Source organism: Cyclospora cayetanensis, unplaced genomic scaffold (genome assembly GCF_002999335.1).
Source record: "Cyclospora cayetanensis isolate NF1_C8 unplaced genomic scaffold, CcayRef3 CcayRef3_contig_91, whole genome shotgun sequence".
Taxonomy (NCBI): domain Eukaryota; phylum Apicomplexa; class Conoidasida; order Eucoccidiorida; family Eimeriidae; genus Cyclospora; species Cyclospora cayetanensis.
In genome coordinates this window covers 46,054-112,900 of record NW_020312765.1, presented here as the reverse complement: position 1 = coordinate 112,900, position 66,847 = coordinate 46,054, and the positions used below count along the sequence as shown (strand labels likewise).

General features: G+C 51.1%; 9 protein-coding genes and 2 non-coding genes across 11 annotated transcripts; 7 read left to right on the top strand and 4 right to left on the bottom strand.

The window, feature by feature from the left end:
- Positions 1-2,821: 2,821 nt before the first annotated feature.
- On the bottom strand, positions 2,822-3,719 carry LOC113147009 (putative protein TPRXL; the record flags this gene model as incomplete). Its single annotated transcript, XM_026336074.1, has 3 exons — positions 2,822-2,991; positions 3,121-3,331; positions 3,663-3,719. Coding segments are annotated over 3 exons (438 nt in total), but the record flags the coding sequence as incomplete, so codon positions are not given.
- A 6,865-nt stretch (positions 3,720-10,584) lies between these two features.
- On the top strand, positions 10,585-19,842 carry LOC34617710 (probable isoleucine--tRNA ligase, cytoplasmic). The gene is made up of 25 exons (XM_022731069.2): positions 10,585-10,882; positions 11,011-11,192; positions 11,648-11,796; positions 11,963-12,046; positions 12,367-12,439; positions 12,648-12,748; positions 12,874-13,014; positions 13,172-13,217; positions 13,389-13,452; positions 13,673-13,774; positions 14,054-14,120; positions 14,482-14,906; positions 15,267-15,394; positions 15,672-15,746; positions 15,897-16,026; positions 16,234-16,444; positions 16,898-17,033; positions 17,378-17,460; positions 17,656-17,764; positions 18,028-18,196; positions 18,557-18,687; positions 18,811-19,085; positions 19,302-19,368; positions 19,493-19,525; positions 19,621-19,842. Exons 1-25 carry the CDS (start codon positions 10,585-10,587, stop codon positions 19,840-19,842), a joined length of 3,501 nt encoding a protein of 1,166 aa, XP_022590904.2.
- Positions 19,843-22,841: 2,999 nt separating this feature from the next.
- Positions 22,842-22,914, bottom strand: Trnav-aac. The gene has a single exon. It is a non-coding gene; the product is annotated as a tRNA-Val (tRNA).
- Positions 22,915-23,947: 1,033 nt separating this feature from the next.
- Positions 23,948-26,792, top strand: LOC34617709 (DNA primase small subunit). The gene is made up of 7 exons (XM_026336078.1): positions 23,948-24,020; positions 24,261-24,427; positions 24,729-24,955; positions 25,477-25,585; positions 25,919-25,993; positions 26,158-26,219; positions 26,339-26,792. The coding sequence occupies exons 1-7, from the start codon at positions 23,948-23,950 to the stop codon at positions 26,790-26,792; spliced, it is 1,167 nt and encodes a 388-aa protein (XP_026191863.1).
- A 3,301-nt stretch (positions 26,793-30,093) lies between these two features.
- Trnav-aac lies at positions 30,094-30,166 on the top strand. Its single transcript has one exon. It is a non-coding gene; the product is annotated as a tRNA-Val (tRNA).
- A 1,043-nt stretch (positions 30,167-31,209) lies between these two features.
- On the top strand, positions 31,210-32,720 carry LOC113147008. The gene is made up of 3 exons (XM_026336073.1): positions 31,210-31,681; positions 32,263-32,366; positions 32,544-32,720. Exons 1-3 carry the CDS (start codon positions 31,210-31,212, stop codon positions 32,718-32,720), a joined length of 753 nt encoding a protein of 250 aa, XP_026191858.1.
- A 3,748-nt stretch (positions 32,721-36,468) lies between these two features.
- Positions 36,469-38,855, top strand: LOC34617707 (protein disulfide-isomerase). Its single transcript, XM_026336072.1, has 4 exons — positions 36,469-37,114; positions 37,523-37,697; positions 38,158-38,261; positions 38,503-38,855. The coding sequence occupies exons 1-4, from the start codon at positions 36,469-36,471 to the stop codon at positions 38,853-38,855; spliced, it is 1,278 nt and encodes a 425-aa protein (XP_026191857.1).
- Positions 38,856-40,401: 1,546 nt separating this feature from the next.
- On the bottom strand, positions 40,402-42,852 carry LOC113147007 (putative uncharacterized protein DDB_G0271606). The gene is made up of 6 exons (XM_026336071.1): positions 42,763-42,852; positions 42,549-42,614; positions 41,928-42,311; positions 41,652-41,762; positions 40,637-40,721; positions 40,402-40,523 (listed from the first exon to the last, which is right to left on the bottom strand). Exons 1-6 carry the CDS (start codon positions 42,850-42,852, stop codon positions 40,402-40,404), a joined length of 858 nt encoding a protein of 285 aa, XP_026191856.1.
- A 2,659-nt stretch (positions 42,853-45,511) lies between these two features.
- Positions 45,512-47,623, bottom strand: LOC34617705 (proteasome subunit alpha type-3). The gene is made up of 4 exons (XM_022731064.1): positions 47,555-47,623; positions 47,028-47,181; positions 46,110-46,346; positions 45,512-45,831 (listed from the first exon to the last, which is right to left on the bottom strand). Exons 1-4 carry the CDS (start codon positions 47,621-47,623, stop codon positions 45,512-45,514), a joined length of 780 nt encoding a protein of 259 aa, XP_022590899.1.
- Positions 47,624-52,487: 4,864 nt separating this feature from the next.
- Positions 52,488-56,690, top strand: LOC34617704 (the record flags this gene model as incomplete). Its single annotated transcript, XM_026336069.1, has 6 exons — positions 52,488-52,530; positions 54,744-54,860; positions 55,290-55,402; positions 55,596-56,090; positions 56,209-56,636; positions 56,672-56,690. Coding segments are annotated over 6 exons (1,215 nt in total), but the record flags the coding sequence as incomplete, so codon positions are not given.
- A 70-nt stretch (positions 56,691-56,760) lies between these two features.
- On the top strand, positions 56,761-59,733 carry LOC113147006 (ecdysone-induced protein 74EF-like). Its single transcript, XM_026336068.1, has 5 exons — positions 56,761-56,884; positions 57,255-57,842; positions 58,113-58,957; positions 59,138-59,375; positions 59,558-59,733. Exons 1-5 carry the CDS (start codon positions 56,761-56,763, stop codon positions 59,731-59,733), a joined length of 1,971 nt encoding a protein of 656 aa, XP_026191853.1.
- The last annotated feature ends 7,114 nt before the right edge of the window (positions 59,734-66,847 follow it).

Genomic DNA, 66,847 nt, shown 5'->3' with positions numbered 1-66,847 from the left:
AAGCGGAGGTGCCCCTAGTACGCACAGACAGACACAGACATACATGCAGAGTAAAAAGAGATACATACATAGAGATATACATACATACAGACAGACAGATACATGCATATGGGCATACATACATACATACATACAGACAGACACACAGACAGATACATGCATATAGGCATACATACATGCATACATACAGATACAGACACACAGCCATACATACAGACATACAGAGACAGACACAGACATACAGCCATGCATACAGCCATACATACAGACATACAGAGACAGACACAGACATACAGCCATGCATACAGCCATACAGACATACATACAGCCATACAGGCATACATACAGACATATAGCCATACAGACACAGACATACATACAGATACACATATATATACATACAGACACGGCAAAGGAATGGCCGCAGTATCCAGCATCAGAGCGCCGTCATATCCGCAAGAAGCTGGTAGGGTATAGCGCATCCAGCAAGTTGCCATCAAGGGCGAGGATTCAAAACACCAGCAGCACATGCAAGAACAGCAGCAGCAGCACATGCAAAAACAACACATAGACCCAGCAAAAGCACATGCAAAAAGAGCAGCAAGAATCAACAACAGCAGTGCCGCTAGAGGTTCCTGTCGTACTTGCTTAGAGCAGTGACTCTGGCCATAGCCTCCTGGGAGATCTCGGGAGGTTCCTGCAGCGTTGTTGCGTCATTGAAGGCTGCGAAGACCTCTTCTACAGCGTCTTCTGCCGCGTTCAAATCTAGCCAGCCTAAGGCTTTTAAAGGAGACGGGAAAGGCAGTCGATGCGCTTGCGGAGGAAGCGTGCCGTTTACGATTTGCCCCTCTGTGAGGACGGTTGCAGCCGACGCTACTTCTGCTGCTCCTGCTGCTTTTGCTGTTTCTGCTGCTCTTGCTGTTTCTGCTGCTTTTGCTACCACTGTCGAGTTTCCTGTCGGGGGGAGCTTATCGGAAGCCTCCGTAGCGTTGTGACTTCCTGCAGTCGGCAGCAGTTGCTGCTGCACGGGAGTCGCAGCAGCCGCGCCAGCAGGAGGGGAGATGCCTAAGGCTTCTTGCACGAGACGTTGGAGCTGTTCTTGCAAAGGCTCAGCGTATGGCTGCTGCATGCGGCGAGTTGACTGCATCGCTCCCCGTGCCTCAGCTTCTCCTACTGGTGCTGCCGAGTAGACCAAGTTTCTGTCTGCTGCTGCTGCAGCGGTTGCTTGCGGGGGAGTGAGTGAAGGCTGTTCGAGCCAGGCGATGACGAGAACCAACAAGCGAAATAGATTGAGACACCCCGCACGGAGCGTTGCCTCCTGCCGATGCCGCACTGCCGCAGTCTCCTCAGTCGACGCCGACCCCCCCGCCGAGTCGCTGTTTCTGGAGTCTGCTGGTCGCTTCCCCGGAGCAGCTGCGAGCTGCCGCTGGTGCTGGAGAGCCGCGACAAGCGGCAGCAAGAACTTTGAGGGATCCAGCAGCTTGAGGTGCTCATAGAGCGTCGCTGCGTTGCCTTCGGCTGTCGGGAGCGGCAGCAGCAGCAGCGTTTCTGCAGCAGCAGCAACTCGCAGCTGCTGCAGTTGCAGCACCAGAGAAGCGAACAAAAGCAAGAGAAGCCTCGCCACGCCGTCCTCGAGGTCTTGTTGCTGAGAGGTCCCTGCAGCGCCAGGCTGCCTTCGCTGCAGAAATGAATCCTCGGTTGCTCGCGCCGCGCTCGTTGCTGCCCCCGTGCACGTCTTCCTGCCAAGTGTGGCAGGCGAGCTCAAGCCAGTCTCCTGCGCTTCGCGCCTTCTCCGCAGCGCAGGCGACACGAAGCTCCTGACTGTCTCCGAGTGGCTGCAAATGCCGCCTGCGGGGGTGCTCGTTGTGCTGCTGCTGAAACCCCACTTCGCAGCAGAGAGAGGCTGCAGAAGGAGCACTTGCGAAGACGCCGTCGTTGCACGCGAAAGCGCTGTGAAAGCCTCTCCCGCCTGCCGCTTATCCGCCTCTTCCCCCCGTACCCCTCGATGCGAGAGGAAACTTGCGTTGGCAGTCGGGGTGGGGCCGCTGCTGGGAGCCTTCGCGCTGCTAAAACTGCTGCTAAAACTGCTGCTAAAGCTGCTGGCAGTGTCGATCCACACGCCTTGCGGGAAAGCGCCCAAAGCTTGCGCAAGCGCGTCCGAGAGGGCAGGCTGCGACTGCGCGACAGTCGCGAGCTGCTTCAGAGCAGCAGGAGAGAGTGGCAGCAGCTTCTGCGGCAGGTGTCGAGTCTCTCCCACGAGCTTTTTCACAGTTGCCTGGAGAGGCACTGCCGCTGTGGGAAGCCGACAGCAGCGGGGGGCAAGAGAGGCGTTCATGGGAAACAGCGAGATGTGTGGAAGCTGCAGCACTTCTGGCGGGTACGCCGTGGATGTGGCGAGAGAGGTTTTCTCGGAAGTACTGCTGCTGCCGCGCATCTCTGAGGCAGCTATCGGAGGCGCCGCGCATTCAACAAAGTTTAGATGCCCTCGGCAGCAGAGCAACAGCAGCACGGCGTGCAGCTGCCTGAGCTCTGCCGCAACGGAGATGGAAAACGAGCGATTGCTTGCCGCTGCATCTAAGATGCATTGCGCAAGCAACAAATCAAAGTGAGAACGCCGCAACAGCCACATGGGCAGCGCCTCTCTCAAAGACACCCGACGATGCATCCTAATGCGAACTTCTGGTGAAGAAGATGCTGCTGCTGCTGGTTGATCCCTCGTGGGAAAAAGCGGAGCTGAGGCTGGTAACGCTGCCGGTGCGGCTGTTGGCTCGCATCCTACGGCTGGAGTCTGTGGGGAGGCAGCATGAGTAGCAGCAGAAGAAGCAGAAGAAGCAGAAGAAGGAGCAGAAGAAGCAGAAGAAGAAGCAGAAGAAGCAGAAGAAGAAGCAGAAGAAGAAGCAGAAGAAGAAGCAGAAGAAGAAGAAGAAGAAGAAGAAGAAGAAGAAGAAGAAGAAGCAGAAGAAGAAGCAGAAGAAGAAGCAGAAGAAGAAGCTGAAGGGGGTGCCCCGAGACTGCAGTCGTGGGAGCTGATGGTGAAATCTGCAGAGGCACTGGTGCTGCTGTTGCTGTTGCTAGAATTACCAAAAGTGCTCGTCGTGTTGCTGAGGCTGCCGAGTATACGTCTGAGATCTTCAATGCAGCACCAAACGAAGTGAGCGCTGCTCGGCACTGCCTCTGAACAAAGCCAGGGAGGAGGGGGACCATACGTAATGATGGAGGAGAGAAGGGAAAGCGCTCTCTGCTTGTCTGCCCTTGCGAGCAATCGCAAGAAAGCGCGAGCCAAGGCAAGCTGGCCTAAGGAAAGGCAGTTGCACAGCACGCGTTGAGTTCTCTGAGGCAGGGGGGGAAAGCCGCTTTCGTGAATAGGAGAGAAGGAAGCAGCAGAGGCACCCCCCCGAGTGCCCCATACATTTCGCCGTCGCCTTCGCTTTGGTTTGCGCGTCTTGCCTCCTTCCATTTCAGATCGCAACTCGCTGTCAGAGCCGCTGCTGCTGCTGCTGCAGGATGTGCTGCTGCTGCTGTACGATGCGCTGCTGCTGCTGCTGCTGTCGTGGTGCGCGTTGCTGCTGCATTCTGCATGCATTGGCTGTTGCTGTGGGTTACAGCTACTGCCGCTGTAGGATGTGCTGCTACTGCTGCTACTGCTGTAAGATATACTGCTGCTGCTGCTGCTGCTGTCGTGGTGCGCGTTGCTGCTGCATTCTGCATGCATTAGCTGCTGCTGCACCTGTCCTTGGACCGCACTGTGCAGCATGCATGGGCTGCTGCTGGGGTTGTTGCCCTTGCTGATCGGCGCATGCATGGACAAGTGGCGCTTCGAATCAAAGAATGGGCTTGCAGAAGCAGAAGCAGCTGCAGCAGCTGCTTCTGCTTCAGCAAGCGGACTAGCGCCACCTTCTGCGCATGTGTCTTGAAGTAGAGGCTGCTGCTGTGTAGAGGGGTCGGCGTGCTGCTGCAGCTGCAGCTGCAGCGTGCATCGCGGAGGCTCGCCGCATGCATCTTCTTTCCAGAGTTGATAATGCGCGCGATCTGCAGCGGCTTCCTCCGAAGACTCCTGGGTGCCAGGCAGCTGCTGGGGTTCTTCCCCCAGCAGCTGCTTCTGGGCGTCGCTACGCATCCGGCGTGTGTGTTGTTACGAGGGCCCTCTCATGGCGGTGACTGAAGCAGCTGTCGCAGCAAGAAGCCTCGCAAAGGCTGCCAGAGGCGATGTCTTGTGCGTGGGAGGCATCCAGCTGGTCCTGCTGGTGTTGCGGCTGGCTGGGCGTACCTAGCCGTCGACAGAGCTGGTAAGGCACTCCGCTGTACGGGCAGTTGAAGAGGGGGAGAAGCAAGTCGAAAACTTCCCAAAGCTTCCGCTGAATTCGCTGGCTGCCGAGGCACGTGACCCTTGGACAGGCGGCGGACGATTCAGAGCGAGACGCGCTAGTGCTGGAATTTAGGGCTGCTGAGCCGAGAGAGCTCAATAAAGAAAGTTTCGCGTTCAATGGGGTTTCCCCCAAGGTTCTTTCGCCAGCCGGCAGTGCTGAAATTATGGTCAATCACCGCAGCCGAACTGCGCAAACCCTCAAGCTGAAACTTGCACCCCCCAGCCGTGACTCGAAGCCCGAGGCTCTGCTGCCTAGCTCACTACGAAGCATGAGGAGACACTAAAGGTAAATATTTCAAGGATTGTATTCCCCAGCGGAAGACTGGAAGAAAAAGACACACCGGCAGCTGTTGCTGGGGGGGCCCCCCCCCGATCCGTTGGGGGGGCCCCCCGGCGCTCTCTGCTGAAAGCCACCCTCTCCTCCCTCTTACTGCCCTGGCAAATAGGGAATCACAAAGGCTCACAAATAGGCGTATCTTTTGCTCTGCTAAGAGTGCCCCTTCGAGACGGAAACGGGAGATTCCGCCATTGCAGGTTGCTGCCTTTGATGGCGACGAGCAAAGGCAGGAAAATACGACAGGACACAGACGCGCGCGGCACGGCTGAGGCATCCAAGGGCAATGCATATGCGAATGTATTAAATGCCATGAAGGGACCAAAAGTGAGACTGGCTGTGCAAAGGCAGACTAGGAGCAGAGGGAAAGTGGCAGTGCCATAGGTGAAAGAGAGAGAGACTAAGCTCGTAAACACACGGTGCAAATGGCAATACTAATGCGATCGCGGTTTCTTCGATGGTTTCAGAGAACTAAAAGCCGTCTTCGTAGGCCCCCCAAAGCACCCCCTGTCGCTTGATTTGTAGACATGTACATATTTGCACGAATAGAAAAATGTGGCGTTGGGCCGGTGTATTCGGGACAGACGAATGAGCCCTGTGTGTATATGTCATGAACGTCTAGATACAGAGTCGCGTATTTCAGGCTGTATGCATTTACATTGTAGGGGTCTACACTCAAAAGCTTCTCGCCAATGTGTTACCTCGATAAAAGAAGACGTAGTGTTGGACGTTTATGCGTTACATGCTATGTGCAACTAGCTGGGCATGCACGAAGTGCTAAGCGGGTGCAGCAATGCACACCCTGGCTGTCCGGCATTCCCCTTGTCAAGGAACTCCAAAGGGCGCGGGCCAGGGAAGGCGCGAGTTCGTTTTAAGAAACACTTTGTAACCTGTTAAACTTGCTTTGAGTCTGCTGTCAAGAGTCTTCTTACGGACACCGTACATCAAGCGCTACAGCTGGTAACACCGCGTGGTTCGACCCCCTGGCTAGGAATGCAAGTTTGTTCCACCAATTGTGGGGTTTCAATCAAGTTATTTGGCAGCTCAAAGGGGTATTTTCTTTGGCGACAGTCTGTTTGGGTGGCAGACGCCGGCTTGCGCACTATTGTGAACGCAGGAGCTCCACAGCTGGTAGAACGACATGACTTGACAGCCCATAAAATGCTTATGGATGCATCGATGACCTTACGTCGACTGGCAAAGTATGATGGCTATCGGGAAGGGCAAGCACTCGACGACTTCATAAGCCAGATAAAGATGCCTCTCGCTTTGTAGCCCCAGATGTAGAGTAATCAGTGCTTCTTGTGGCACGTTTGTAGGCGGGAGAAGCACTACAATAGGGGCTCTTTTGATGTGATGAACGTCATTTGCCTGCAGGGATTCCTACACTTCAAGCCTATATAAAATCCCTGACTCACCTTCTAATGCCGAGATCAGCTCAAGAGTAGCCTGTCCAACAATTGAGAAAAGTGAAGCAAGAAAGCATCAACAGATCGGTGTACCGAAATGCGATACCTTGATTTGCAAAAGCCGTAAGGTAGACGAGTACTTGCATTATCTGAGACTTGTATCAGGGCTACTGGAAGTGTCATGTTGGGATTGCATGGTGGGCAGCCACTCAGCAATTAGACAGAAGACCGGTGGGATTTGTGCAAACGATGGACAAATGAGGGTTTCAGGTGCAAATAAAAGCACCGTCTGCTCTCGCAACTGAAAAAGGAAGAGCCCACTCCGGATTTAGGACCTCTGGAAATCAGGCCTTTATCACCTGGCCGCGGCCTAAGGCCAGGGTGAGCGGGAAGAGAAAATCAGAGTAAACCTGCACCCCAGCGCAGCCCAGACGCCCCCACCAACACCCACCTAATCTTACTACGGGGAACCAGGTCATCTTATGCGGAACTGCAAGCACGTGCTCAAGCAAATACCTTAAACAACGGGACTTGGCTAAAACGCACCATCCGCACTACTGTGTAGTGTTTATCATTCTATGCTCACGAAAATGCAACTGCTTGCCTGAAATTCTGGTTTTGAGCGAGTTCATAAAACAACAGCAAATAATTTGCCGACTGCTCCCTCGCATTCCTGGTATACAGCAAGAGGCAATCCAGGCCTGGAACTTTTTCGTCTGGAGTCAACAGCCACCCCAAGCCAAGAATGGCTTCATAGAAGAGCTAGATAGTACAGGCAAACAAACGCGCAAAGGTCAAAATAGACACAACCGAAGTCCTGATAAGTGGCGGTCGGTTGTTCTTTTCGAGGTTCAAGTCTTGCTCCAAGTCAATCAGCAGGCTGTACAACGTGCACCAGAAGGTAGCAAACGACATTCAGGTTGCTAGAAGCATGAGCAACTTTCTTGCTAATCAAACGTTCTTCCTTTTTCTAGATCCCCACAATACAGAGGTTTTACAGAAAATCCTAATTTGGCTTCCTACAATAGTCTCGAAACTTTCTAAACTTTTAGCCGACGCTGCTGCTAAAGTGATGACCGGCCTGAAGGCGGAGAATCCCCAGGGAGTCGTATAAGCGCTAGCTTTTACGGCAAGTGAGCCCTGATGGCATACTAGATTGGAGTAGATAGTGCAATGACGTTAGAGACGCCAACCTCATGGCTGACAGACAAGCACTTGTGGACTTCATCACCTTCGGAAGATTTTGTTTTCCTGTATGGCTGACGCTGCTAGTCGCCATAAACGGCGTTCATCGCTTGCCTTAGTCATTTTTCTTCCGCAGCGCACGCTCTTGCTGAAAGAGCTGTAACTGTCTATGGATATTGCTTGAACGATGCCGACTATTATTGCTAAAGTGGCCTATACACCCATACGGGCTTTGCAGAGGTACTTCCAGGTATGTATATATGCATCTGCTATGGTTGTGGAATAGCGTGCACTGCATGCGCCAACGGTATTTGCGTGTAGACACTGCTCTAGGGAGTGCTCAGGCACTGCTAAACTAGTTCCTGTTTTGGTTTTCATTACATATAACAGTTGTTTCATATTTCCTCGTGGAAGGAGGTTCACACAATCCGGCTATTCAACGACGGCGAGTCATTGCACCCCTATGGTAATGCTGGTTTGGTCCAGCGTTCGTTGTTGGCGGTTGTGTGCGTCTCTCTTGCCTTCCATATCACTTTAGCTGCTGCTGAACCCACTTGTGCCTCTTAGTTTCCGCAGTTTCGCTTTTCTATCCGCGCGCGAAGTGGCAAATGGGCGAGCTGTCTTCCGCTATTCCGTATTCCAATGGTCTTGCATAAGCGTGAAAAACAGGAGGCTGTGTTCGAACAAAGAGAGAGGGGGAAGATGTAGTGGGCTAAGCTACACGTTGATAAGCTCCACCACACCTGATATATCAAATAATTTATGAGACACTGGCTAACTGGAATTTGTGCTCGTAGATATCATGTATTGCAGCGTACTGCGAGAGTGACACGAGAAGACCCTATTTTATATGTTTGCACTCGATGTTATAGGCAACTGACAAGCGATTGGGGTTCTTTGCAGGTGCACCTACTCACACTCTAGCTGTACCTCTTCCCTTATGCCGGATATCCAAGGGACGCGGGGAGATGGAAGAGAGAAATCCTTTGGAAAACACTCTAGAATGTTCTATTGATTTTTGTTTTGAGAGCGGGAGTAAGTGTCACCCTGGGGAGACCCTAGATGCACTAGTACAGTGGTGTTTTAATGGAAATCAGATACAGGTTGCCAGGAGAACTACTCCCATCCCCCTGATCGCCTGTAGCTCCCCAAGAGTAAGGCTTAGATTCATTTCGCTACAGAAAGTCAATCCTACATTCATTCTTAGATGGATAATGGCACATGGTTCATCAATATACAATTGTGCGCAAATGCACGTACGGATATCATCGCGTATGAGCCCACTTATGCGTGAGGGAAAGCACATCTCTGTGCAAAAGCCCCAAAGGTGTTGTGCATGCACGCATGTGTGGCCCTCAAGAGTAGTCACGTAGGCGCTTATCTCATAGTTGTTTCATGCAGAGAAGGTCGCGGCAGCCTGCACGACAATTCGGCAAAGTTCTCTGTTGAGAAGCACTCTGCCCCGAACTTACTATGAAGCTCAATAAAATGCTGCTGAGGTTTTTCACGAAAACTTTCTCCTTCCTCTGCCCACGTCCTTTAGGGTTCCAGCGTCAGAGCGAAGGGACATCTAGGGTGCGCTAGCGGCCCCTTTTAAGCGCTTAAAGCATGTATAGCTAGCTGCATGTGTCCTCTAGTCCATAGTAACGTCTCTGGTTGCACATAGCTCCCCGTAATAAGCGGTGAGTGGGATATGCCAGCTTACAAAGCAATCGCTTATTTTGATACTGATTCATGTGCAATATAACCAGTATAGAGAGAATATGTGCCAAAGTTTACATCTTGCCTCCACTTGAACGCCCCACCAGTATTTGGCTCCCGTGGGACTCAAATTATATCTGTGAAGCCTGGCCTTAGCCTTTAGCTGGAGGGCCTTACCAAGATATCTAATGGATGACCATGAGGCTTAAGCTGAAAGTTTCCTGTTTCTGTTGAATTTGAGTAGTCTTGATCTGGCCGCGCTGCGTGGAGGCTGGCGCATTCAGTGATTCTGTGTGGATCCAAATCCCTTTCCTGCTAAGATCTCTGATGCGTGTCAAAGTGGTGGAGTGATATTTGCGTCTGCCTGGGTAGAATGCTCTTTGCAAACAACTAGCGACATTTGAACTGGCTACCCTGCTCCCGTGTGTCCGGGGTCTGCATAGTCTTCCCGTGCAGCGAGACAGCTCTTGCCGGGAGATGAAGCTGCAGGTGCACGCCTTGACACATTCTGCGGTCTGTATATTGCTAGTGACTCCAGGGGGAACGAGAAGGAAGCAGTGCCCTCAGGTAGAGCAGGCGCATGCAGACGTTTCTGAGGCTCTCCAGCGACGCTATGGAGCTGCAGAGAGAACGAAGGCGTCAAGAGAGAAGCGGACATCGAGAGGGTGTGAAAAGCAAGGGAGAAAGGAAGAAGTCGTCACACCAAGGGCATCAAGACACCCTCTGGCCTCGATATCATGAGCCGGGTGCCACACGGCAGCCCCACAGAGCTTGAGGGGCATCGCGGCTGTCTGGAAGTTTGTTTTCTCCATAGATTTGACATAATGCTATAACTGTACAGTCAATAACTTGGGATTTTGGCTCTACTGCACAGGTGTTTGGCTTAGAGGCTCGGGGTATACGCTCGTGCTCCCTGGGATAGGAGGCCTTCTCCTGGCTCTACGAAGCTGAAGGCCACTTGACCTCAGAACTGTACGTGTCCTTGACTTCAAGCCATAGTACAGTTTGGGGCTTTTTGCGTTGGACGCTGAAGGCGTGAGGATCTAAAAGCGGAATTTTTCAGTAGTTGACTCCGTAGTGCCCCCCTCCTTGAGAGACACCAGGTCTCCCTGACGCGTAGGGAGGCTTCTGTTATACCTTCGGACCGGCCCTTAGCTTTCTTTCAGCTCCCCTTGACAGAATCGGTGCTTCTCTGCGAACGACGTACACTTGACTATCGGGAGCAGGGGGAGAGGGGGGTAAGGGGTGTTCCGCAGTTCGAGCTGTGGGTAGCTTTCAGCCTTCTCCTTCACAGTTCTAGCTACCCTCTGCCAGCTGCCCCAGTTAGTTCAATATGTGTATCTGCACGCCTTCATCGGCGCTTTGCAGTGGGTGTCAAGCCTTCTGTTTGCAGGGGAACAGCCCAGCACATGCAGGTGCTGCACAGGGGCATCCAAAGATCGTTGAGGTCCTCTTTTTGTTTCCTCCCATTCTCCAGTCCGAGGAATCGCCCTCAGAGCCTACTCCCCTTCACCCTCAGCGCAGTGTGCCCCATTAGTTGCCAAGTAGTTCAGCAGCGGCAACGGCAGCCAGCAGCCAGTCCTGCGAAAATGACAACCCCTGGCGGTGAGGTGCTGCAACGAAAGGACAAGACAGCGCCTCTCACCTTTGAACCGCGTAAGCGCCAACACGGTTACACAAGATGCCCTTCTAGTGGTGCCTTTGCTTTTGTCGACCGCTTTCTTCTTCCCAATGTCGCCTCCAAGGACAGGGGTCCTTGCCTGATTCCGTGTATAAAGGGTTGCAAGGCGCAGAGGCACTTCGGTGGAATGCGCGACTCCCGACGCTGGCCACCTCCTGTCCACGTTTGTATATACTGCACAGAAGCACACCCTTCCGCATCCGAGAGCCCATCTAAAAACACATACATACACATGCACATAACCCCACATGTACGTCCCTATGGACCTACACGTAGGGTCGAGCGATACGGAAAGTGCCACGTCGTTTTCCCTATCTGTGCGCCTTTCGTCCAGTGCCTGAGAGGCCGAACTTTCCAGCGGAAGAGGAGAGAACGCTGTCGCGGTGGAGAGAGGAAGAAGCATTCAAAAAGTCTTTGGAGCTTTCGAAAGGGCGGAAGCCGTTCTCCTTTTACGATGGGCCTCCCTTTGCAACAGGCCTTCCACACTATGGGCATATCCTTGCAGGCACTATAAAGGTAATTAGTTTCGCTTTTTTGTGTGTTTTTACTGCGACTCCGTAAGCATTTTCTCCCGCCGATCTGCAGCATGCTGGGCTGGGGCCTTGTCTGGGAAGTTGAGTCGCACCTTCCAGTGCCTCCTTCTTGCTCTAGGAATCAATCGGCTTTCCCCGGCTGGCTCTCCCTTCCAAACCCTCTTGCAGCAACTGCTCCCGCCCACTTTGCTTGTCTGTTACAGTCATATGCCTCTGCAGTATGTCCTGGTGGCCGTGTGCCTTTTCAGCTCGCTACCTCTCTCTCAATATCTCTTTTTCTGGCAGCCTCTCTGCTCCTCTCTTTCCTGCTGCCTTCGAGATGCGTCCCCTTGCTCTTGGAGCTCGTCGCTGCTTCAGAGGGAAGTTCTGCCAAACGCTCGCTGGTCTTGCATGCACGTGCTGCCTTTCCCGGTGTGCATTGCATGTGCTCGACCTTAGGACGTTGTCTGCCGCTTTGCTCATCAAACGGGGCACTTCGTGGAGCGGCGCTTTGGCTGGGATTGCCACGGGCTTCCTATTGAGTTCGAGATCGACAAGCTGCTCAAAATAAACACACGGCAGCAGGTGCTTCAATTCGGCATCCCCCAGTACAACGAGCAATGCAGGTTGGTCCTTGAGTACCCCCAAATCCGTCAGCTTGCTTACAGACACCCGTAGCACCCCCTTTCCCCTCCCCCCCCCTGCCCCCAAATCAGGTGTGCTTAAGCACGAACCCAAGCATCCCCTGTTGCTGGTGCTTACGTCTGCCTGCAGGTCCATCGTGCTGCGCTACTCCTCTCAGTGGAAGGATATTGTTGGTGGGCGTTGTTGTACTGCTGCTGCCGCGTCCTCAGTTAGGTACCTGCCAGCTGAGTCTCTTCCTCCTTCTTGGAGTTTCTCCGGCATAGCCCCCTTGTCTCTTCCGTCTTCTGGCTCCTTAGCCCTTCCGTGCCAGCGCTGCGGTCTGTGCTCCTGGTAGCATATTTATGTGCCTCTGCGCTGCTGCTTTCGGCCTTTTCGAAACTCCTAATTACGCTTCTCCCTGTACGTGTTCGGATTTCGCTTTCGGTTCATCACGCCTGTCTACGAGACGGGCGGGGTGACCTCCTGCGTGCTTGCACTGCTGATCCCAGCGTCTGCGCCTTTACGTCTTTTGCATGCTTCCCCCGTTCGTGCAGAGCGCACCGGTCGGTGGATCGACTTCAACAATGGATACCGAACGATGGACCGAGACTTCATGGAGTCGGTCTGGTGGGTATTTAAGCAGCTCTTCGACAAGAAAATGGTCTACAGAGCTTTCAAGGTCGGACAGAGAGACACCCCCGCCGTAACGGCCCCCCTGTGGAACACTTTCTTCGCCTGCAGTGCCTTTAGCTGCGTAGCCTGTCTTGGATTTTTCCTCTGTGCGATTAGCGGCCTTCTGCCTCGCCTCTCTGTGCTCTCCTTTTGCCACCCTCAGGTTATGCCCTTCTCGACTGCTTGCGGAACTCCCCTTTCCAACTTTGAAGCAAACCAAAACTACAAGGACGTTAGCGACCCCTCGGTCGTTGTCGCCTTCAAGTACTTTCCCAATTTTCCCCAGCTTAAAGCGAAATCCACTGCGCTTGCCCCATGTGGTAGTGCGTGCCTCCTGGGCAATAAGCCTATGCTAGAAACACCGCGTTGGAATGCCGCTGCATGTTCAGGTGTGCAGACACTACAGCTTTCCCAGAGCGCTTCGAATTTGTCGCCTGGACGACCACCCCGTGGACCCTGCCAGCAAACTTGGCGCTCTGCGTTCACCCCACAATGACGTACCTCAGAATACACCTCAAATCCAACAAACGGTGAGGGTGTAGGCTTCTGCTTTCAGGGAGGGGATGCTGCGTTTATGATGATCCCTCGATGAAGAAGTGTAGAACAGATTTATCACGCGAAATCGCAAAGTAACGGCATCGCGATCAACAATCGTGCCTAGATGTGCCCCGCCTCCTTGTGCTGCAGCATTCTAGTCTTGGCGAAAGACCGCTTGGAGTGGGTTTGCAAACAGGTAAGTGGAGGGAGAGTTCAGCGCTGAGCCTTTGCTTCATCTCTTTTATGAGAGCTCAGGGCATTGTGCTCGGAGTCCTGTTCTTTGCGCGATCTCCAAAGAGTGGGGTCTGCGTTTTTTTTGAAGACACTCGATTTGGCGTCTTGACCAAGGATTGGGGTGTATGTGCAGATGAAGCTCGACCCCGTCGCCGATATCGAGGTGCTGGCGGAATTCCCGGGGGAAACATTGCGCGGTGCGGCAGTTTTGGCTACCGCTGAATTGCCCAGCCTAGTGGATTTTCGCCCTTTGTCTCTTCCCCACTTACTTGCTCTCTTTTACTGTTGCGTGCTCGTTTCTCCCCTTCAAGTGACCCTTCTCCAGTTTCATTGTCTTCCCCTCCTTTTTCTAGCTCTTGCAGGCGAATGTGAGCTCTTTTGAGATCCGCGGCTGTGGTTGGTGCATGGCTTCCGCAGGTTTGCGATATGTCCCTCTCTTTGACTGCTACGCCTCGACTTCTCCCTTCGCCTTGTCGGCCTTCAGAGTTTGCGTAGATAACTTCGTCACTGCGGACTCCGGTGAGCATATGGCAAATCAGGTGTCGCGCAGCAAAATAAGCGGCTGTCTTAGCGACTGAAAAGCTATCAAGCCCGTGAGAGGCTAAAGGCACTGCCCACAGTGCGGCGCTATCGGTCTGGGGCCCATTGGGAATTTGAATGGGAACTCGGCGCCGTAGCTTTCGTTTTAAAAGTGTCCTAGGGGTTCATGTTTATACTGCCTCGCTGAGGGTGTGTATGTTGCTTCTTCTGCCCTGATGGGAGATATGTGTCAGTGAAATCGCTTTGGTTTGATAACAGGTACCGGAATTGTTCACTGCGCCCCCGCTTTCGGCGAAGATGACTACAGAGTCTGCATCCAGCAAGGGTAAATCCTTACCTTCTTTCCTCCAAGCCAGCGAGAGGCTGCATAAGGCGGCCTCTTCAACGCGATTTGCACTCTCCGTTCTCTCCCTTAACAGGCAGGGTACATGGTTTTGCTCTTTAGGAGCCTTCTTTTCAAAAGTTGGCTCACTAGATGCCGTTCGTGCACCTCCGGGATCATCCCTGTCGCTGAGCGGTGCAGGCTGCCTTCACGATATAGCGTTTCTGAACTTAGCTGTTGTTCGACATGTTTTGTGGTGCCGAAAGGGGCCTCCAGACATTAGTGTACGACGTATTTTGTGGGGATATCGCCGTGCGGTGGGTGATATAGATATGCCTCCCTCTGCGATCTGCGGTTCTTCCAGCGTAATCCAAGTGGGTGGCCCGCTGGCTTGTCCGATAGATGACAATGGGATTGTAACTTCGGATGTGCCTTTTGCTGCTGGATTGAACTTTAAGGCAGCGGACAAGGAGATCAAGGCGGTCTTGAAACAGAACGGTTCTCTTCTAGCGGCCTCAGATCTGATTCACTCGTATCCCTTTTGCTGGCGCTCTGACACCCCCCTGATATACAAAGCCGTGCCATCCTGGTTCATTCGCGTTGAGGACATGAGGGAAAAATTGCAAAAAAACAACATGCTCTCCCGATGGGTGCCAGCAGCGCTGCAAGAAAAGCGATTTCACAATTGGCTGGGAGAGGCGAAGGACTGGTGCGTGTCGAGAAACAGATTTTGGGGAACACCTCTGCCTCTGTGGGCGAGTGAAGACTTCTCTCAACTCGTGTGCATTGGTAAGGCCGATTGGAAACAGCGTAGTGAGGAGACTAATGATCGTCATAATGAACCGGCGAGATTGCGTGCTTCGGACTCAAGCATTGATGTTTTGGGTATTGCTGCTGTTGCTATGCCTGCTTGGCTCTTGCTCAACGCTACGTTTTGAGCTCGCTTCACTACACCCAGCCCTTTCTTCCTCTATCCTACGAATAAGCTTTGTTCTGCGTATTTCCTCATCTCTCCTACGCCTTTCGCTTCGTGATTGTGTCTGTTTAAAAAATGCTAGCGTTCTTATGCTGCTGCCTATTCCCGCATGGCCGTGACTGCTGCGTTCAAGGTATGCTCCCATGTCTTCCTCCTTGTGATTTGTTCCATAGAGAGCGTTGCTCAGCTAGAGGCCATCTCTGGACGCACCTTGCCAGATATTCACAGAGACTCCATCGACGATATAACAATACCAGATCCCAGGGGTCCTGAATTTCCTCCTCTCAGACGAGTTGAGGAGGTGAGATGCCACAGCTGCTGGTGTCAGCACTGGAAACTCGGGTTGTTGCGTCGCTTTTATTGGTGTTGCTGATTCTCTTCGTGCTGTTGCTCCTCTCCTTTTCTCTATTTACCGATCAGTAGGCTCCCGCAGCTTCTGTAGCTGCTGGCGCAGTTCTGAACAATTGTTGTTTCCTGCACTCTGTCTAGACACAGTGTCGCCTGTGTCGCCTGTTGCTGCTGGGCTGCCGCGCTAATACGTAGCTTGTTCGTACTCATGTGTTGAGGGTGCTTCTTAGGTCTTTGATTGCTGGTTTGAAAGCGGCTCAATGCCGTACGCTCAACAGCACTACCCATTCGAGAACAAAGAGCGAGTGGGACTGCTGCTGTGTTGTCAGCGGTGCTGCTGCTGCTCTCCGGTGTACTTTACGTAGCGGCTACTGGTGGTGAGAGCAGATTGGCACATACACCAGCCTCATCAGGTATCACTGCGATTCTATGGGCTCGTGCTACTGCTGCTGCAGTTCGATAAAACATTCCCAGCAAACTTCGTGGGCGAGGGTTTGGACCAGACTCGTGGCTGGTTTTATACGTTGCTGGTCTTGTCTACTGCTCTTTTCGATAAGCCGCCTTTTCAGAATCTGATTGCAAACGGTAAAAGCAACACCAAATCCTTTGCGCATGGGGTTTGCATGCCAGCAATGCCGTCGGGAAGCCAGGAGCCGCTTGCGCAGTGCAGAGACTGTACCAGCGTGATTTTCAGTCTTGGCAACAGACTGAGAAAGCGATCTCGAGGGCTATTTGTCTTCCGCTCTATTACTTACTCTGCTCCCACCTGTCGCCGGTGCCACTTCATTTCAGGTCTTGTGCTGGCAGCAGATGGCCGCAAGATGAGCAAGCGTCTACAAAACTACCCGCCGATATCTGAAGTCTTGGATTCGCTGGGAGCGGATGCGTTGCGAATGTATCTCCTCAATTCACCTGTTGTTAAGGGGGAGACCCTCAACTTCAAGCAGGAAGGAGTCAAGGACGTTGTTAGGGAAGTTCTTCTACCGTGGTATCATTCCACTCGGTGAGTACGCGGCGCTTCAGGCTTTGAGTGGGCTTCCCTGTGTCTTTTCTCGTCCTCTTCGACTCTCTGCCCGCCTCTTTGCCTGTAACTGTGTCGGTCGAGGTCTTCGTATTTGTTCACGCCGTGCAGTGCTAGATTCTCGCCCCTGGCAAGGTTTCCCTTCGAGTCACTCCAGCTTTTTTATCAGCATTACTGGTTATCCCTCCTTGTCTCTCTTACCCCGTGAATCTTGGCCCCTCCTCTGTAGCTCATGCCCCCCTGTCGTTGATCCTCATCCTGCCGCCTCCATGCGCTGAAGCGTTTTCCCTCGGTCCCTGTTTGCTGCAGTCTGCCTACATCCTCCCTGTATTTTTTGCAGCCCTTTCTGTGTATCTCCACTCCATGGCTGATCACTGCGGTTCCCCCTTTTCCCCCCTTTATTCCGCTCGTGCGTCCCGGTGTCTTTTTGTGCAGCTTCTTGATTCAAGAAGTCATTCGTTACGAACTTAGTGGCGCAGGGCAGTTTGTTACTGCGACCTCCGAAGAAGAACAGTGCAGAAAAAATTCAATGGATAAATGGATCCTCTCAGAGACACAACGAGTGATGCAGGTCTGTCCTCGCGTCCTCTAGATTCCGTGAATGTATTCTTGCTCCTCGCTTGTGGGCTCTCTCCTCCGACTCCTTTCAGGTTTCTTCCGTCTTGTCGTGTCACGATTTCACTTAAACATTTACTCAGTCTGCTCGTTACTTCCCTCTTCCTGAACAGAAGTGTTCGTTCTTCTGAGTATGTTCGTTACCTGCCTCTTCGTGAATAAAGGTGTTTCCTCCTGATGGCCGCTCTCCAGTTGCCTTTGAGTTATTACAGTGGGGTTTCTATGAAGCGATGGGTTCGTCTGGCAGGCCCCGTCTATCCTATGTGCTTATCTTCTCTCTTGGTGCTGTTGCGGCTGCAGTTTGTTAGAGAAGAAATCGAAGCTTACCGTCTGTACACTGTAGTGCCCCAGCTTGTCTCCTTCCTCGAGCTCCTTACCAACTGGTGAGTTGAGAGCAGTAGTCCTCAAAACTTTCAGACGCTTTAAAGTATACACCCCGACCTCCTTCCCAATCCATGTTTCTGAGACCCTAAGATGCGAGGTTACGGATCAAATATTCGATTGTACTTCTTTTAAATGAATTCACGAGCTAACCACTTGGCCGCTTCATGCCATGGATTTTTGTCTGTCCTCTCTAGGTACCTGAGGCTCAACAGAGATAGAATGCGTGGTGCTTCGGGGCCTGCCGTGGCTCTGGAAGCACTGCAAACCCTACATTCCGTTTTACTAACGACTGTTGTCTACATGGTGAGATGGGGTTTTCTGTAAGCCTAAAAATGTAAAGCTGTAGCCCTATTTTCGTGCCAAATGTAATACAAAGCGTTTTCTTCCGGCATATATATTGTCCATAATATATGCTCAACACTACCCGCAGCCCGTAAACCTAAGCATCTCCTGTAAACTACTTTCACTTGTCCGAGGTACATGAGCTGGGGTGTATAGCTCTCCGAGCTCCGCTTTAGTCTTATGCCAAATGCGACGGCTCGTGTGTACCTACATATTTGGTTCAGGCCCCCATGACTCCTTTTCTGAGTGAATATCTATACCAGGCCCTAAGAAAGGCCCTGCCATCTGGGCATCCCCTGTTAGCAGACAGCGTACACTTCCTACTTTTGCCACTGCCTAACGATAAGCTCAGAGATACCAAAGTGGAGCAACGCATGACACGCATGCAAAGCGGTCAGTTTAGGGCTTGCAGCACAGCCTTTATTCGACCATAAACTTTTTGAATGTTCAGCAATTATGGGACATACGCAGGCATACTTCCAAGTATATACAAATATGAAGACAGGCTACACTTCGCATATGCGTTATGACTTGCGTGCAAACACGTGTAATTTCTATGATGTAAAAGAGCCCGCAGGCAACTGCGTGTACGCACACAGGTTTTGTGTTCAACCAACTGCATTTGTACGTATTTGGAGCCATAGTACGTATTTTCGCGTGTCAAGTGCATATGAAAACCACAAACGACTATGCCCTTTGACTCGACAGTCACTAGTACCACAATTATGGCATTTGGCGAATGTTGCTTTGCAGTAATTGTGATGGGAAGAACCTTGAGAGAGAGAAAGAGGCTGAGTCTCAAAACCCCTGTATTATCAGTCCGCTGTCTCGTGGGATGCGAAGAACACCGACAAGACCTCCTCGAGACCGAGGCTTACATCAAGGTAGCAGCATGTTTCACTGGATCGGGGCTTGACGCGTAGACTTGAGGGAAGCACGGCTTAAATTTTCACCATCGTGCACGCCAGTGTCATTTATGACCCATATTTGTGCGCTTTGTCGCGTAGGAGGAGCTGAACACGTGCGCGTTTGAGGTCGTCGTGGACAACTCCGAGGTGCCTTTGTCCCTTAGTCTGAATTTCAAGCTTCTTGGCCCTCGCGTAGGTCGGGGCATGCAGAAGCTGCAGGAAGCGGCAAAGCAGCTGAGTCAAGCTGAGCTGAGACAGTTTGAGAGGGATGGACAGATTGAGGTGGCTGGCGTAACACTTTCGTCAGAAGAGGCCTCACTACAGAGGCAGCTACCGGGAGCTGCCAATCCAAATCTTGCAGTGCACTGTGATAAGTAAGTGGCATATAGATCGAGCTGCATACCCGCACTCGATCTGCAGTGTCCAGGCAGCTAGAATCGCTGCATATCTATAAGCAGCTGGAGGAAACAGTGAACTATTTCAAAAGCTGAGAATCACTCGAAGGCCCATGCTTTTGGTATCCGCTCAATATTCTTTCACAAAGGCGGTACCATAGGCCACTGATAATCTGTATTGTTGCCGTTCTTCAGGTCCGTTGTTGTCATCATGGACTTTACCTCAGACCCCTCGTTGCAGCGGAAGGCAATTGCAAGAGAAGTGGGTTTTAGCATATGCTGTAGCTGCTCCTTATGCCGCAAGCGCCCCGGGTGTAGGTGCTACCTTTGCGTGTAACGTCACCCTCGCCGCGAGTGTTGCATCTGCCATTTTGGGTTGTTTGCAGGTGGCAAATCGTGTGCAGAAGCTGAGAAAGGAGGTTCGTCATCAAACTCTCTCCTTTACGCATTTGCGTTTTGTGTGTCGCAAGGGCCAAGCCTTATTCCTAGTGTATGATATGTGTCCTATTTGCAGTTACAACTGCAGCAGCATGACGCGGTGCTGATGTTTGCTTCCACGGAAGACCCAGCGCTTTCTGCAGTGTTGAAAGAGGAGGCAGAATACATCGAGAGCTGTTTGCGGCGGCCTCTACGACACATGGTAGAGAACAAGCGACCAGAGACCGGCGCTGTAATGCACGAGGAGACGGTTTCAGTGGGTTCTTCTCCACTAATTCTGACCTTCGTTAGGGAGTAGGATGGCGGGATTGGTTTTGTTGGGTGTGCCTGTAGAGAGGGACAATCATTTCTGTAGAAAGGCCCCTAGTGCAGACATGCGTGTGAAATTTGATGCGCGCCTGCATGCAAAGCAATCTACAGGCAATCATAATAATGCAGAAAAGATTTATAGATGCGTATTCTTATGTAGCAGCGTAGAGTCACATCTTGATGGGAATTACACCTCGCTCTCTGTCTACGCATGCAGCATCCTAACAGATGTGTATTCCTGTCGACATATATAAATATATATATCACCAGGAACGCACTGCCTGCAAAGGCATGCCCACACATCAGCGGGGCGTCTTGTCTTTGGTCTTCGGTTTTTACTGTACGCCTTTCAAGCCTTCGTCTCTTTTGTGTGCTTCTCCTGCCCTGGACACCTGTCCAAAGACCGCAAGGGGGAGGGACGAAGTTTCAAAGCTCTTGCCTGCACCTTCAGTGTTAGCAGGAAAGAGTGATGGTTCCGCCAATTGAATAGAGAATGCGCCTGCCCTCCCCAGCAATACGAGTAGGCAGTGACAAGTACCACATCGGAAGTAGCAGGGGGAATAAGTCCAGAGGCAGCAAGAGCTCCGGTAGTTCGGCTCTGAGGGAACCTCACTAGTTTTTAGGAGACCTGAATGAGAATAAAGAAAAGCTTTTTTTTGCTTGATAAAACCAAGTTCAGCTCTTCTGTGGCCTCTAGTGTATTCCCGACTTTCTATTGGGCTGCCCATCAAAGACAGTGTACCGTGCTCCGAGCAAATGTGGTGCGAAAGGACTACCGAGAGTCTTGCTCGGGGGTATCGGTGTGGATCTGTAAAGTATTGTACATGTAGAAATATATTGAGTAGCGAATGCATCTATTCAAAGCATTTTGGTTATGAGAACCCAGGCTTTAAAATTGAAAGTTAGGAAACGGGATTCGTAGGTAAACGGACATCAGGTAGTGAACGCAACCTGATTTGTGCTGTATGGCTGTCATCATACCCCTTTTATTGTACTCTGTAGCAGCGTTTGCTTCATATGCATAAGTGAATGGGTTGAGGACGTCGACGGCTTGCCCCCGCTCTGCTCTTCAAGTAGCTGTCTAATATGTCAGGGTTGATCCACGGATTTGTACTGTCGGCTGGACTTTCCTTCGGCCTAGTGGATCTATCTCTGCATCACTTCCCCTAGACCATCTGCTGAGACCACGTGACCCTTCGGTTCCTTTGCATGCAAAACAACTAAGAAAGAGCAGCTCTAGCTTTTCCTGACTTTTGAGGCTCTCCGGTATTGAAGGTGATGTAAGCTTAGTTCAAAACCAGGTCTGTTAAGAGGGGAATTCTCTTGAGAAACTGGCTGCACTTCCGCGACGGTTTGTGGTCTTCCACATTCCCATCCTTTTTCTCAATGTTATATCAGCTGCGCATTCGCAATTAATCATTTTATAAAGCTTAGAGTAATCTACACTTCTTTCCGACAACTTCGGGGTGGGCTGACATGTGCTATTATGTACACAAAAAGACACTCGCGTTTCCGATGCAGCAGCCACAGGCCAGAAGTGCAAAATACCCGCTGCAGCTGTTTCTTAAACAGCGTATCTCTGCGCTAGAAGTTTTTGTATTTCATGCTAACGCTAGAATATCTTTATCCGCCAAGATAGCGCGGGCCATGGGACGTAGGCCATTGTTTGGTGGGCAAGTATTCCAATGGCATTGTATTACGGCATCTTTACTCTTGCCCTCAGGTGTCTGTTATTGCTAGACAAGGCTCTGCATTCTGCATATCCTGGAGAGCCGCTGGGATACCCAGAGAGTGCTATATATTTACTTTACACCAGCATGAAAGAATTAGCTGACGCTCGCGGATATGCAAGCTCCGTCCACTACTGCCTCCATTCAAAGCCTTTGAAGGTGTTACGAAGTGAATCTTGCAATATGGCAAATTCCGGACACTCAAACAAGCCGGGCTAGCCACTAGATCTGCATTTGCAATGAAGGCATTCCCTGATCTTAGGCTTCAAAGGATCCGCAGGCTGTCTAGGTCTTATGCTGAGTTCCTCGAGGCCCGGCTAACCAGAATATCTGTGCGAAATCCACGTGCTTGCGCCTCTCTGCGGAGGAGGCCTCTCAAACTACTGACGCACAAGATGCTCTATATAGGTTTCAAAACCATACAAACACTGTACAGATATCCGTGCGTCAGAGTGAAGTCACACGTGGATCCTTCAGTAAAAATTCACAGGTACAGATGGGCATTGACGCAAGGCGCAGACGGCAGAGTCCACATAAGAAAAACAAAAAAGAGACATCAGGCCGAATACATGGGACCTCGTCAATAGATCTGTAGAAAGACTTCGCCCCAGCTCCTTTTTTCTCACTCATGTGGAGCACCTCCGACCTGTTGCCAAAACACTCATGGGTAAACCGACGCATCTGTCACATTGTTGACCGTGACGGCACCAAAAAGGCACTGCAAATCCATAACCGCTATAAATGTGACTCCAGCTTCTCAATTCGCAGTTGCAGGTGAGTACTAGGGACTGAGCTAAAGAACTATGGACCGTCAACACCCATAGCTAATAAGGACCCCCAGTCCTTGAAGGTTAGTGGAGATGCATAACAAGGTGTCGCCCCTCAATAGCCCGGAGTAGATATGCACTGCAGCCCAGTGGAGCTCCAGCCCTGCATTCCAAGGTAAACGAGAAAAGAACGCACGCCGGAGGGAACCCCTGTTCCTATTTGATGCAGCTTAAGACAGCCCCCCACAACGCGTCTGCCTCTATTGTGGAGATTAATCCTACAATCCGGAACGCAAAGGTGTTCTGCATCCTCTTAGATGAGCGGATATATTTCTGAATGGGTTGGTCAGAAAAATTCATAGCCCCGTAAGAAGAGAATAACTTTAGGGAGGCAGGCATAGCATCTTCTAAATAACGGATATTTTGCACTGACAACCCCGCCATCCTTAATTTGCAGTAAACTGTATAGCAGAGAACCCGAGGTAGAAAAGTACGGGCACCGGGGATCGAACCCGGGATCTTCTGCGTGTTAGGCAGACGTCATAGCCACTAGACCATGCCCGCGCACCCCGGCCACCGAAGCTTATCAATACGCATTAGATCCAAATGCTATTTCGATAAACCTGCCACTGCCACCTTGAAAGGATACGCATGGCCGCGAAACATCAGAGGAGAGAGACGCTGTTCGTTGCAAGGTTCTGTCCATGGAGCAAAGTAACAGAAGGTGCGATGGGATGCTCCCACTGCACTCGATTGGTCCAGCCCGAGGAAGGCCTGAAAAACAAAGTCAAATCTACAGGCGAATAGTGTAGCTACAGCTAGCTAGAGAACGTTGAACCACCAAGAACCCGGGTAAGGAAATGCTTGGGACCGACAACCAGCGGAAGAAGACACTGCCGATCTGTATCCCGCCTCGGAAGAGAGCCTCAAAGCATTCCTGAGAGCCTAAAAGGTTGAAATATTACACCCAGCACGCCTAAAATAGCTTTTAGGGTGTTCTTCTGTTGAAATAACTAATTAGGAAACCACCAACCAAGAACAACACCCCTGTCCCCCACACGAGCCTCCTCCAGTTTCCAGTCTTGTTTTTGGCCAAAAAGGACTTATCGTTATTGAAAACTGCATCTCACTGTGGAGGCTAGCATCTTCGTGCTTGCCTCGCTGCTGAATTCATGCGAAGGGCCCGATACTCTCTTCGGGCTCTCTACCTTCTGTTGCTCTGTCGACTGTAGCCGCACAGCCCGCCATTACGTGCGCTTCAGCACCAGAATGTGTTCTTCAGTGACCAAATAGGCGCACTCCAGAGCATATTTACAGCACAGGGATCCTCTCCGTGTGCGAATTGCACAGGGGCCCCCTCAGGAAAGAGGGCTCTGGCCCCAGTGTATTGACAAGCAACAGGGCAATCCTTTCTACTCCTGCAACGGCAAAGAGGAACGAGAGGAGTGTCTCGCTCGAAGATATACCCTTGAGGGTCTCCCCACATGAACCCCGCATGCGGGCAGTCTCCCCCGCTCCTCTCCCACGCATCCACAAACGCTGCAGAAGCCACCCGTGATCCGTCGCCTTCTCCGGTGTTCGCTGTGAGGCCTTAAAAATGAGCCTTTTGCTGCCAGACAAAGTGCTGGACGACAGCGAAGTTACAGCGGCTGGTCTCCGGTTCTACTATGGTGAGGTATAAATAGAGGCCGTGAACTTTGGTGCTTCAGAAAGCCGCCTGTTTTCGCACTGCACGTGTGGAGAAAATCTTACCCGTTGCGCCTTCTTGTACAGGGTGTTTGACTCTCAAAGTGTGCATCCGTATGGCTATTTCTCCACCTCTGCGCCGTGGCTTTCCCCCCTCACCAGCTGTCACAAGGGTTTGACGCTTCCCGCGAATCTTGAATGTTTTGCGTTGCTGGTGCCTGCAGAGAACTTGTATCCGTTTGAGGAGCTTCAGCGTTGGCTGAGCTACCGCAACTCCCCCTCGGGTGCATCTACAACGCTGAATGATCCCCAGTTTTTAGCGAAGCGAGAATTCTGTTTGACATGCAAAAGAAATGACGCGAAGGATGAAGAGTTCTTCATGCGATGGCAGGTCCGTAAAGGCAAGAGGTTTGTGAGATAGCTCTCCCATCGTCTCTACTGCATGCATCCAATATTCAGCTCGTTGCTGGACCGCTATTTTTGCTTCTCTTTGAGACTTGCTGTCTCCCTCTTTCCGCCATTTTTCCATCACCCTCGTTGTGTGCTTCCTTCAGAGCCACTCCTTCCCCTTGCTGCACACAGCCCTTCTCTGGGCATAGCGCCCCTCTGTCCATCCCTCCCTTTACGCAGCATCGAGGCCTCCCCATTCTGCCTTGGCGCTTGCATGTGAACAATATGATGTCGTCGCGCAGTCTTTCTCCTCCCTCTGCGCGCTCAAGGACCGGTTGCTCTCGATGAATGAACTGTCTTGCCACAAGTTTGATATTGGCGCAGTATATACACTGCCCATTTCCCAAAAGGACACGCATGGCCCTCTCTTCAAGGCGCAGCAAAAAGAACTCGTCTTTGATATTGATATGAACGACTATGACGATGTCAGGACCTGTTGTCGTGATAAACGAGTGTGCAGCAAATGCTGGTAGGCGGTCACTTGCAAAGTACATAGGATCCCTCATCCTCTCTCTGTGTCTGTATATATGTGTATCATCTGGGCGTGTCTATGCACATATATACATATGTATATATATGTGTCTATTCTGCTTTCCCTCTCGCTTCTGCTCCTGGTGACTGCGTATATACCTGCCTCTCTCTGTCCTTCTGCCACACGCTCATTTTGATTTCCTTTTGCGTTCAACTCCTTCAGGCGCTCCCGCCATCCCTCTAGCGCCCACACTTTGTGCATTAATGTTTGGAGGCATGCTATGTACCGTGCACTGTATATATGTGTGTGTATGGGTATACGTCTCTAACACATGGGTTGTCTTCGTATGCGCGAGTCTTGATTTTTATGCCTTCGACGGCATTTTTTCTCAATAGCTTACCTAGCTTGTCGTCTCTGGTTGTTTGCGCCTCCCCGTCTTTCTGCGCTCTCTTCCCCTGAGTCTTTCTATCCTTCTTGCTCCTTTGCATCCTCTCTTGGGGATGTCGTGCTGCCTTCAGGCGGTTCATTGCAGTTGCCGTCCGTTTGCTCGACGCGGCCTTGCGCGAGGATTTCGGATTCAAACACATTCTTTGGGTCTTTTCTGGACGAAGAGGAATTCATGCTTGGGTAAACTTTTGTCGCGTGTTTGACGCCGTTGCAGTCTCTGCCGCCTGTGCTGCAACTGTCAGTGTGTCACAGTCTCGCTTGCAGAAGCTCTTGTTCTCCCTCCGATCGCCACTCTTTCTTCGAGTTCTTACCATCGCCGCTTCTTTTTTATCGTGCATAACATTGCCGCTTTTCCCGTGGCAGATCGCTTGAAATAAACTCCCGCTGCCGTATGCTGTCTGCTGACTAAGGCACCCCGAGAAGCCTCCTTTTTTTGCTCGGGATGCTCTGGTTTGCATCTGGTGTAGATGGGGTGTCTTGACCTCGATTGCTGCTGCGGCTGCTACGCCTTAGATATGCGACACGGATGCCCGTTTGATGCCAAACGAGAATCGCGGTCAGCTCGCCGAGTATCTCAATCTCTTGACTGTAAATCTTAGCCCGAAAGCCTCTTAGACCGGCCCTGTATCCAGAGCGCAAAGGTTCCCCATCGTACATAGAAAGCTATTGCCAGTTTCTACCACACACAACCCGTCCAGCAGCCTTGGTATTCGCGTACGGCAAAGGACGCAAACTTGGCTTTCTGTGCTCAGGGTTCAGATCAGCAGGCTAAGAAGATTAGCCTTTGGGGGAAAACACAGCACCCATCCGTCGAGTGCGTCTGCTCGTCTTGCTGTTGCCGCTGCGGCTTCTTGAGACGGCGTTGCTGGAGGGGCTGATGTGTCTGTTGTGTTACGGTGCTTGTCTCGCCTGGTTGTTTCCCCGCTGCTGCAGGCGCGCGTTTAGGATTGCATATGCAGAGTTTCAGCGATTGCTGCTCGAGCAGGACTTCTTTTTCTCTGGAGGCAACACCGCGCAGGCAGAGAAACTGCTCGATTACCTCCCTGACGATACTAGCAGCAGTGCCAGTGGTCTTTCCACCCGCGGATTCAACGCTCAAGCTAGGGCCCGAGGGGAAGCAGCAGCTTCTGACTTGAAGCAGCGAATTACTGCCTTGATCCAGGAAATCAAAGCCGAAGGAGGAGCACCAAATGGGAAAGCCAGCAAGAGCAGCAAACTTTTCGAACGGATCTGCAAATTGGCAAACTGCCAAACGCCTTCTGCTTATGCTGCTGCGACTGCCGAAAATGCAGCAGCAGCCTTAAAAGAGATGGAAGGGATTCCCAATTTCATCAAGGAAATCGTGCTGGCCTTTTCTTACCCCAGGCTTGACATTAACGTCAGGTAAATCAATATCCATCCAGAGGAAGCTTAGCAAGCCGCCGTCGCTAGAGCGTGCTGAGAAGGCTAACAAAAAGCCACGGCGTTGCCATCCCTATGCCCCGATTCAGATGCGTGCCTTCCTAGTCTTAGAACTAAGAGCACCCTATTTAGCCGTCGCAAAAGCTCTTGCGCGATGCATTTTCATGAGGCTTTGGGCTTCGCTGATGTGGCCTGCAGTTTAGGATTTGCTGGTGCAATTGCTGCAGCAAGGATATTGGCCATCTTCTGAAAGCGCCTTTCTGCATACACCAAGGCACGGGTAAGCTCCAAATGAGTCTAGAATTTGTTCTTGAAGCTTACAGTGTAAGGATGGGGGGCGCGCGATAGCGCTCGCTCCTGCGGATGCCAACCTGCTGCTGCAGCTGCGCGCGCATAGCAATCCTGCGAGTGCTACTCTTCGCAGGTCGTGTATGCGTTCCGATCGATGTGTCTGATCCGGAAGATTTCGACCCTCAGCGGGTTCCAACACTCAGTAAATCGTCCCAGATGCAAATATACACCCGCCTGCGTAGCCCTTCTAATCACGAGACTGTAGTGATTCTTCTTCCGCAGCGCCACGTGACCTTCCCTAATTGAGCAGCCACACGACACGCACAGCCTTCACCAAAGCCCTAGCCGCCACTACACCTCGTCGGAGCCTTCACAAACAAACAATGCAAAGCAGCCCGTGTACTCGGCAATTTTTGCCTCTCTCTTCTTGTGCTGCTCGCAGGTTATTTGCGTCGTCAGTTTGATGACGCTTCCCTCAACGCCCGTCCTCCCAAAGAGAGAACATCCCTTTTCCCCTTTGTCAATTTTTTCAACAGGACATTTCTTGCTCCCTTGGAGCAAACCTGCGTACAGGAGATTAAGTGTGAGTCAGGCTTACCACAGAGCCCTCCCTGTTCACAACGCACAAGCCTACACCAGCGGTTCCTTACCTCTCTTCCTCAGTCACAAAGCCTACGCTGCAAAGGACGATTCTTTGGCTGTGGTCTACAACACCGTAGCAAAAGCACTGAAAGCTAAGACCCTTGGGAAACCTTTCTCTTGCAACTGCGCAGCTTTAGGCGCAAGCCAGCATATTATATCCAGAACTCCAGGATCACATCAAATTGACGAGTGTTTGCTTGAATTTGGCTTGTTCAGTCCTCCGAGAAAGCCTCGAGGGATACATGACCTCGCTAAAGGTTGAAAGCGGATTCTAGTATTCCAGCAACTCACAGCGCTACACCAGAAACAGTGGGCGCGGCACAAGGGACATGGCAGTGCCAGCAGCACTGACATAAAGGCTTGAGACTCAATGCGCTACAGAATCGGTGCGCCAAGAGTTGCCACTCCAGCAGTGGCAATAACGCTGCTTGCGCCCGACCGAATTATCCCCTTTATTGGTTTTCTCTAGGCAAACTATGTTTCAGCATTGCATTGAAGCTTAGCCCTGATAGCCCTGTTCAGATCTTCTCAACAAATTTGCACACTGCATAACGATGGGCCTACAAGAGGTTTATGTTCTTGGGTTCCACATGGAAGTATACACCCAAAGGCTAGATGTTTTAGGTGCTTTATGGCGGCAAATGTTCCTCAACGACATTATTTTGTACCAGTTAAAGCAGTGAGGATAGGTAGTACATACATTTGGCTAGGGCTGTACTACGACGAGCTATAAGTGTTTACTGTACTTGCTGTAGTACTGCAGTATCCAGCATTTTGAGACAGGCTAGAAACTTCAAGGTCAGGCGCATTTAAGCTCGTCATAGGAGAATATTTCGGCAACGTGAAAAAGCATCAGAGTGCCTATGCGTTCACAGTAAGATGCGTCATGAGTGAAGGGGGGGACGGTTCGTGTGGAGCGCATCACAGTACCGTAGTTTCGGTAATAAAGCTTACTCGTCTTATCGAAATAACACTCGATAACTTTGTGTTAGGTACTGTATTTACTTTGATGTTAAGTATGCTTCTAAAAGAGCTCCACCATCCACTGCTCTCACCCCTCCCTGCTCCGGAATATGGGAAGAGGGAAAACTAGGACACGCGTAGCTGCACGCTCACATTCCCCTCACGTAGAGCTAGTTGCACATAGCTGCTAGCCTGCTTGCGCGAAACATTGATTCCTGTTATATTGACCTATATGCACTGAGCAATAAACAAGATGTGAGAAGAAACAAACCAGATAGTCAAATTTTGGGATTTTTGATGAAGCATGCCTAGAGTAATAGAACCACTTGGGAAATTCAAACCAAATGGCCAATTTCGTACTAATTTTTGAATGAGTCTAGCTAGCGTAGTAGAAGATGTCTGAGTGTAGCTTTGCCCGCTAGAGTGGTTGATACACGCCCTCCTGATCCTCGCAACCAGCGGCTAGGGAACTTACAGTTGTGTCCCAGGCTCACTGTCGAAGCGATTGAAGGATCTATGATTGTATGCGCTTCTTGATGCACATTCTAATATGTTGTTCTTGGATGTTAACGGCGTCTAAGCCCACGAGGCAACTTCTGTGTATGGCAGTTTCCCCAAGCATCTGCTAATGCATGGTAATGCCCGAAAAAAGGATCATTGACCTTGATTTCCCGCTTCCAAAAGATGATGTTTTGGGTTTACTCGGCTTTGGTCCACGGATAACGGTGAAAGCTCCTGCTCACTGCACTTGTTGGGCAGCAAAAACTGACCCATCGAACTACGACTCCATTATGCTCTGCCATGTACCGCAATTCTGTAAAAGCTACATGCACTAGTTTTCGATGAAAATACTTTTTGATTTCGTTTTCCCGCCATACACGTACATGTTGCCCGGTAATTTACTTGCAGTTCATGGGTCTTTGGGGCTGCAAGGGAGAATCCACGAGCACGAAGGTTATGCTTCCCACTAAATTTTTCAAGAGAATGAACTTTTTTTACTTTTGTCTATTTTGTTCCGTCGGTTTGCAAAGCTGATGTTGGCAGGCGCCAATAAGCGCGCCGCGTCTCTGGAACGAACACACAGGCAGCTTACGGGTACAAAGGATTCGATCCATTGATGAAACAAGCATGGATCAATATGATGCAAAAGGTATATCTCCTTTTCTCTTGTAAAACAACCAAAAGATGAGACGGGCGACGCATTGTTACATCCACGTCTTGTGGAAGATTTATGAGGGGTAGCGAGAGAAAACAGGGTAATAGGATGATATCGAAAGTGCAAAAAATGCAGGGCTGAAATGCACATAATTGTGCACACCTTATGCAGCCCGCGATGTTTGTCTTAGCAATTGATTTTGATCTCGTCCGATGAAGGTGAGACCGAGCAGTGAGCGGGCATGGTCTAGTGGCTATGACGTCTGCCTAACACGCAGAAGATCCCGGGTTCGATCCCCGGTGCCCGTACTCTCTTGTGAGGTGTTGTTTCGTGTTGCAAAAGGCCTTACATATGTGTGTGGTTTGTCAAACATTCTCATATACACACGGGTAAACAGTTGTCAGCAGCAGCGAAGCAACACTCGTTTCAGCGTACCAGCTCGTACAAACCCTTTTAATGCAGTATGGCGAAGCTCGCTCGCAACTAATATAGCGGCTACTGTGCAAAGTTCCTGAAGAGCTTTGGGTTGTTCGGTATGTGCGCAGCCAGCGGGGGAAATGTGGATGGAGGGCACCGTCGGGGTCTTCCAGGGCTCATTCGATCAGCAATGCTACTATCATTGTTCGCTGGTGTCTTCCTCTATGTGGTAGCTACACTAACAGGTGTGAATCATATCCGCAAAACCTTCGTTGTGCACGGTTGGCCAAACCTGTTACTGTATCTCAGCCAATAGTTTTTCCTTTAAGGGCGAACCACGACAGCCCTCACACCGCGTGCTGCTGCTTCTGCTAGTACAGTTACCTTCATTGTTCCCTCATGCGCTATTGCCGCAACGGCTGCTTGTTGTACTTTGCCTTCTGCTGCTGTGATGGGCTTCCTGTTCGTATTTTGCTTGGCTGGTGCTTGCTGGTAGGTTGCACTTGTAGTATTTGCTGTTGTTGCTGCAGCGTCCATCCTCCGCATCAAGAACACATCTTCAACTTCTGCGTTTTCAAACATCAGCAATTCAGCACTCGACTTAATTCCGGGTGTTTGCTGCACTATCTTTACCTACTTACGGTTGTCTCATGCTCTTTCCTAAAGGACTTGAAGCGCGGGCTGTAGTTGCAGTAATAACAGTAGCAGTCGATACACTACTTGCACTAATAGTAAAAAAGAGCTTGCGCTTGATTGCACTGCTGCTGTGGCCCCTTTAGCTGCGCCACTTGTCCCGGAGTTACAAGTCGATTCTGCAGGCTATGCAGGTTGTGTTGTTGTTCGGTCCACCGATAAACTTGTTGTTGTACTTGCTACTGACAGTGCAGCTGCTGTACCTGCCGCTCCTGCTGCAGGTATAGCCTTCCTGCATTCAATGCAAATATTTGAACAGCTGGGCGAAACAAAAAAGTGGAAGGTGTCCCTGTCTCCTCTTTCAATGGAATCAAGAGAGGGCGATGAAACAGCATATAGATTAGTTATTCATGATGACCTCTCTCCACTGCCTAGCAGAGAGAGCAGCAACAGTAGCGGGACCTGCAAACGAAAAACGGCGGAAAAGCCCACCAACAGATACGTACCTTCGAATGCACGAAATTCTACACTTGTTATGATTGGAAATATGTTTGAGCAGCAGATGCAGAGGCGTGTGTCTCGCCGCACGGCATCAGCAGCTGAGACACTTGCTGGAGGAGACGACGCGGCACTCCTGTCAGCACGGAATGCCCTCCCTACCCTGGAAGTTGACAGCTTTACCTTAGAGGCTTCCCAGAATCTTCCTATCCCCACGCAGTTCTCTTGGCTCTTCAAGTTCCGCGATGGAAACCACTGCCTTCTTTTAAATACACGTAAAATACTCGGCTGGCTCTGCACAAGCACATGCTTTTACTGCTGCTGCAGCTATTAGTTAGAGCTGTTGTCATACTTGTTCTTTTTGGTTTGTCTCTTTCTCGTTCATCTCTCGCTTCATTTCAAAGGCAGTGACTGCTTTGTTCGTTTGCCTCCCACCCCTATGTTTTTTCTTGTGGGCTATGTCTATCCTCGTTGTACCCCTACAGACTTCTTGTGGGACATCCATTTTCTGCTCATATTCGTGTTTTTCTCGCACATCGATATATGTTGTTACTGGTAACCAGCCGTTTGCTCCCTGTGATTGTGATTGTCTTTTTGCCTGCCACCACTTGGCGGTTTTTGTACCTGTGCATAATTAAGCTAGGCTCCATCCTCCATCTACTGCTTGCACATTTATTTCACTAAGCATGGCTTTTGCGTCTCTTTGCGGTTTTCTCTCCTCTCAAAAATCAAAGCGCACAGCTTTCTAAATCTGTTTTTCTGAAGTTAAGTTTGGTTGCGCCCTCTTGCCTACTATTTTCCCCTTTATTTGCACAGCCCATTACGACGTTTCTGAAGTTGTGTGCGGTTGTTCCAGTGTACAGCGCATTCAGCGACAAGGCAAACAATGCAACGCTCTTCCTCACTTCTTCTAAGGAGGATTTTCACCGCCTTGCTGCCATTCTTAATCAGGGAGGTTTCGTTGTAAACAAGTAGAGGAGCCTTTCACGGTCCTGATGACGACCCCATCAGGAGATTCAGGACCAAAACGACACCCTCTAGAACTTTCTGTAGTCTCTCGAGAGGGGAATTTAGCGCTTTTACTAAGAAACACTTTATGCCTTTAATAACAGACCAATGGCAGCCGTCACGCTTTAGTCCATAAGTTGCCCTGGATTAAAGAAGGGATTGCACCAGGAGTGGAATTCGATCCAACAGGCCTTGCTGAGAAAATGTGATGGAGAACAATCAGAATCATGCGAATTTGCTCTGCTACAATTGCATTTTAGAGAACTGGATATCGAGCTCCCTGAATCAGGCTACGGTCTTCACTGAAGTCTGTAGCAGACCGTGTGGTATTTGTAGAAGAAAAAGACATTATGTCCTTATTTTCATTGCCTGAGTCTCTGCCCCTTCGCTTTATTCCTTGCTTTTTTTGCCATTTTCTGTGATGCATCTATACCGTACCCTTGTGTTGAATAGTCGGTCTCTCGTTTTTGGCTGCTCGCCATTCTTTGATTGCTAGTTCCTGCTTCTCTTTGTCTGGCAGTTCCCAGGCTGCTAAACCAAGCTGCATGCTTTTGCTTACTCAGATCATTTACATCGTCCTGTATTCCTGATAGTGCGTTTATTGTGAGTCTGGCTGCAGCCGGATTGTTGGCTTTCCCTATTGTTTCTGCTAGTCTGCTTCAATGGGCTCCACTTCGGCTTGTATTACTCCTGTAGTTTGTCAGAGAACTTCTCCATCACTTCTGTTCCTAACTCTTCCCCCTTCGCCCCTATTCGCCTGTTGCCTGCACCAAAAAAAGCTTCTGATGGGGCCGATATACAGAGATTATGTATATCTATCTACTTATCTTCCTGCCTAATACCTTGTGTTGTCGTCTAACTAGTGTTCTTGTTGGCTAGTATACCCTTTTCATTTTTATCCACACCATATGTAGCCTAATAACTCCAACTGTCAGCCTCTATTTGCCTTTTTTTTCTTGCCTGAAATTTGTCTTCGAATCTCTCCGTTCCATCTACTGAGAGGCAGTGAGGCTTTTCTTCCTCTCAGTTTTTGTTAGTTCATCAAATTAACGCTGCTGATAACCTGAAGTGGCCGCTCCAAAAGCGAAACAACGCCATGATGTTCCTCCGCTTCGATGCACGAGCACGCAATACAAGTTACAAGTCTTGTAGGTAGAAGGCTCAGCCGGACAATGTGAAGTAGCAAAGATATCATGGAACGAGCGAGAACGCGGCCAATTAAGTCTCCGCGCACGTAATAAAGTTACCTTACCTGTGCTATGTAGTAACTTTACGCCTTAGAGGTCGTCCTATTGTTGGATTAGGTGCTATGACAGGGGTGATATGCCCTCTCTGTTGGTCCAAAACTTAAAAAGGCCAAACCTTTCATAGCTGGTACTTACATCTTGCTTACAGGCACGCGCTTCATGAGTCCTTCGGGGCCAAATGTATAATGCCTTCAGTACGATGGGGCGTCCTGCAGAACCCAGACTGTGAACTGAATTGAGGCTCGACGGTAACATCAAATAAAGTCTGATACAATACATCTGCAAAATGAGAGGTGCGTTAGCATCTTGAAGACAATGAGCAACGCAATACAGTGTGGGCAGTGCCAATGGAGAATGGTTGAGTGATGAAAGTTTCTTTCCATCGCTCATTTTGGCAGTGCTTTAGGCAAGAAACATTTACAAGATTCCCCATATGATATATAAATGCCTTCCAGACGCCCTGTGTCTTGGCAGATGCGACAGATACTCGTATTCGATAAGAATAAGGCAGCGCGTTTCTAGGACACTTGAGTTTGAACCGCGGAGTGGTCTGTACCCGCAAAAGTGAGTAGGAACAGGTGGCCAAAAGCAAACTTCAAGTCTCTGGATTAAGGTAAATCAAACGGAGAAAACGTCGAAGGTAGCAACAACTAGAAATATATTGCACATTTATGAACGCCTCCTCCCAGTAGGCCACTTTGCAGAGCCAATGTGTCAGGACTGCGTAGAGATGCACATCCACGAGGTTGCATGGGCAGAAGCGTGGTGTAGAGCGACTACCAGACTTTTTCAGGGCAAGTGATACTCCTGGTCCGGTTTTTTGTTGGCTGTAGCAAATACTCGGCTAGTGAGGAATAAGGAGGGATAACAATTGCATTCAGACTGATTATGGCTATTAGCGGCTTTAGATATTTGTTCGAGGTACGCTTTGCCCTACGTGGACCCATTTTAGGGCTTTTTAAAAGATGTATCACTCTATTTCAGTCGTAGTTTTTGTGGCCCGACTTTCTGTACCAAATGAACCGAAAGGTAGAGAGCTACTAATCAACCCAAAGGCCTTCAAATAAGCATGCAATTTCGCGGTCTCTAAGAAAGCAATCTACACGAGCACAGCGATTTGCATTCAAAAAAATGTGTAAATGCTTTGCGCTCCAGCGAAGCATCAAAGCCAGGCTTCTCTCTTAACAGGATTATCTTCGTGTTGAATGATCTAGGATATATTAAGATTCGTTGACTCAGTAACCTGACGGGGTTGAGGGTACAAGTGTCGTGAGATGGTTGAAGATCCGAGCCATGCCAAATTTGTACACGAATTCCTTCCAGCTGTTGTTTTCTTTTTACTTTGCACATGCGCGTTGATGCTGTCCATGCTGTAATACTAGGTAGCACCCCGAACATTGAAAGACAGCTTGTACGAACCGTTGCTCTTTGCGACTTCCTAGGTGAACTACTCCCTCACGAAATCCCGTGAATATTCCACAATATCCAAGACAGGGTTCAAAACCCTTTAGATGAATACTGCCTAAGTTGCTACATTTCAAGAATAACAGCTGGAAAAATTGGCTAGCACTAAGGTAATTTTCTTTGTGTAAGTGGACCCGTGCATGCCTCAATGTTCACACGTTTACTCTGCCTTTAGACTCCTGTGGACCTCGCCTACCTAACATTACCTCTAAATCTTTCGATTGCCCTTCGGATATACCTGCAGCTATTGCTTTGCAAGAAACGAGCAAACGGAGAAAAGAAACGAAAGTGGATACACCAGTACTGCTTCACAACTGCAAAGAAACAGGCAGCTTTCTCCCCGCCTCCTTCGCAATCTCATATATACTAGAATTTATAATCAGCTGTAAGGCAGCTGGGTGGTATGCATTTTAGTCAGGTGTACATTAGAGACCTCGAACAGGGGCATCAACGCACACGAAACGCATCCACAGGTGTGCGCAGAACTAGTTCTTTGCAAACAGAAAAACAGATTGGCGGGTTGCAGTTAAAATTGACTAATTGCTTAACGCGCTGCAGAAGGCTAGTAGGGAACGAAGCTTGCAGGCCTTTGGTGCCGAGAATCCCCCCTACCTACTTCGGGTCTATTGGACGCTGGCTGAAGTGAATCTACGGGTCGCCGTCCCCTTGTGATGCCAATATCCCAATTCTCTGATCTTCATAGTTTGTTTTGAAACCTTCAAGGACGTTGTGCTTTTAAATGTGGTTTATGGTGCTTATAGACGACTGAGCGCCACGTTGCCTTGATCCAAGGAGGGCCGAAGGTCACTCTGCTCCCCCTCAGAGAGACAGACTGACAGCTTTTAGTCACGAGTTACTGGTATTGTTATTCATGTTTCCAAGTTCATAAAGCCTTGCTTCCTTAGAATATTTGCTACAAAGAGCCTGAAACGCCCGAGGATCGGGTAAACAGCACCTGGCTCGATAGGCTGTTGGGTTACATCTGCCTGACTATCGGGGGAGCAGCAAGAGGGAGAACTATCTTCTTGTTATGGGAGAAAAGAAGGTTTCCTTTTACTCCAGGAGCAGGGAAATCAAGACGCTAGGGGTCAACAACAACGCATGCTTCAGGCCCCCTTGTTCACTTGGGCGCTGTGTCCAATACATACAGCAGCAAGGAAGGTCTCTAAGGGCCGCCAGGAACAGCGGTCCTGAGGACTGAAAAGGAGATGCTGGGGAAAGGCTTGGGTAGCCTTAAAGCAGCCAACCAGTGGACATGGCGTATCTTTATCTTGAGGCGCAAATGTGTGATCTGGTTTCTTGTTTTTCTTTCAGTGGTTCTGCTCTTAGTAGGATGCATCTCCATGGTCTTGCAGCTTCGCTGGGGCCAGCGCCACATGCTTTTTCTGCGACTCTCTTCCCCAGTCTCTCCGCTGCAAGTTGACCATCCTTCGAACGATGCCGCGTCCTTCCAAGACGTTTCTTCTTACCGTCGGCAAAATACGACACAACCCGTTGCAGCAGACCCTGCACCCACCAGCCTCAGAAAATCACAACGGTTTTTTCGGGCAGCCACAGCAGCGGCCGCGCAAGGGGGTGTCGTGTTGCAATGGGGGGACAGCACAATTCGCCTCCTGCGGGGAGCTGGGGTCAGGGAAGTGTTCTTCTTGTTCCATGATCCTTCTGCGAGACCCCATGCACCGAAAAGTACTCCTGATGGCGCACAAGAGGGGTTGTCTTCGTCGCAAGAACCGAGAGATCCCGTTGAAGTCTTTAAACAGCTTGCACAAGAAGACCGGCAGGAACAGCTGCAGCAGCAGCTGCCTTTTGTTGCAGTGCCACGCCAGGAGATGCACAGACTGTCGTTCTTCCTCCCTGAATCCGCGGAAAAAATGCTACCGCTTGCAATGGTTGTACGCCTAGACAGTGGGTGGACCAAATTTCAGGCTCCACCACACGCTGCATTCAGCCTGACCGCGATGCGAGACTTCCTGTCTTCTTACAGAACGGGTAAGCACATAAATACCCAAGAGGAGATTCGCACCTGTGACTCTTTTTCAGCACGTACAATAAAATTCGGTCGGCAACAGCAAAATTGTTGCCGCAATACGATACCAAAGCGCGAACAACATCCCACATGCCCTCCTGCGCCTTGTGCTCCACCCTTAGGATATATCTAGAGCTCTTATCCCTAAAAGGTGGTTTGCACAAAGCATAGCTGACAGTGTGTGAATTCTTCCAGCTGGTGCTTGTTGCCCTGCCGTTCGTAGGCCGTCTGTTTCTCAATTCTTTCTAGAAGGGGAATCTCGTGTTGTGGATATGTTTTAATCCTGTCTCTTTGCATATGATCTGCTACAAAAGTAAGATTGAAAGTATTTTGTTCACTGCTGCTCCACTAGTTCACCTCATTTAAAAAAGTTCCGACGCACGCTTTCTACTTCGTAGGCGCTCTCGCACCCCTCCTACGCACCGAAACATTGTCATCCTCTGTAGAAGGTGGAGAAACAGTCAGAGCCCTTGTGGCATCCAACTTCTCTCGACTTGTTTTGGAGCAAACGAACTACGACGCCCTGGTATTCCTGTATGCAAACTGGTAAGCCATATTCACTGCGCAAAGAGAAGCAACAGTAGAGAAGTCATACTTGCAGCATGAGCAGATTAAGCAGCTGACATACTCATACTTACGTTAGATAATGCGTATGCCTCCCAAATTTCCCAATTTGCATTTGTGCAGCTATGGGCGTACAAGTACATAAATATGATCTTTAGTTTACCCATTATTTGCATATATATTGCAGCTAACACTAAATTTGTATTGAAAGACGTATGATCGGTATCATAGTTACCCAGTACAAGAAGCGAGTGCACCGAGGTAGATTGCTTGTAGAATTGATTCAAAAGTCTAGTATTTGGATTTGCCAGCTGCAGTGGTTCCATCACCAGCTCGCGCACTACTCAAAAAGGTCAAATTACACTTGCAGCTGTATGAAATAGACAGTGTCTACCGATATGCATGTCGAGTGTAAATATAGCCGAAATACTTTTGCTTCCAGGTGTGGCCACTGCCGGCGCTTCCAAACGTCGTTGTTAAAGCTAGCACAACGTTTTCGGAGAGTATCCTCGATCGCTTTCTTTAAATTAGACGTTTCAAGGAACGGTAAGATAACCGGGGAAGACAGAGGGTGTGTACCGGAGAGACCTTTGCAGAAAAGGCCCTTTTTTCCTAGAGGCGAAAATGGACAGGGATTAAGTTTTCTATGATGAGCCAGCCGTCGAGAGGAGGGATAAGAGGAGTTTGCATGATAATGATTCTTAAAGGGACCACTCACGCGGATGGACTTTATACAATGTGTGTTTAGTACAAGGGTTGACGCGAGCATTTTTATGTGAATGAACAGATGTGCCTGTTCCTGGACTACGCGTTGAGAGGGTGCCTCACGTCGTCTTCTTTACCAGAGACCCCGAACAGCAGCCAAAGGGCTCAGTACCGCTGTCTGCCTCCAAGGCTGTGGAGGCGTCTCGCAATGCCGCTGCTGCCGCCGGAGCAGCAGCAGAAGAATCAGGGAATCTTGATGACAACACCTGGCACGTTGGTGAAGGACTGAAGCGCAAAAAGATCTTCACCTTCTCCCACAGCGAGCCTGATGTACTGAAATACGGAGAGGCCTTTCTGCTGGAGCACGCTGCATGCAAAACCATAGACTTGAACGCAGGCGTAGACTGCGAAACGAACCATTCAGAAGATCTTTAAGCAATTTAATCAAAGGCATTCGGGTCCCGAGGCGCCCCGAGGTTACCAGAGTGCGCCGTAGCTGTCTAGGCTTTGAGGACCCCAACTCAGTCCGGCGTCGTGGCAGTTGTCCTGTTAGGAAATCGCGACTGCAGTGCAATGTGAAATCGATACAATATTTGTGCTGCATTCAGTGTACTGCTGAGTAATCGGGGTCTTCGGGTTTGAAGAGCTTGTGTGCATTCAGAACACCCAAGCAAAACAAGCATTTTCCAGGCTTGCCCAGCCTGTCGCTCACCTTGGCAAAAGCCATTAGAGCCTTTCCGGAGTCTATTTGAGGTTTTAAAGGAACATATACGGGCACATACGTTAGTAGCACGTCTAATAAGGGAACATTACCTCCGCTCATTGTGTCAGGAATCCCTGGGACCTTCGAAAAGTGCCGCGTAGGATTAGTTTTTACGCCTATGATAGTTATCGACCCGTGAGTTGTTTTGCTCTTAAGCTATATGTACTGCCGCACTGACGCTAAGGAAACCCAAGCATCTGCGAAACTCCTACAGGAGAGATGCCTACCGTAGACGGGCCTTGAGGGATTAAGTGAATATGTTACGTACAAAGGGCGCTTTGACGGCACCTTTTTCGCGTCTACGCATCTATGGCAGCAGTTCTCTCAGTGAATCCGCAGTACTTGGCCTGCCGCGGCGCGAAGATCGAATTCGTATAGCAACTTTTTTTGTTTGTGGAACCATGGTTGTTGACTTTACGGTTGGGGTCTGTATTTGCAGAGACACTTGCTGTTACATACATTTCAACGAATCTAGGCAGCCAGATGCAGATGACGCAAAAAAATGATAGAAAAACGCAGGATGAACATGTGCTTCAATCTAAAAACCAGAGTTTCCTCACGTCTTTTGCAGTCCAGGGGCCTTGCAGACTTGTGTTCTGCCTTCCTGGCACTTCGGCATAAGACACTAGGAACCATTCAAAATCGACGCAGTTGTTGCCGCAGCTGCCGCTTTTGCTACTGCTGCTCCCAAGTTGCTTTTTTGTGCACTTGCATTTGGAGTCCAAACTAGATGTTGTGATACAATAGGACGAAGGGCTGGTGTCTACCTTGACCTTGCTGCAGCAGCGGCAGGCGCCCTGAGGCTGCCTCTGTGCCTGCTGCAATTGCTGCTGGAGTTGCCTAGGCTGCCGCGGATCTGTACCAGTTTTCTGGTTGCTCCAGGAACCGAAAGGCCCACTTTCTCTTTCCTTGAACGAGCTGGTTTTGCAATTTGCAGCAGAAACAGAATTCTCGCGTCTGAGACGCTGCTCCGCACAATTGTTGCTACATGGAAGACGACAAGATCCGCAAGCTAGCTGCCGTTGTTGATGGTGGTGCACATGAAGCCGTAGGTCAGCAGATTGCTCTTTTAGCTCGCAGCATTTATTGTACAGGGCCTTGCGCTCCTGCAGTCGTCGGTAGCGCCCTTCATTAGGAGATATCAGTGCTTTCTGTGTCTGCGTCTGCTGCTGGAGAATTGGCTCCTGCTTCAAGGAAAGTGGCACCTGCAACTGTTGCCTAAGGGTCTCTAATTCCCGCTGCTGTTGCTGGTAGAGCTGTAAGTGTTCCTGTTGTTGGTGCTGCAGACCTTCGAGTTTCTGTGTAGACGTCAACAGTTCTTGCTGTAGCTTCTCCTTTTGCTGGTGTAGCAAATCTGCACGAGCCTTATGCATCTGCAGTTGCTGAACCTGTTGTTGCAGCATCTGGGCCTTGTCGTTAAGACGCTTCTGTAGTTCGTCGCGTTGCATTGTACACTGCAGTAAGTCTTCCTGTAACTGTTGCTGCTGTTTGTGGCTTTCAGCTGTATGATGAGTTTGCTGCTGTTGCAGAAGCAAAATCTGCTGCTCTTTGTTTTTTAGTTCTTCCTGCACTTGAGCATCTTTCTGCATGCTGCGGTCTAGCTCGGCCTGCAGCAGCTCCTGCTCGTGCTTTTGCTGCTGATATTGCTGTTGTTGCTGCTCATGCCAGTGGAGGAGCCTTTTTTGTTGCTCGTATTTCTCTTGTTGTTGCTCATGCTGCTGTTGTAGCTGCTTGTAGAGCTGCATATATTTTGACAGCTCTTCTTGTAGCTGCTGCTCACGCTGCCAAAGTTCTTCATGCAGGTGTGGGTGCTCGCCTTGAGACTGCCGCTGTTGTGCGTTTTTCTCATCATTTTGTTCTTCCCGCACACTCTCACATTTTTCCTCCGAAAAGCTTTGTTGTTTTTCAGCTTCTCGTTGCTGCTGCATCTCCTTGCCTTGATGCTCGATCCTCTGCTGCACAAGTTGACACCGTCGCGCCCTTCTGCATTGTTGTTGCTGCGGCGGTTCATCCGGTTCTGGCTTCTGCGCCTCCTGGTGTCCTGCATGGCCCTCTTGTTGCTGCTGCTGTGCAAGAATCTGTTTCTGCACCTCGTCGCGCTGGTGAGTGCCTTGAACCAGTTTGTTCTGCTGCTTCTGGTATTCCAGATCTTTTCTATCCTGATACCACTGCTGTTGCTGCTGTTTCAGATCTGCCTCCCTTAGCTGTAGCTCTAATTCGAGGTCTTTGCTGTGCTGCACGCTATTCTGAAGGTCTTCGCGCAACTGCTGTACAAGTTGCTGCTGGTTTTGTTGCAACTGCCGCTGCTGCATAAGAGTTCTTTCTTTAGCGCTCAAGTGGCTCCTCAGCTCTTCACACTGCTGCTCGCTCCGCTTCAGGTCATCACGTAGGTGCTTGCATTTCTCTTCCTCATGCCGTTGGTGCTGCAGCTGCTCTTCCTGCTGCAGCAGCTGTTCATCTTTTTCCGCGATCTGTTGCTTCAGCTCTTTATTTTGTTTTCCCATCCTGCTAAGATCTTCATACAACTGCTGCTGTTGCTTGTCGTGACACTGCTGTTGCTGGCGCATCTGCTCCTGTTGCTCGTTTTGGTATTTCAGGAGGTGTTTGGCTACCTCTCCACAGTGCTTCTGCAACAGCTGCTGGTGATGCTTGTGCTGCTCTACTGCTAATTGTAAATCTCTTCGAAGGCAGCGAATAACTTGCTGAAGCTCTTCGACACGGGCTTTGCGCTTATGAAGCATGGCGTTGCCCTGCTGTAGGCGCTGCTGCTGTTGTTGCTGCTGCTGCTTAGCGTGCTCGACCTGCCTCTCCAGCTGCTGCACCTGCCGCAGCAGCAACTCTGCCCGCTCATCTGCTGTCCTTTGAAAGGCCCGCATATCATTTAGCTCTAGCTGTAGGTTACGGCAGCTTTCACGCGCATCATTGCGCTGCTGCTCAAGCATGCTAGCTAAATCTAAAAGCTGCTGGGCAGCCTCCTGGTGATGCTTTTCCTGCCCTCTGTCTTCTAAGCCTAAACTATAAGATCCCCCTTCGGCGGTTTGATTAGAGGCAGCAAGAAATTCATCGGGCTCTCGCTCCTGCTGCTCTGGAGGATCCTGTGTTGCCTGCTCTAGTTTTAGCAACAGTTTCTGTAGAAACTCTTTCGCGCTTTTTTCCGGCTGCTCTTTTTTGTCATGACTGCATTCTAGTTCCCGCTGCTTCTGCGTCAGTTTGCGCTTCAGCAGCAGCTGCTGCTTCTGTTGCTCCTGCAACCGAGTCTTTTGAATACGCAGCTTCTGCTGAAGGTTCAGCAAGAGATCCCGGTGTGCTTCGAGCTTTTGCTGCTGTTGAAGGTGCTTCATCTGCATTAACTCCTCCTCCTTCACCAACTGCTGCTCTCTGACTTCTAATTCTTCACGCATACACTGCAGGCGCTCTTCAATTTCTTGCTGCTGCAGGTGCTGCCGCTGACGCAGCCGCTCCTCCTGCTGAAACAGCTCGACCTTCATTTGGGCCACACTGTCCCGTTCATTATTCAGCAAAAGCCGCTGCTGCTCTTGTTCTTCCTGCGCCTTTTGCTGCTGAATCTCAAAAAGCTGCTGCTGTTGCTGCAGCGCAACCTGTTGCTCGTAGAGCTCCTGTTGTTTCTGGCGTTGATGCTGCTTGTGCGTCTCGTGCTCCCGCTGGCATCGATCATAGTCATCGTTTAGCTCTTCGAAATCCTGGCGTAGCTGCTGCAGCCACAAAGGACGCTGCAAGTTCAGAAGCGACAAACTTAGTATCAAGCAAAGCACCTAGCTGTTCGAAGAAACGCTGAGGCGGCTGCAGCGGGGGAAGGGACAGCCCAGTGTACAAGCCGCGCCAGTAGATGTTGTTCCTTGAATCAGAGTATCTTACCTCTAGCTCGTGTGACTGCAGTAAAAGTTGCGTTTCCTTCTCCTGCAAGAGCAGCAGCAGTTCGGATGCCTCTGATGCTGCAGCGGCAGCAGCTACCTCGGCCTCCTCCCCCGAGTCTCTCGCTTCATCTTGTGCTGCTTGCTGCAGACAAGCAAGTCGCTGCTGTTCTAGCTCTAGCAGTTCCGTAGCGGCAGCGGCTGCTGCAGCGGCAGCAGCTGCAAAGCTCGGTGGGGGATCCCCGCCAGCAGTAGGCATTACGCCAAGGATACCATATCCATGCTGATGAGAGTCCTTCTGTGTACATGACACGTTTCATTACGCAGTCATGGTACGACCTTGGAGAATTCCTCAAGGTCACTCTTTTGCTGGAAATGCGCCCTAAAGAAGCCCGCTAGAGACTGCTGAAAGAGCTGCAGCGATGCGAAGCATAGGCCGCAGTCCCTCTGGATGCCTCGGCCGCTGCTGCTCAGAGCTATTTGATGCTGCTGCCTCATGAAATGCAGACACAGCTGCCATGAATATTCCGCACATGTGCTGTGTCTTCTGTTTGCCCGCAACAAGGTATCCTATTGCTACGGCTGCATCAGGACCATGTTCTAGAAGTGCTCAAAAGGTGGCAGGAGCGCCTAATGAGATGCCCGTATTGTGCAGATACAAGCAGTGGCTCGAATGCCGTGAGACTTTGGACATTGCATTTCTTGATCTTGTCTAGTGCTTTGTTGCCTTGTAGCGGCCACGCCGACTGGCATAGCGACAGCGAAAGGCAGCAGTACAGAAAGATTGGGGCGCTAGTGAAAGTTTTCGACTCTAAACAGATTATTTTAAGACATAAAATAGGCTGTTTGCAGGGGGTGAGTTGCCATCTTCCACTATCCAGAAGATCGAGGCACAACGACCGGTCCGTCCGGCGGGCCTCGCAGGCTGCGGCTACAATTACATTGCTGGAAATTGACTCTTATTACATTCTTTCTGTTATCGTCTTTAATTTTGCCACATTTTAAGATATAAGGTGTGTCCGCTTCATTTGGAGAGTAAGATATACCCACAAATGTGTTTAACGGCTAAGAGTCAACGCCGGTGTAGATGTTTGGCAAGACTGCAAGGTTGTTATGTTTCCCATGACAAAAAAGTAGGCATACTTATCTTTATTTGCGAATGATTGCACCCTTTCAATATCTCTGCTACATTTGTAGCAATGTAACAATATCGCCTGGAAAACCGCAGTTCAGGTGCATAGAACGTACACATGCATGTATGTATGTATGCATATACGCATGCGTAGCTTCACCTTCTTAGCACTCCGAGCATTGATAGCTAGCTGCGCATAGCATCCAGAACACATTCTCACAACATTGCTTCTTCTTGGATTGGGATAACTGTACTCCTCAGTAAAAAATCTGTACGAGCAGATAATTCAATTGCTGAATTTTTACTAGGCCTCGCTTCAATACGAGTAGAAGGTGCCTACGTGTGTTTTGGCCCGTTACATGGTTCAGCGTTTCACCTCGCATGCGCCAAATGTTGCAAGGCAGCGTTGGCATGCTCTACATAAGAAAGAACGCAGCTCTTCCATACTACCTCTCTGAGGGCAACTGGGTTATAAAACTTGGGGCACTGCGAGGATTCAACAATGCCTACCATAGCCGCCTTTCTTCTTCGACACGAAAACTTCATAAGGCAAAGGCAAGGAGAGCATAGCTCGGTGGACGAGTCACATAAAACCTTTGCTTTCATACCGCTCAGGGAAGAAGGGCTTTTATATGGAGACCGTAGGAGGAAAGTTACAGACGTAGGATATACACAGTCAGTAAAGATCAGTTAAAGCTACACATCTTCGCTATATGCCCTGTTCACTATATGGCACAGATCTCATTGCCTCCTATTAGGAGTTTATACAACATGCAATGGAGGGTGGCTACGACAAACGTTCTAGTTTACTGGGCCAATAATAATAAAGCATAATGTGACTGCTACGCACTGAATCAGTAAGCATGAACGTAAAACATCTATAGAAGATATTATTGTGTTTCGATTATTAAAAACCTAAAATTGCACCACACAACACCTATCACCGTGTGTCGAGACTCTCAGTATACGCCCAGAGCATTGAAACATTACTCGTGAACCCTTGCATATTAAAATGCTGCGTAGCAAAATATGTTTAACGATCGCCTGAGTTCAGTCAGAAAATTGACAGCTATTACGGCGTTTTGCGCGGCGATACGTCCTTTTTGCCCGAACCAGAGCTGCAACCTGAAAAGGCTCGTGAGCGCTGTCTCTCGCTTCTATCAAGGCTGCTGACTCAGAATGAGGCACAAGACCTTTGAAACTTGCGGTACAGCAACCAACGCGCCCTCGTTGTCGCTAGTTGGGTTGTAATTGCACACTTTTACGTTGTCCATGTCGTTCCTCTCCCTCCTCGCCGTTCTCTGTCCTCTGTCAGTTTATTGCTCTAGTCGCTTTCCATAGCCTCGATAGCTTGCTTGGCCTTTGTAACAGCAGCAGCCACTCTCTCGCTGTCCCACAGCCCAAAGACCGCTTGACCACCCTGTATGCTAAGAGACCCTATTTCTATCTCAGTCTTTCCCTCTGACTGCCCTTCCTCCCTCAGCACTAGCAATACGCGTGCCAGCTCATCCCCTAAACCCTCAGGGTCCAGCTCAGATAGCGGCAGCTTCTCTAACTCTGTCTTTGCTGATGGTCTATTCTGCCCGGCCGCAGTGCCCCAGTAGCGGGAACAGCAACCGCTAGGGTCGATGGAGTAAACCTCCCCTGAGAATTAAAAAAAGCAACAGCGAAGACAAGACAGAATTTCGGTAAGCCTATTCCCAGGTCCGGATAAGTAACCAGCGAGCAACACGGGGCCCATCGGCGGCTCCTTCAACTGTGTTCGCACGAAATTTATAACAGTGTTCTTCATGCAAATTCATTGCTGACACTGCTTTTCTGTGTGTAATGTACCTTGTACATACGATACAGGGACTGTGAGTTGTGGCGAGTCCAGCTGATGTCTACAGCTGTGTCACAATGGGATATCTATGCGCGCTTACCCTTGAGTTCCTTGAAGCCTGTAACGGGGTCCGCCTGCAGCCCTCCTAAGATGCATGTCGCCCCGAAAGGCCTGACGTGCCAATACAGCGAGTATGCATGCATAAAGAGAGCAAGTCGCTCAGCTAAGACCCCAATAGGGATAGAAACGCCATAACCCTTCAAATATGCCCTCGCCTCAGCGCGGGCTCTGTGCCACAACTGGCGGCCATCAGGCACCAAACCCGCCACTACCATTCCTGAAGAAAACGCCCAATCCGAAGATAAAGGAGCGATACGACAGAGGGAATAACCCCATTACCTAGACTTTCAATTCAGTCATTATTTGCGCTTTCAATTCAGTCATTCAGCTTTCAGAACTGAGGCGTGCAAAACCTCGGAAGACAGAGCAACGGCCAGCAAGCAGAGCCCACAGCACAGCACCCATGAATGAACAAGAACACTGCCACTCAGGGGCAACGCAAATTCATGGGAAATTTGGAGGGGCGGAGCAACAAAGAGGAAACGGAGGGAATGAGTCGAGGTGCAAATTACAGGCACGCAAGGAAAGGCCATAACGAGAGAAGACACATGCCGGGGAACACAAAACAGAAGTCGAATGAGACAGGAAGGCCATACAACAAATTGATACGAAGCAGAGGGCAGAAAAACACGCAATACCGCCCTAAACGAACGGAGAAAGACTCAGAGGGAACGGCGCATATACGGCAGAGTCGCACCAAAAGACCGACCCGAACACAGAGAAGCATGCGGGGCAAGGCTGGTCTACAGACCCGTATGTGAACCATGGAGTGGATGGAACGCATAACAGTGCTGCCAGGTGTGGCAGTTTGCAAGCACACAGAATTGAACGGAAAGCGTGGGAGCACGCGCAGAAGTAGACAACGGGTGAGTCAGTTGCACTTGAACAGTCTCCCTACCGATGTCTTTCGTGACTGGGAAGATTCTCCTGTTGGACCCCTGTGCAAGCATGGCAGATACTTTTGGCTTCTCCACTGCAAAGGCTACGCCGCCCTTGCAGGCGGCGGCGACACAGAGAGCCGCGCTGTCGACTGCCTTGGCAGCGTACTCAACCTGAAAATGAATCAGAATATTTTCTTACTCATAGACCCAATAGGCAAAACACAAGGGTCCGCAAAACAAGATACCACGGTAATACACGATGGAACGGTGAAATGCATGTCACACATACTCCCAAAGAATGACCGAGCATGTTATACCTCTCAAAAGAAGGCCGTATGCAAGCAGAGGATCCCCTTGCTTAGCATCTGATAAAATGTCTAAAAACCTATGTAAGCGCCAGGCCCAGCGAGCTCTAGGCTGTGCTTGTGTCTCAAGGGTCTTGCGCTTCCCCGCGCAGACCAATTACCAGCCACGAAGTCTTAAATAGAGGCTTAAAACTCTTCGCTTTGAATATGCAGAGACTGCAATGAGGGCTCAGCCTTACCTGAAAGACGCGGCCATCGGGAGAGAAAGTTGAGACAGAAAGATCGTATCCCGATCCTAAGCCCGCCATCGTATGCGTCTTCTACTGGCTTACTATATAGCTGTAAGTCAGCTTATTCTCCTCTCCTGCTACAGACGCCGTTTCCGTCTTTCACAATCGTCACTCGGCTGCAGCAATGTTGTACGAATTGCGAGACCGCTTCCTCTGTTGCCGGCCGACCAACCGAAAACAAGTTTTCAAGAAGCTCACATGCGTGTTTTTCACGATGAGTGAGTTCGCTACAGAGGATTCAGCAACTTTAGTACATGCGGGGGGTGTCGGCCGCGAGAGCGCAGAGGGATTGGGGTGGCTGGTGTAATAAAAGTCGAAAATGAGGAAAGCAGGGGAATCTGAGGCCAAAAATGGCGGCTAACAAGTGAGTTTAACCGAAAATAAAGGCTGTGCACGCACATGGCTTCTAATCATTCTTATTAAACAACAAGCACCCGCGTGCCAGCCCCCCAAGTTGCGCTGTTCAGACTTGGTGGTGTAGAGGGGAGCGACACAAACTAAGTACGCGTTAGCTTTCTTTTAAAATATTGTGAAACGTTTGAGATATTGTTTTAGTAGAGGGGAACGGGTAGTATGCATAATCTAGGTATGAATCAATGTCCAGTGGGCGTTATTTACATGCACACTGGTAGAGAGCAGGTAGCTAAATTCAGGGTATCTGGGCACAATTTCACATATTTAGTAGAATGAAATGACTAGGGCAGCATTGCATTTCTAGTTTTTTCTTGAGTATCCGGTGCCAGGTGTGTAGAAAGTCTCAAAGCTACCGTCCTACCTTGCAACCGGCAACGCTACACCATCGAGCGTACCATGACAAAATATACAGTAATGCAGCCTCTGCTGCACTATCCAAATCTGTTAAAGATCCTGTGAGATGTTGACCTACTACGTTGAATGTCGGTGCATGCTTTTGGGGTCCGTGGCTTGAATATGAACGTTGTCTGGTTAAAATTCCAGCTGAACTTTCGTAGCGAGACAATTAATTAACCCCTAACCCAAGAAACATAGAATACGATTTTAAAATTTACTTCGAAAGTGCTTCCTCTCTGAAGACATACCCAGAAGGTGTCCGCTTGAGGGGAATTGGACTTATTGTAGTGGGCAAAGCTGCACTCAAGCTCGCTAAACCACGCCAGTTTTACGTCGTTAATAACTATTTCGAAATTGACTAATTGTGTTTTCTGCCCATATGTCGTATACAATAACAGAATACCGGTAGGTAAATACTAAAAGACGCAGAGTCGTGTGCAAAGCTCTATCAGAGGTCTCCACAACGAGACACTTAGCTCTGGACCTGATACAAACCTAAGAGAAAATTGTTCAGTGGTTTCAGAAGGGCTCCCAATGCCCCTTGTCTGCTCCCCTCAGAGTTCCAATACCACGGAAGAGAGAGATGGCGCGTTTCTGGACCCTCTAAACCTCCGAGTATTCACAGCTAGACGCTGCCCTTTCCAGTATGTAGCTAACATTACTCTCCAATGACTAAGATGTAGGAAAATAAAATTCACCTACTCAAAATTTGCTTTTTCTTGTTTAAATATGACTAGCGTAGTAAAAGGTATATACGTATAGTTAGGCCGCAACATTTGACCCGTTTCATGCTCCTTGTTTGTACCGTGAGAACAACTGCATGCTCAGCGGCGGAAGCGTTCCTGCCCCATCGCCAGGCACCCAGAAACGTGAAGCCTGTGTACATGAGAAAATCGAATAACTTCTCATCCGCCAAAGTGACATCGACGGCAAAAAACATACACTAGCCAATAGCGGGCAAGGGTCCCCACTAGCATGACCGGGGAGGCGCAATGGCTAGTTGTCGTCGGAAGGCTCAAATGTGTGTTCTACAAGACAACAGGATACAATTTAAAGATGTAGAGGAAATCAGAATATAGACTAGTTCAGTAGTGCCTCTGCATATCATAGGCCCATCCACAGTGTATTGCAGAAAAGCATTGAGCCTGTCTCCTGCCCGCATTCATCAGGATTCGCATACGAGGGAAGAGGTACAACTAGAGTAAGAATCGCTCCACCCTCTACGCACACCAAATATTTCAGGTAGCTGCGCACAGCAGCTAGCGCACAAGCGCATACAATGCCATCCTCTTATCCTGAGCTAGCGTTTTTCTGCAATAAGTAAAATGAACAAACTAACAAGCCGCGTACCAGCTCACAGTAATTTTTTTTCTAAATATATGAAGTCTACTGGATATTGCTTGAGTGTAGCATTGTCCACTACACTGAGTGTAGTTGGTTTAGACGCACAGAAACGGAGCACGAGGGCGGGCTATTCTTTAAGGGGAGTGGAAGATGTAGCAGGTCGAACTCGAGCAATTTCTACTACATTGTATACACACCAAAGGATTGGTAAGGAACTGGATAATCCGTTGGTGTGTTCGTATATCCCCATATTTCAGAGCATCGTTACTTCAATACAAGAAGACGCGGTTGTCTTTTGATGTCCACTATGGGCAATGTGCAAGTACCTGTGATTGCTTGGTGTTAAAGGGTGTAGCAGCGCGCACCCTACTTGTGTGTCTGGCCGTGTGCCAGAAACTTCGGGGGCGGGGGCAGGGGAAGGTGAGAGGTGCGCTTTTTGAGAATTTTCACCAAGTGACAAGTAAACTTTTGACGAGTCTAAAGCCAAGTCTTGCCCCACAGTGGCCTCTGTGGAAACGTTATACGTTGTGCAGACACTAAATGAAAACGTTACACTGCTGAGAAAGCGCACGGGACTTTACAGAGTATTTCGTGACCTCTTGACTCCTTGCTGGGCATTGCAAGCTATTTGGTTCTTCTAGACATCCATAGTATTGATGGTACGGAGTGCTGCTTTCCGGTTTGTCTTCTTCTCTTCCCCCAGAGTAGAGGAGGCGGTCGGGTGGTACGTGGCAAGAGGGAGTTCAGGTGTTGCTGTGCTGAGTGGCTATTATAAAAAGCCTATGATGAGCTTTAAATCAAAGGACTGGCTATTATGGTGCTATTTCAATGTTTTCTTGTGCGCTTTGTTTGTTCATGCCGTGAGGTGGTGTTCCAGTGGAGTGTGCACGTGGACTGTTTGGGTAGGCTCCTTACGGGTTCTGACTGCATTCAGAATAACATCAGTTAATGAATTTCTTCCTGCAAACAGCTTGAAAGGAAGGTTTCGGGGATAGATCAATATTTCATTTCGACTGCAGGTAGAGTGGGGGTTGTGAGGTGATGGTGGCCTGCTCACTAGGGCACCCTGGAGCCGCCGCGCAGCGGAGTTTTGCCGCTGTGCTACAAAAGCTCTCGTTTGTGTTGAAATCATCTTTCTCATGTCTCATCAGAGCCATATTACCAGTATCACGCATTATAGTTGCTTGTTAACCTCCACATAGCGACCGTTTCTGCTTCTCTCACTTCTTGTTTGCCGCCTGGACACGCAGCGAGAAGCCGCAAAGTGACAAGGAGAAGCCCATTCTTAAGTATTCGTCCGTTCAGCTTGCCCTCCTTTTCTTGGTGTGGGTGCGTTAAGGCTGCGGCAGAAACTCCTTAACCGTCCCCTGACAGCAGGTATTAAGCCCATCGACCCCCCTGCCGTAGCAGCCTCAACACCAGTGGCAGCAGCCATTTTACTGGGTCACTGCCACACGAAAAACGCCTTGTTGCTGCTCCCCCCAGTGCATGTAGATTCAGAAAACAAAGTAAAAAGAACCTCAGAGCCAACAACGGCAACAAAGGCTCTGAGCAACCTCGTCCGAAGTGGCATATCAGCGTCAGTAACCACTTGCCTCCGTTGCTGCTCCTGTAGCTGCTGCAGCACCGGCCATTCGTGATACTGCATTGGGTTACTGCGCTTCTTAACAAGTTTGCCATATGCTGCGACACGCCTCCCCTTTCTTTGAAGCAGCAGCAACGCCAGGAGCATCAGCGGCAACGCCACCGCCCTTAGCGGTAGTACGAAGAGTGGCGAACGTTCCAACTCTTCGGCTCTCTCTTCTAGAGGGCTTCTTAAGGGGCCCGTCGCTTACTTACGCGCATCCGTTTCTTCGCCCCTCTTGTACAGGGGCAGACCATTGGACCAAAACAAGCTGCGGCTTGCGAGGTGGCAGCGGGAGCAGCTTGAGATCGGGCAGCAGTAGTGCTCGGCAGCGCCACCCCCCAACGCACTAGGGGCCCCTACAAGTAAACAAAGCAGTCAGGGGGCCCCTCCACCTCCTTAGATGCCACGAACAACCCAGCGTGAGGCCCCTCCTGCCGCTGCTGCTTCTGCTGGTGCAGCAGCATGCAAGAGCACCAAGCTCCGCAAGGCCGAGGTGGAGAATAAGATGAACTTCACACCCGAAAAACAGCACCAGTCTAAGCCGCAGCAGCAGCAGCAGAAGGGAGGGCAGAAAAGAAGCAGTAAGAGGGGTGGCTCAGGCCGCTCTAAGAACGCGCAAAAGGGGGGAGCTCTATCTCCCACCAGGGTGGACTCTACTAAAGGCATGCAAAATGCTGCTGCTTCTTCACAGCAGCAGCAGCTGCTCGACGAGCATCATCGGGAACAAGAGCTCCGTAAGCCGGCTGACTGTGAAGCACGCTGCACACACGACCGAAAGATGACTTGCCCTTTCGTAAACACTATGGCAGCAGCAGCAGCTTCAGCCTCAGCACAACGGCAGCAAAATCAGCAGCAGCCCCCAATGACATCTGATCAAGCTGCCTCTTTGGCTGGAAATACAGGAGAAAAAACCAGAAATGACCACCAAGTCTTACTTCGACAGCGCCTTCTTGAGTTGCAGCAGCAGCAGCACGCATTCCAGCAGCAGCAGCAGCATGCATTCCAGCAGCAGCAGCAACATTCATTCCAGCAGCAGCACGCATTCCAGCAGCAGCAGCAGCATGCATTCCAGCAGCAGCAGCAGCATTCATTCCAGCAGCAGCATCTACAGCATGCATTCCAGCAGCAGCAGCATCTACAGCATGCATTTCAGCAGCAGCAGCACAGCCAGTACATGCAGCACCAGTCGTTGCACTTGAAAGGCCACGAACGTTCCTCGCACGATTACACCCAAGATGCTCATGCCGAGCAGCCGCTAGAGCAGACTCAGCCGCCGCTCTACTCGCAGCAGGGTGTGGTGCAGCCAGGAGGAGGTTCGGCGAAAAATCCCCTTGTGCTGCAGCTGGCCTTTGAGTTGCTGCAGCGTCATCGGCAGCAGCAGCAAACAGGAGGCTCGTCTCGAGCGCCTGTGGAGCGCCTCCCGCGTCTCGCGCAAGGGCAGAGTGAGCGTTCTTCAGGGAGTCTACCGAACAGTCACAGAGAAGCCTCGAGCCATCAAGGCATCCCTTTTGAGATTCACAGACTGGCTGTGGGCTCTTCGCTGCCTGTCTGGCAACGGCCTGCACAGGTGGCAGTCGAGCAGCGAAGCCTTCAGAAAATCGCTGCGTGCTGCCGAGAAGCCTTCCAGCAGTGCCCCCTGCAGACGCCGATTCTCCAGAAGACTCCAGCAGCGTTGCTGCAGCAGTCGATCGCGCAGGCTTCCAAGCAGCAGCACGTGCTGCCGTCGTCGCAAGAGCAAGAGGCGTCTCTCGTCGCTAGCTCCCCGGAGCTGCCTTTACGCCTCCCCCCTCCAACGGTTTGCCCCCCTTTGCAGCCTCAGCACTACCCGCAGCAGCAGCAAGTACAGTTGGGGGGCATGCGAACCAGACGCCTCGAGAGACTCAACGTGGAGTACCTCGGAAGCAGCAACAACTCCAGCACTGGCAGAAGACGAGAGGGGCTCAATGTGCATGTTTTCCCCGGCACTTATGTTGACGCGAAGGGACAGAGACACCGCGTCGTGGTAAAGCAGCTGCCGCTGCAGCCTGCAGCGCCCAACACCCCCTTGTGGGAGCAGCAGCAGCAGTTGCTGCAGCTGCTCCTGCAGTGGCAGCAACGCAAGTGCTGCGGCGTCATCGACATCAAAGGCTTCGAAGTGCACAGAGACGGTGTGGCCGCTTGCTGGAGTGCTCCAGGCGCAGGAAGCCTCCAGAGAGTTTCTCAGGGGGAAGAGGGGCTTTTGCCGCTCGCGGAAATCAGCAACAGCCGGAGCACTGTCATTCGCAGCAGCAACAGCTCCGCTGCCTTCCTCAGAATGCCACAAGACGTGGCAGCAGCGAGCATGCAGAGCACTCAAAGTACCCCTGCAGAGGCGGCAGGAAGGCGCGACGTCTACGTGGTTCTACAAGCCGCTGCAGGTCCGCTCCACAAGCACGTGAACTTGGAGCAGCTGAAGCGGCAAGCAAGCAACAACAGCTTCTTACCCCCACAAGGAGGTGAGGATCGAACTGCGCGGGGTGGAGTGTTTCTTCCGTCTTGCACGCAGGCCATACTTGCGCGCAGCAGCAGTCTCTCAGAAAAAGGGGTGCAGACGTCATGGTGAGCTCTAATAGTGTGTCGGGATGCTGCATGCGTGTGAAACCGTTCGGATGCAGTGCTGGATCTAATTTCGCATTTGCTACAGTCTCTGTTACACCTGCACTCGCTGAAGGCCGGCTGTGGAGCTCACCTCTGCATCCACCCCAACAATCTGCTGCTGCTACTGCCGTCTTTCGACGTCTTTATCGGCGACAACTTAGGCAGCATGCGGCTCCTTAGTCTGCTAGCTGAGATACGCACGGGGGCACTAACGAACCTCGTCAAGGCTCAACTGTCGCTGAAACTCGTATGCTGAGTTGAGGCTGTCTGCCGTTGCTGACCTCTTCTTTTGCCCCCCTCCCGCCTTGCAACTCCCCCCCCACGCCTTCCGCCCCCCTCCAGGCACTGCCGCTGGATTTGCTGCTGCTGCTGCGCGTTTTTCCATTCTGCTGCTGCTGACTTGCAAAACGCCCCCCTCAGCTGTACCGCGGAGCTGCTGATTCTTCTGCGTGCCCCCTCAGTTTCTTGACGATACGACTCGTCTGCTGTGGGTATCCCCGTCTTTGATTGCACGGCTAAAGAAGCTTCAGAAACACCTGAACTCCCTCATGGCGTTTCACGCAGAGCATCAGTACCTCTTGCATCCCGAGCACCCGCCAAAGAAACATCCGCAAGTCGACGTTTTCCGCATCATTGCCGACAGATCGACGACATCAGAGACACCCGCCGAGACGCCCCCCATTGTAGCAGCAACGTCTGCGGCAGTCCTCGCGATTCAGTCCCAGAGGAAAGCGACTCCAGCAGCGGAGGCAGACGCCGCTGCGCTACATGCAGCGCTCGAACAAAGGTTTGCTGCGCTCTACAAGCTAGCGGAGCTTCCGCCTGCCATCCAACAAACCGCAGACTGCTGGTCTCTAGGTGAGCAGCTCGAGGCAAGGCAAGCCAAGCCAAGCCTCAAAGCTTGAATAGCCGCACTGCTTTGTGTCCAGAAATACCTGCAAAAAGAACCCTTTGAGTGCTCCTCGTCTTCGCACGGCGGCGGAAGCCTCAGCGACGCGGAGCTGTAGGCAGAAGTTGCTACTTTCCCGACGTAGCGATTGGGAAGCGCATGATGCAGCAAGTGCAAATTGATGGAGTTCATAATTTTATGAACGAGTGCAAAGGAATCCATACGCCGAGCAGCGTCCTTTTCAGCTTGCCTTGTGGAGTCCTCTACGGCAATCCTGGCGATTATTCATGACTTGCAAAGACAGCAGGAAAGAAAGACAACAGTGGGGTGAAGTAATCCCATGCGCGCAAGCTGTGCTTTACGATGTCTGGCGGTATGCTGCTGCTGTGCTGTCGCAGGCGCGTGCCTCTTCAGCATCGTGACGGGTGGCTTGCATCCATACGGCTCCACAGAGAATCCGAAGGAAACCCTCGAAAATATGGAGAAAGGCGATATGGTCAACATGAACCTCGTGAGGCAGCACGCACACGCCTTGGTGTCTACCGTTTGGAGGCATGCAAGAAGCGTTCGAGGGGCCTTTTTGCTCATGCGATTTTGCACTTTTTGTAGTTTTCGGGTTATGCAGAGATAGAAAAGGACGGCCTACACAGCCTCGCGTCATGACGCTGCGGTGCTGCTTGATCTTGAGTGTCCTTTTGACGCAGCTCGACAATTCACCTCTGCTGCAGGACCTGCTCCGGCTTTTACTGCAGCAGAAGCAAGAGCCGGAGCAGTCGGTGTTGCGGCTGGCAGTCTGCCATCCAGTGTTTTGGGCTTCTTCGGATTTGCTGCTCTTCCTGCGCGCCTTTAGACTGATGCTGTTGCAGCAGCAGAAGCAGCAGCGGCCGGGAGAAACGAGGCGGCAGAAGATCTCGTCTCTGACGGGGGAGGCGGCGTGGAAGGACGCATGCATTCACGACATGAGCAACAGCAGCTCTAGACCCGAAGATCTGCAGTCTGGGGGCTTGGGGGATTCGGATAACCCGCTTTCCAATGAAGCTACAGATGCAGACGCATCCACTGCGAATAAGGACCAGTTGTATGCCGCCGCCTTAGCCAAATTGAGCGCTACTCCGCTCCCGCAAGACGTGCTTGCATCGATCAGACAAGAGCCGCATCTTTGCCGCACAGGACAAGACCTTTACCCCCACCACAAAGCGGTGCGTCATGCCTGCCTGCCTGCTGCTGTGTTTTTGCTGCTGCTGCTGCTGCTGCTGCTGCTGCTGCGTGCGGTGGTGGGCTCTGCCGGCCTGCACGAATTGCACTTTGCGTTTGCAGACACTGAAAAAAACTGCTGCCCCACCCTGGTTGCAGTGTATGTGTGCATGTGTTTGTGCATGTGAATGCGGAGGCCCCATCGTGTCCACACCGTATGCGTGGCTGTGTGTGCAGCTTTTTGTTGAACGACATTCATCGCTACCAGCAGCAGAAACCGTTGAAGTGGCAGGCAGCGCCGCAACGTGCGCAGACGAAGTACCACCCAACAAAGCGGTCCATGTGACACCCGACTCGGTAGCTCTTGCATGCAGCAGCGGCAGCAGCAACAGCACTGACAGCACCTTGAGGGGCAACGAAGTCAGCAGCCCCATTGCAACGGCGGATAGTGGGACCTGTCTTGTGGCAGCCTTGGAAGCTGCTGCAGCTTCCGCTTCTGCAGCTGCAGATACAGCCACCGATACGGAGGGAACGCCAATGGCGGATCTGCCGTACAAAGATTATGAAGCAGTTGAAACAACTGCAGGGACGCCCCACTTTCCTGAAAAGCCTCTAGAAACAGCCGAAACGCACCCTTCCAAAGCAGCCTTGCAAGAGGCAGCTGCTGCGCCTCCGATGAAAGCAGCACCTGCAACAGCCAACGGAGCGACGGCGGCACCCCTAGCAACAACAACAACGGTGGAAGACTTCCTCTCTGTTTTAGACTTCTTGAACCTGCTAGCCACGTTCGCTGACAACAGTAAGCCTACAAAGGGCTGCCCCAATGCCTTTTTATCTTTCTATCGTTTCGATCCTGCATGCACGCCTCCTAGTTAGCAGGCAAAAAGACGGCATGCCTCTGGCAAAGTCGGTGCAATAGGTGCCAAGGCGCTCTGCAGCGTGTGGATCGGCAGCACTTGTCCACATATACCTATGTATAAACGCATGTACATGCATAAACACACACACATGCACACACACACACATACACATAAACACGCACACACACACACATGCACACACACACACACATAAACACGCACACACACTTCCACCATCTACACCTTGCATGTCAGCAGCCCCCAGCGTTTGGACCTCCTTGTGCTGCGCATGTCACTTTGATGCTGCAGCAAGTCTGAGCGATTGCACGCGCAGCACGGTTCTACTGGGGCTGCTGAAGCAGCATCCGCAGTTGCTTTTGGCAGCAGCTAGATCTGGACTGGAGCCTCTATTTCTCGTTGCGTTTCCGCAACGAAGGGAAGGGTTTGCTGTGTCGGAGAGCCGTGAGGCAGCTGCTACGGCTGCGACGTGTACAGCTTCCGTTGCCTCGTGGCAAACGGACGCCCACATGCAGCTATCGCAGCGTGAGCACGCGACTGTGGAGCCCGTCATCAAGGAAGCCTTTGCAGAAACAGATTTCGCAGCGGCGGCTTCTTCAGAAGGCGCTCCAGAATGCAAGACGCAGCTGCTTCGGATACAGCAGCAAATCGACAGCCGCGTCCACTCGCATATCCGTCAGCACGTCGTGCAACACGTTCTCGAGAGCGCCTCGGAGGCGCAGAAGGAGCAGCAACAGCAGCAGTGGCAGCAGCAGCATGATGAGATCCTCAAAAAGCAGCTTTTAGACAGTGTCAGAGCCTGTGCTGCGCCATTGGTGCAGCCTCCGAGGAAGCAGAACGAAGCGTTTTCCATGCCCCAACAGCAACCGCAGAGTGTCTGTACAGGCATCCCCATGGCTGCGCTGCCGCCATCCTGCGTCTCCCTGCAGCAGCACGCGCTGTCCAGGCAAGAGGGAGTCGCAAGTCAGTGGATTGCGCAGCAGCAGGTGTTGTTGCAGCAGAAACCGCTGCAGCAGATGCATGGTCGGGAGGCGCTGGCAGAGAGGCTGCAGCGGCTTGTTGGAAAGACAGCGCCGAACGGCAGAAGTGTATTGCAGCAGCTGCAGCACCTCCTACTAGAGAGCAGCATGAAGGAACTGCGTCCTCCAGCTCCACGAGAAGAGTCTGCCGCGGCTGTGAACGAGACAGCAGCAGGTGTAACGACACCAGCACCACTAGCAGAGCCGGCAGCCCTTCAAACGCACACGACACTTGGGCAATCCTTGCACGCAACGCCTCGTGCCAGTCTGGAATGTAAAAGTTCCTTAGAAAGCCGCTACGAGAGACTCGCAGTGCACGAGAAACTCCCAGCAGCTGCAACTCGCGAAGTCGCCTCAGCCGTGCAAACCCACAGACCAACAGCAGCGGCAGCGGAGAAAAGCGCTACACAGCCTCCCGTCCAAGCGGAGAAGATACTTGACGGCATTCGGATCTTGCAGAAGCAGAATGCAGGACGGGAGATGCCGAAACCTCAGGAAGAGAAGAAGCAGTTCGGAGATGTCTACACCCTGCAAAGACTCCTGGCTGCCAGACTCAGCAGTCTGCGGCAGCCTTTTCCGGGCTCTCTCTCGCCTCTCTTTTCGCAAAGCACCCTTGTGGTAATTGGCAACGGTGACAGAAGCAGTGCCGCCAACGGCAGGTGTGCAGACAACGACCCCGCGTTGAAGTTTTCCCAGAGGCAACAGGAGCAGGAGCAGCAACAACAGCAACAGGAGCAGCAGAAACAGGAGCAACAGAAACAGCAAGACCACCTCGCTCCTACGAGCGGCCCCACACATTCGAAGCCGCAGACTGCAGCGGCGTCGCTCCTCGAGTGTGCAGAGTTGCTAAAAAGTAATTTAGAGTCGGAGCGGCGGGATGCAAACGGGCTCTCGCAAACTGCTGCTGCTGCAGCGGGTGTAGCTCTCAGCAGCAATCAGAGCAACAACGGCCAGTCTACAGGGCGAACATCGTTGGTGACGGAGCAGCAGCTTACAGCAGTCCTGCAGCAGCTGCTGCTGCAGTACAAGCGGAAGCACCAGGCAATTCAAGAGCAGCAACCCCCAACCAACCAAGAAGCTCCACTGCAGCTGCAGGGGCAGCCGCAGCAGCAGCAGCACATGCTGGGTAAACACTACACAAGGAAGACTCCGCAGGAATGCGCGGCAGAAACAGCTACTAGCGTCGCTTCGCCAGATCATTCGACTAGCATTGCCGGCTTGTTAGAACGCGCTGCAGCCATATTAGCAGCCACAAAGCCGCAGAAGGGGCTGTTCACTCCTCCCCAGGCGGGAGGAAGAGCACCTTGCAAGTCTGCACCAGAGCAGACGGCAGCAGTGGCCCTTATCTCAGCTGCTGGAGGGGAGCCGGATGTGCTTCAGCATGCGCATCACAGTCAGAACCTGCATTCGAAATCTGGTCGACTCGTGCAGCACCAAACGCAGGATCCGAACCTCCCCCCCCCCGAGCAGCAGCAGCAGCATCTGCAGCTGCATGCGCGGCAGCTCGATATGCTGGAGGAGCATCTTTCGCGGCTGTTGCGTGACTTAGTCGCCGCCAAAGGAATGCAACTTAAGGACCTGCCAGTGCAACTCAGCGCGCACGAACGGCAAAAGCAGTGCGAGAAGCCGCAGCCGCAGCATCAAGGGACTGGCTGGACCTCAGAGGAAAGAGAAACAGTGCTAATGGCGCAGAAGCAAGTGCTGCAGCTGCTTTGGCAAGATGCAACTTTGCTGCGTGCCACGAACGCTGAAAAAGAGTTGTGTGGCAGCCGGGTGTGGCGGCATCACCAGGCTCTGTCTGCTCATGCTGCAGTGCACCAGCTGCAGAAAAAGATCGCTGCGGAGACTTCTGCTGGGGAGTTCATGCGGTGTACTGACGGCCAACGGATAATATCGCTCCAGAAGCAGCTGCAGCAGCAGCTCCATGTGCTTCAGAAACTCCAAGTGTCAGCAGCCCATGATGCGAAGACTGAAACCTTCACCGAATATGAACAGGCGCAGCAACAGCAGCTCCTAGCCCTCCTAAGGGAGCAGAGACTCCAGCAGCAGCGGCAGCCTTCCACGCTGGTAAAACCGTGCACGTCTGTGTTCGCTGGGGAGTTTTCGTGTGTGGCGGAGCTGCGGCTGCGGCAGCTCTTGCGGCAAGAAACATCAGCAGCTCCTTCAGGAGAATCATCACCCCTCCCTGCCTCCTGGCACTTCAGATGGCATGCGGATGCCACTGACACGGCCTTTGCTGCCTGGCTGGAGTATATGCTGCAGCAGTCACTGCGGTGGCACCAGCAGGCGCAATCCCTCGAGCAGCATCGGTCGCAACAGCTTCATCCTCACCAGCAGTCGCAGCAGCAAACCGAGAAACAGCGAAGCCATCTTGAACAACAGCAGCGCATGCAGCTCCATCAACAGCCCCTGCAGCATTCAACTACGCGACCGCTTGTAGGAGGCTCTGGGGTATCAGATATTCCCAGTCATGAACGGCTTTCACCAGGACGTACTGCTGTTGATGGCTCCTCTGATGGCATGCTGCGAAGACACCCTGTTCATTTAGTTCACCAGCTGCTACACCGCCAACAGGAGCAGCTGGCTCCCCGCAATTGCGCCCCCCTAGGACCTAACCTTAGACACCTGATAGTCAGCGCAAGCGACCTGCAAGCGCAGCAGGCTAAACGCATGAATGTACTGCCCAGCGACAAGGAACTCGACCAAACACAACAAGTGCAACAAGCATCTCAGCAAAAGGCAGCGCCCAACAACCGCCGAGAGCCCCTCAAAGATCAGGAGCAACAGTCTGTACACCAGCTTCCTTCACACGTGCAAGTGAACCCCCAGCCAGAACAGCAGCACCTTCAACAAAAACAGCAACAGCCCAAATCTTCGAGCAAGAAGACGCGACGCAAGTCTCCCCAGGTATTTGCCGCTTCGCGAGGCGCAGAAACTCGTACCAAACAACAAAGACAACACCAGCCGCGCTCGGGGCAGCAACAGCATCTGACAGCCGCGAAGTCTCCTACCACACTTCCCAAGCAGCAGCCAAGGGCAGCTGCCCACCTACCCGAATGTTCTACCCCTCACGACCAGGTTACGCATCAGCAGAAAGAACCCCACGCAGCCGTCTCAATGCCAGCTACAGAGCAGATTCAGCCTCTAGAGGCTGTCGCGCGAAGACTTGTCCGCGTTGCATCAGTTCCAGCAGGAGAGGGGCTTGCGGCAGCAGACGCTCCACAAGTGCCTCGTCCTGCACTCGCATCATCTGTACAGGAGATGACAACACCTAAGCGCGTTCAGTACCATCAGCCTCAGCAGGCTGAATGGTCCGTCTCTGCCTCCCGATCAAGAAGGGGGGGTGGCGTTAAGCAGTTAGGGGGCACCAAGGTTAGCAAGAACCAGCAGAGGCACCCCCGGTTTAAGACCGCAGCAGCGAAGTAATCCTAGTCACAGGAAATAAACTTCAGGTTAAGGCAGTTCTTTTCCACCGTGAGACTCGCACTAAATGCGCATGTAAAATATCACGTGCGCAGGCGCTATCACCTAGCACTGCATGGTTCTGCAGAAGTGCAATAGTTGTGCTGCATGCACAACTGAATATTTGCTGCACTCAGACCATGCGTGCTGCAATAAGGGGAGTCCGCATAGTGTTGTGACCGTGTCAGAGAGCGACTTCCAATTATCACACTGCATCCCTATATTGAAGTTCCTTGCGCAGCAGCACGGTAGGAAAGATTCCAATCGTATTCCCCAAATGCAGACTCCACTCCCCTGGAACCAAACGCACTAGTAAAACACTTGCGATGCGAACTGCAGCTTACGCGCATCCTACATGCGTTGGCAAGTCGACTCGTTACAGTGGTGGCTTGTTGCGCTCGAGCACGCCGTTTCTATCTTAGAAGAAGACACCAGCCGAGTTTTCGAAACGCAGCCTGTGGCATAGCTGGCTCGCTAAAATGAATTTAGTGTGCACAGGAGAAAGACCCTGAATAAACCATCGGCCTAGTTGCTTTTGCTTTCAGGCACACACGAGATCCCGAAGACCACGGCGAACCAGTGGTTATTTCCATTAGGGTTCCTTTTCTCAGCTAATTCAGTAGCTTGGTGTAATTCAGCATTTTGAATTTCAAAGGTTAGGATAACGCATTGTTTTAATGCGCTATGCGCTTTGAAGGAGAAGACCCCTGCATCCGTCGCCGTATATGCAGCCGCGTCCCACAATGTCCATGGGGGCATGCACACCTGGATGCTCATTCTTCCTGCGTGTTTTGTGGCACCTCTTCTCCATTAAATTGTTATGTTTTCTTCAAAGCTTTGATGGTGGCCTGTGTTTCGCTGGATACATTATTTGGCTTTTTCCTCCTTTTCCTTGGCGCGTGTTCCTTGGATGAGGTCACCCACAGACGCAGCTCGATGTCATGTAGTAAGAGGGAATTCTGATCACCGGGTTCAGAGACTCATGCAACTTATCCTTTCAATTCCAGTAGAACAAGCCCCACTTTGGAGCTGTGGAGCCACAGCGAGAGGGCACCCATCCAAAACAAATCAGGCTGAGTTCTAAGCAGGCCGACAGCATTGGCAGACGTTTCACTGATTGTCACCCTAGTGCTTGCACTGTGATCTCAGAACTGCAATACGAATACGCTCTTTGAATTATAACTGCATTTTCATCGAGAAAAGCAGAACAACTACAGCAACTGCTGTGGCCTTTCGCGGCCTGTTGGGCTTCTCTGTGATACCTGTGCACGCACACACACTACCCGTACCCCCCTTTTCGGCCCAGCTTCGCGCTGAATCATTTTTTGATTTGGTTTTCTTTGTTATTCCGTTTTTTGCTTCGTGAGGGTGTGCCCAGAAGAAAGGCTCCTAAGTGGTGCCTGCGCTCCCCCGTTGCCAGTACATTATGCGCACACCTGCTATGCACGGGCTTCCCCAGTGCCATGGACAAAACTAACATTCCTGCGGCTCCTGCCTCTGCTCAGATAGGGGGGTCCTTCATGGGGGGGCAGGGAAGCCCTATTACAACAAATGAAGGGGAACAGTTACAATCACACCGCTGCACAGAAGACCAACAAAGGGAGCAACTACAACAGGATGAAGCTGTATGTTGCTGGGTGAAAGTTCCCCTTAACAAAGCTTCTATTCTTAGTGTATCGACTACCTCTTCCACTGGTTTCACGAGTTCCCTACCAGGTTCTCCAGAACACGACTTTTGCGGGGATAAGGGACTCACAGATTCTTTTGGCGGTCTTCTTGACACAAACGTGGAACATGAAGACGTTCCTTGGTCTTGGAAAATGGGCCACACACGTCAGATGAATGCGATGAATGCCACTTTTGATTTGTCAAAGCAAACTGTTTTGCCGGAGGCTGCTGTCGATGGAAAACTGCAAAATCAGGAGGAATCCATAAGGTACACGCCGTTCCATCCGCCTCCACAGGGGGCAACAAGCACAGGCATTGCCTCTGAGGGCCACAGCACAGCTGCACTGTTGGACTGGAATACACTGGAAACCACTTTTTCCCCCATGTATGAAAACAGTTGGACCAGTCGGAACGAATCTAGCCTTAATTCTACTAGTCCGTTAAAAGGCACAGTTCATATTCGTCAAGAAGGCGATTCAAAACAAGTAAATCCTCACATGCAGGTAACAAGGGAAGTAGAAAAGAACCTCTCTTATTCTGGGGCAGACGAACATCCAGGAGGCCTAGCGGAAAGAGCGAAGCGGGATGAGGGGCCACTGACTGCGCGCATGCAAAACGGGGGAGCCTGGCAGTATGAACGGCTACGGATCAGTTGCCCCAAGGTACCAGACGGCACGCAGGTGCCACTTGTGGAGCAAGAAAAGTGCCAGCAACCCCAAGTTCAGCTATCCGACATGCATTCCCTGTGGTCTCAACCCTGGAACTGGAACTGCTCCAGCCTTGCCCCCGATTATGTTTCGAAAGCAGTGATTCCTGAGGCACCGAGTGCATTAATACACCAGCCACTGCACCAGTTTGGGGTCTCTACCGAGGATGCCCCCAACACTACTGGGCTACTGGAGAGCAGTTGCATTCCCATCGACCGCGTTACGCATCCAGGTGCTGCGTTAGAAGGATCCCCTGTTCGACACCCACGCGCATGCGTTTTCCAGCCGCACGCAAACACTTCAGACTCTCAGTTGAAGCGGGTCACGCAGAAGTGTCCAGGGGTGCCGCACGACGCACACATGTGGGGTGGAAACAGGCGCGAACAGGAAACGATATCTTTTGAGGGGGGCGATCCGGTTGTTCATAAAGACGAAGGGGAGACCGTTGGAAATCCATGGATGTTTGTTTCTGACCGTTCTAGTCGAATGGTTTCTGCTGGTAGTGTGGCGCAAGGGAAAGTAATCCGACTGCTTCGTGAAGTCCCGGCGCTGGCTCCCAGTGTGGATGCCCCTTGTACCTCCTATAGAGATTTTACCGTAGAGGGTGCAGCTGCGACTGCAGGTATTTTTGTGACAGATACACAGCCAACAGACGATACAAAAGCGGTTACACCACCTGTCAACTCTTTGCCGGAACTGGGGGGGTCTCTTACCAACTGGGCAGTACAGTCGATGACTTCACAACTGCATCCGCACATGGTACCGTTGCGGCAGCACCATGCGCAGACAATGGATGAAACTCGGAATCATCTGACGGCAGCTGCTGAGCTGTTTGGAGGGGACGATAGGGAGCAACTGCTACTGGACGCTGCTGCACTGCCGCTTCTGGATCTAACAACTTCTCATCTAGTCTCGCACGGTGCCCAGCGCACTGCCTGCCATTGCCCTCCTTGTGTGGAGCCTTCGGCAGAGGGACACCCTCTGAAGAAGCCTGTTGAGCTCTCAGAAGGTGCTCAAGCTCCTTCGCGGATGGGTAGACCAATTACAGACTCCCCCAAAGAGTCAGACACTACAAGGCGACAACTTCAGGAACGCTTGAATTTGGGGGATAGAGGGGACGCACTGCTAGTGAGCAGCAACGTGTCAGGAGAAGCAAAAGAAAGTGCATTAGGCCTCACGCGCGCGGAAAGGAGTGGCCCCTTGAAGCACGCAGACTGGCAGCCAGCGATTGCTACACTCTCTTCCTTTATGGGGCAGCAACCCGCTTCACATATGAAGGCTGACTATAAGGCGTTTCCACGAAGTAGCTCCTCAGAACAGCAGCAGAGTATCCAGGCACTGTCGGCTGGATCTCCTCTGCACAGTACAGGCCCATGTCGAAACACCAATACATCACAGGTGTCCAGGGAAAGTGCCTTCTTAGAGGATAAACAGGGGAGCTTTGAAGGCCTTAATCAGTTGATTCGTGGAGAGGCAGTGGGGAGGCAAAGCTGGACGGGCTGTGTGAAACATCCCTCAAACGCGAAAGCACAAGATGATTTCGCGGCAAGAGACTTTCAGGTGTCAGGGCCACAATCAGCAAGTAGGAGCAATACGGCTGAGCTCCAGCCCGCCGGGCTAACCGGTAGTGAACTGCTAGATTTGGCAGGACTTATGATTTCTTTAAACATGCAGAATGATGCGGACAATTTCGTAAATTCGTTTAATCGCGACGGCTCGCTTGAGTGTGCTGGAGGAGCTATTACGCCCGCAGCGTTTGCCACAGCAGCAGCCGCATCCTGCAGCTGCACCATCAATAGCGGCGGTGAACGTCAGTGCCCTAAAGGGATCGGGAGCACATCAGACCACCTATCGATTGGAAGTCAGCAGGCCATGTATACCTTGATAGTCAACGTACCTCCCAATACAACACGTCAGGACCTGCTAAACACCTTCAGTGCCTTTGGAAGAGTAGAGCTCACAGTTGTGGTGTGTGACAAAGAACATAGACACCCCAACAGAGAGTGGACCGCGACAAGTGGTAAGGCTGTGGTCAAATTGTTTGACCCTTGTGGCTTAGAGCAGCACACCTCCGTACATTGGAAGCTGCACGCCTTCGTACCCTAGTAATACTTGGTTAGCAATTTGGGATGCGGATTTACGTGGATAAGGTGCTCTTGCAATGTGGTTATACAATGGGGGTTCCTTGACTGATTGCTACATGGCTGCAAGGGATTACACTGCTAACGTGTCCGGCTAATTATACTTGGTCTGCTGTTTGCTAATTCATCTGATACTTCTGCTCTACAGGCTACGGCTTTGTGCGTTTTGTAACCTCTGCGGAGGCAGCACAAGCAGTACAGGCGGCAGCAATGGGTAGCATCCGGCTTAGGGGCAGTCGCATTAGAGCAACTTGGGCTCGAAAGGATTCTCTAGCTAAGCACTCGCTATCAGCGGCCTACAGTGGACGCGCACAGGAAGAACAACTAACAGGAATTACTCAAGGTAGAACCGCGCAAACGCCTGGAGGCTCTGCTCTCCACTTCAAAGGACGTGAGTGACCGACGGATGCAGTAACCTTGCCTGTATATGGCAAAGAATATATAGAAGAACCCCAGAAAATCTCTGCTGGCTCTGTGACATGCTATTTCTGTGCAGTCCGTACACTGCTTGAGACCGCCCCACTACTTCTCTCTCGGGGTTCTGACCCGCTATTCCAAGAACACCTCGGGAATGATCCCCCCACGCACCTACAACAGCAACAACAGCAAAGAGGCCAGCAACAGCCTAGAAGGCGCCACAAGCATTCCCGCGGTAATAATGACTTGGCAGAAGCAGCACAGAGAAACGGTAGCACTGGAACTTAAGTGTTATAGCTTGTGGGCATCACTTCACTCAGTTTAAACCATCAATTTTGTTGTACGTTTTTGTATCAAAATCATTCAACTCCTCCGGTCACGTGTAACATACGGAGCGCAAATTACTGTAGCATGGAACTTCATTAAAAGGCAATATTGTCAACGCGTGCAACACTTACAGATGCAGTAAC

Bases quoted from the DNA above. Each gene is read 5' to 3' on its own strand.
- LOC34617705 (XM_022731064.1), bottom strand. From the start codon at position 47,623: ATGGCGGGCTTAGGATCGGGATACGATCTTTCTGTCTCAACTTTCTCT. The intron at 47,182-47,554 runs GTAAGGCTGAGC...ATTCATTTTCAG, and splicing joins CCGATGGCCGCGTCTTTCAG to GTTGAGTACGCTGCCAAGGC. The intron at 45,832-46,109 runs GTAAGCGCGCAT...TTTAATTCTCAG, and splicing joins AGGCTTCAAGGAACTCAAGG to GGGAGGTTTACTCCATCGAC.
- LOC113147007 (XM_026336071.1), bottom strand. From the start codon at position 42,852: ATGCCAGCGGGAGCACGAGACGCACAAGCAGCATCAACGCCAGAAACA. The intron at 40,722-41,651 runs GCGGAAAAAGAT...AAAGAGCAGCAG, and splicing joins AAGAGCTGAAGCAACAGATC to ATTTTGCTTCTGCAACAGCA. The intron at 40,524-40,636 runs GTACAATGCAAC...TTGCTACACCAG, and splicing joins ACAGGAAGACTTACTGCAGT to CAAAAGGAGAAGCTACAGCA.
- LOC34617710 (XM_022731069.2), top strand. From the start codon at position 10,585: ATGACAACCCCTGGCGGTGAGGTGCTGCAACGAAAGGACAAGACAGCG. The intron at 15,747-15,896 runs GTGGGACTGCTG...CTGCTGCTGCAG, and splicing joins CATTCGAGAACAAAGAGCGA to TTCGATAAAACATTCCCAGC. The intron at 19,526-19,620 runs GTTCGTCATCAA...TCCTATTTGCAG, and splicing joins TGCAGAAGCTGAGAAAGGAG to TTACAACTGCAGCAGCATGA.
- LOC34617707 (XM_026336072.1), top strand. From the start codon at position 36,469: ATGGTCTTGCAGCTTCGCTGGGGCCAGCGCCACATGCTTTTTCTGCGA. The intron at 37,115-37,522 runs GTAAGCACATAA...CATTTAAAAAAG, and splicing joins CCTGTCTTCTTACAGAACGG to TTCCGACGCACGCTTTCTAC. The intron at 37,698-38,157 runs GTAAGCCATATT...TTTTGCTTCCAG, and splicing joins GTATTCCTGTATGCAAACTG to GTGTGGCCACTGCCGGCGCT.
- LOC113147008 (XM_026336073.1), top strand. From the start codon at position 31,210: ATGCAAATATTTGAACAGCTGGGCGAAACAAAAAAGTGGAAGGTGTCC. The intron at 31,682-32,262 runs GTAAAATACTCG...CGGTTGTTCCAG, and splicing joins CTGCCTTCTTTTAAATACAC to TGTACAGCGCATTCAGCGAC. The intron at 32,367-32,543 runs GTTGTAAACAAG...GTCACGCTTTAG, and splicing joins TTCTTAATCAGGGAGGTTTC to TCCATAAGTTGCCCTGGATT.
- LOC113147006 (XM_026336068.1), top strand. From the start codon at position 56,761: ATGAAAGCAGCACCTGCAACAGCCAACGGAGCGACGGCGGCACCCCTA. The intron at 57,843-58,112 runs GTACAGGCATCC...TGCGTCCTCCAG, and splicing joins ACAGCAACCGCAGAGTGTCT to CTCCACGAGAAGAGTCTGCC. The intron at 58,958-59,137 runs GTGACGGAGCAG...AAGACTCCGCAG, and splicing joins CTACAGGGCGAACATCGTTG to GAATGCGCGGCAGAAACAGC.
- LOC34617709 (XM_026336078.1), top strand. From the start codon at position 23,948: ATGAGCCTTTTGCTGCCAGACAAAGTGCTGGACGACAGCGAAGTTACA. The intron at 24,428-24,728 runs GTCCGTAAAGGC...GTCGTCGCGCAG, and splicing joins AGTTCTTCATGCGATGGCAG to TCTTTCTCCTCCCTCTGCGC. The intron at 25,994-26,157 runs GTAAATCTTAGC...TTCTGTGCTCAG, and splicing joins AGTATCTCAATCTCTTGACT to GGTTCAGATCAGCAGGCTAA.